Raw genomic sequence first — 71525 nt, forward strand, 5'->3', positions numbered from 1 at the left:
GCTGTGTTATGATATTAATAATAACAATAGACCCTCTGTGTCAGATGTCTGGTCAGAAAATACTGAACCTCAAATTCAAAAGATTTCTGTGACACATAAATGAATTTAATCACTGAATGTCATAGAAACTCTTTCCCTGAACTGGAGAATCAGTGTTTCTGCCAAAGTGCTTGACTTTGAACTTAAAATGGTTCTGACATGGATCTTTATCAACACTGGAATAACTGCATTCTAGATCATCACTGACAGTGTATCTGTGCCTCAGTGTGAGACATTTACAGACTGTAACAACTGTCTGTGGCGTCAGTTTAAAGTGAACAGAAGATGTAAAACAGTCCAATAACAACGTTAGATGACACAAGGTGGAACATTCCCGTCACATCACCATAACAGCAGCAGTGCATAGATTAATTTAAGATGGGTCAGTGGTGCCGTCTATGTGACCTGTGCAGAGCCGATGTAGGAGGGATGTTGGAGGGAGGCTGAGATCATCTGAGAGTGTTAAAAAAGAGAGTAGTTTTTTTAAACGGTCATCTCGGGACACATGTTGATTTATTATGTATAAATTGTATTTGTTTGTTTGCACAGTAAAACAAAGCAGCAGAAACACAGCGAGAACAAAAAGCAGACTGTGCAGGTGAGATTCAGAAAAGCCCTGGAAGCTTCAAACAGAAATCTGACCTCAAAAGTTCTGACATCCAAATCCAAAAGTCCTGTAATATACAAACATGAGCACAAGCTGACATTGGATCAGACAGCAAGCGTAAGGTCGCCCACAGGAAACAGCAGCAACATCCAATAACATAAAGATGAAGTCATGAATCCAAAAAGAGGTTTGTGTGTGTCCTCACATGTTGTCGTCCTCTTTCACACACACCAACATCCTGTGGCTCTCAGTGTGTGAGGAGAGTGGCAGAGGTGAAGAGGTTCAGGAGAACAGGGAGAAGCAGGCCTGATGGACATATTGTGTTTCTGTGTATGAGTCATGTCATGTCCATGTCTGCATGCTGAAAGAGGATGTGCTGCTCTGACCCCCCTCCTCCTTTCAGGGTGGAGCCTGCTGGAGTCCGATGGTTGACACCAGATCTGAGGAAGTGTGAGTGTGTTTTTACTTTGATTCAGCTTCACACTGTGACATCACTCAGTCACATCTGTGATGTCATCACCACACTGATGATACATTAATAACTGCAGCTGTGTTGTGTCTTTTTCTCTCCATCAGATTCCTGTGAGCTCACAGTCGACACAAACACAGTCAGCAGAAGGATCAAACTGTCTGACAACAACAGGAAGATGGGATATGTGATGGAGGATCAGTCATATCCTCGTCATCCAGAGAGGTTTGAGACCAGGTGGCGTCAGCTGCTGTGTAGAACTGGTCTGACTGGTCGCTGTTACTGGGAGGTCAAGTGGAGAGGAAGAGTTTATATATCAGTGAGTTACAGAAGAATCAGAAGGAGAGGACGCAAAAAAGACTGTGTGTTTGGACGGAATGATCAGTCCTGGAGTCTGTGTTGCTTTAATGATGGTCGTTACTCTGTCTGTCACAATAACAGACCAACACACATCTCCTCCTCCTCCTCCTCCTTCTTTTCCTCCTTCTTCTCCTCCTCCTCCTCTGGTAGAGTAGCAGTGTATGTGGACTGTCCTGCTGGCACTCTGTCCTTCTACAGAGTCTCCTCTGACTCACTGATCCACCTCCACACCTTCAGCACCACATTCACTGAACCTCTTTATCCTGGATTTGGGCTCTCCGGGCTCAGGTCTGGTTCCTCAGTGTGTCTGTGTGGTGTTTAGTCTGCAGAGTCTCCTCCTGTCACAGAAACATTGTCAGTGCTGAACAGTTGAGTCTGTACAGGATCACAGTCACATCAATCTTTCAGCTTCTTGTAATAAATTCATCAGTGAACTTTGTACAAAATGATTCAAACTGATTGTAAAGATTGATGGTTTCCTCGTCATCAATGATTCTGATCTGCACATTAAAACTGAGACATCGCTTCACTTTGTTCTGCACTTGTTGTATTTGACAGTCGTCAGCATGAAGCTGGTGACTCACAGAAGGACTTTAACAGGCAGCCGCTGTAAAGACTTTAAAACAGGCGTAACGTGCGTCTCCTTCTGGTCTGAGTCAGCAGTCGTGCAGCAGGATGTTGAATTAGCTGCTTTCATAATGTTTCTGTGTGAGTGTTACGGCCTCCGTTCATAAAAGTCAGAGCTGAGGCTCAGAAGGGGCTGGAGGATGCAACATGTGAAGGACACCAGACACAAGGTTCATAGTTAACTCACAGCTTTTATTACATCATTCAAATTATTCCCAAAAGAAACCCAGGAACAAACAAAAAGGGGCTGAAAGGAACAAAAGATGGGAAGACGCTGGACCAACCAGGCAGTAGGCCGTCGTTCCCCGCGTCTCCCCCTGAACCACCTCGATGAAGACTGATTCTAAAACAAAGAAAAGGAAGAACTGAACCAGCGGTAACCTCCGGCCCAAACTAACACGGTAAACTAAAATAACACAACCCCAGCACCTAAACTATGGAGGCTGACAAACCAACCTGTTGGAGGAGGGGAGGAAACTCTCCGACACGACGAGGACAAGATGACGGGAGAAAGTCACGACCACGTCCAAAATAAGAGCGAGAGCCAGATGGAATAATGACACAATTGGTTTCTTTGACCAACCAGAGGCCGGTAAAGTCAGCTGTGAGATGATGTCACAGAAGCTGTTGTGTGACTATTATTCCTGTAAGTGTGCAGATTCCAGATCCCAGTGTCAACCTGTGGACCAGAACCAGGTCACTGAATGCTTCCTACAGCACTAATGATGTGGACTCCCATCAGGACGTCTCAACACAGCAAAGGATGTGAAGAGAAAAGTGAAGAATCCACTTTGTTGTTCTGATCCCTGCAGCTCTACGTGCACCAATCAGCTGCAGCACATGCATCATGTTCTGGTGGCCATGAAAGCGTTGGTTCTGTCTGTCCTAAACTGAGCCTCAGACTCTCAAGTGTTGATGTCAGAGTTTCCCACGTCCACTCCAGAAATGATTAACCTGCGGCAAACACTGGTGTTGGATCGCAGTGTCGTAGTCCAGACCAGCTGAACCGAGACCGGGTCCGGACCGGGAGATGTTGAGATGAAAACAGCCACAGAAGACTCACGAAAGTTTCTCTTCATCCAGCTCTTTTATTGCCATATAAACATTATGTGTCCAACAAAAGTGCACCATGAGACATGTCTTCACCCATCAAACATCAGAGTCCAGCTCAACATTCACTGTGTTGATGTCGTTTGGTTAAATACAAACATGAACCATCTTCATCCATCACTCCTTTTCCACGTTTCATCAGGTTTTGTGTCGGCGGCTCTCGTCCTCACATTCCCACCATGGTGCCGTACAGAAGGTCTGGATTCTTCACTGCAGTTGTTTCCCTGTGGTCCTGCTCTCCACCGGTCTCCGGATCAAACCCGAGTCCTCTTTGTCCCAGACCGAGACCAGACTGGGAGACGTGTGGTGGGTTTGGAGACGAGACCTTCAGAAAGTGGACTTGAGACCGAGAAAGAAGTCAGCAGTATGAACTTGAAAGATGTGTGAGCCTCCTTTCATATTGAACAGAGGGGGAACAGTGTCTGACAGTAACAGTCCAAGGTGTCAGGATGTGCTTTACCTGCTATAATGGAGCTGGATTCAAGACAAATATGATAAAATAGCGATTGATATTCAGCCTATAAATGAATGAGCACACTTTCTTCCAAAAGTCCATAATATTCAAAATGAAAAGTCTCTCACAAATATAATATTTTTCATTGATAGAAATAACAGTAGCTGGTCGTTAATAAAGACATAAAAACACAAACGTGTGCTCCTACAAAACAACATCTGCAGATAAAAACAGTCAGTGTTGAACCTCAGCTCTCTCCACAGTGCCTCTGTGAGATTCGGCCATTTGTCACGGGAAGTCAGACCATCTCCATCCATGATCGGGGCAACTAAAACAGGTAAGTAGAAGAAGGAGAAGAAGAAGAAGGACCATCTCCACCTGTGATTGTGTGACCAAAACATATATTAAGTCCAACCACAATGTTTTCTAAACCTAACCAGGATACAAACAGAGTTGTGATGAGAAACAAATAGAAAATCGACTCTGCAATAAAAATGTTTTAAATGGTAAGTAAAATGAGACATAAAGAAAACAGCGCTGTAACTACACTGGCTGCATGAGATACACCTCGTTTTCACATTTTACATCTCTAAATATTTTTTATTAATTTTTACATGTAAATATTAGCATTTTAGCTCAATAGCTTCCAGGTCATGTGATCAATTGACTCAAAATCAGTGTGGGATCATGTAACTACACTGGCTGCATGAGATACGCCTCTTGTTTTTACATTTTACATCTCTAAATATTTTTTATTGATTTTTAGGCTACATGTAAATATTAGCATTTTAGCTCAATAGCTTCTCAATAGCTTTAAACACAGTATCTCTGCTTTAAATAGCCCACATTTTTATTTTGAAAACAGGAAGTCGGTACACGCTGTAGCCGTCTTCTCCTTCGCCATTGAGGGAAACCGGAAGGGGCGTGGCTTCTGCACACGCTAACGGGATCGGTAAGCTAATGGCGGAGCACACGGCGTTCGTGTCAAGTTCAGGTAAACGAGGTCTTCCGTCGAAGACAAAGCAGTGCGTGTTCAAATAACTCGTATATTAGTGAGTGTTCAAGGTTTGTTTAATGTGATAAGTGAGCTAACTTTGTGTTGCTGTTAGCAAAGTAACGTTCTCTGTCACTTCACCACTCGTTAGCGCCAAAACTAAACGCGCTGTTCAGTTGACTTACGTTTTTCTTCATTGTATTTAAAAGTAACTCCTTTCGTTACAAGATTACTGCCATTAAAGTAACGCTTTACATTACTGCTTTATTCCTGAGAAAAGTAACGTGTTGGAGTACTTTAGAGTTCCCAAACATTACAGTAAAACCCTTTACCGACTTGTTGGGCATGTAGCTTATATTGTCCAGACGGCGCGTAGCCAACAGTTCACGTACCTTTGAATGTTTTAACTCTACCGCCATTTTGTAGCCTTCTTTACGGCCCACAGTCGTTAACTCTGCAGCCTAACAATAGGAATGACAGACACATCCTAACATTTACATCTTTATCGTGCTAACAATGTGACAGTGAACTGTGCAGAGGCCTACAGCATTAGGCACAATACAACACGGCTCTTAGAGCCATTATATAACTAATGAAGCCGTAAACTATGAGTGCTAACACAGAAGCTGTGAAAGCACAAATGCGATCAAAGTGCATGTTTGTTTTTTTCTAAAAACACAATCCTGCATAAGAATGATTAAAGTGCACATAGGCCTTTTTAAACAACAGCATAGTTTTAGGGCCATATTAAAGGGACAAAAACATCTGGGATTTCAAGAATGAAGGAGTTATGTTGCCAAAACTAAATTACGTTACTCGCTACAACAACAAAGTGATCAGAGTACTCTTACAGATTACTTTGTAACAAGTTACCTCCAACACTGGTAACGTGCACATTCTTGCATCTCATTATAAATGAAAGACCGACGGACATTGGCGATACTTTTTTGTTTTAAACAGCCTTTATTCTTTGAAAACACAGATTTTGACATTCATTTATAGATGTTTTGTTTTTCTTTACATGAATATGACAACCACTAGAGCTGTGCGATAGTACGATATATATCGTAGTGCGATATAAAAATGTCTACCGTAGGATATAACCCTCTGTCGTTTAAACGCGTAGGCTACTTGTTTAGCATTGTTGCTACACTAACGTTAACGTACACTACGGTTGTGAGTTAATACGCTGCGTAAAGCACAACTCAACGTCGGAATGACCGTTGGATATCCAAATTTTGAGTTCAAAACAAGTTCATTGTATGAATGCGATGTAACTGCAGCAACGCTACTGCTTTGTAAAATAATAAAAGGAGAAAGTGCCATTCATTTGCCTTTCATTCACATGGTTATCAAAAATAGTGCTGATATGTGATTGATTTAATTCTAAGAAAAAATACTATATCAGGATATATATCGTTATCGGGATGTAAAATTAGCTATATCAAGATATAAAATTTTGTCCATATCGCACAGCACTAACAAACACCATGAAAATATGTGTTTTCATTTATATATAACTGTTTGTGTGTATTTTCTTCAACCTGGTATTTGTTCTCTAGATCACTAAAGAAGTCTGCCTTGGATTACGTCCAGAAAGCCGGAGTCCATCTTGTGAGAGAATTAAAGAGTATCTCAGTGATTGTGGAGAACTTGTATCAATCAGCAACGACTCACAAATGACGAGGAGTTGAGTGGAGTTCAGGCAGAGAGGGATGGCTACGAGGAAACCAGTAAAACACTGGACTCAATTACAACAAAGGGGAAGCAGCCTACTACGAATTTCTCAGGATTATTAACAAACAACGCAGAGGACTTTAGGGAGACCATCGCTTCTCTGATGAAAATAGTGCAGCTTCTTCTGAGACCAAGAAGTTTGACCTGCTCCTCTGTATCAGCTGCTATTCTTTCAAGGAAGACGCAGAAATGGATTCAAACTACCAACAAGGTATTAAGAAGCAGAATTCTGATTAAAACATCACATTTTCATTGTTTTTCCTTGATGTACTAAATTGATAACAGCATGCCATATTTTCTGACACATTTTCTCCTTGTTTTTATTTTAGGCTCAAGGCCGTGCCACCAATATCAGGCAAAGTTGAAGTCAAAAGCACGTAACATATCAAACGAGTTTTGGCTGGCAAACAAAAATCTGTTTGGAGAAAACAAACCTGATCTGTCGTACACTTCAATTGTTTTAGACACCCAAGAAAGTGTTTCTCCGTCTAAAGTAAAGAAATTCAAGAGCAAGAAAAACAAGACGAGTCGCCCTAAAAAACTGAGGACATACATCCCAGAGGACAGATCAGAAACTTCCCCCAGTGACCTGCTGAAAACGGAGAAAAACATACTCCTGGTCGGTAAACCTGGAATTGGAAAGACAGCGCTCAGTCATGAACTGTTGAAACTCTGGGCAGAAAGAGACTCCAAGGAGCTGGATTACATGTTTTACTTTGACATGAGGGAAACATCACACATCAAGAAGGACATGAGCTTGGAGGATCTTCTTTTCAATGTGTTCAGTGAACCAGATGAAGGCAAAGAAGAGGTCTTAGAGGATATAAAGGAGAACTCTGACAGAGTTACAATCATTTTTGATGGAGTCACAGACCTCTCTTCTTCAGTGGTGCGGAGAATTGTAGAGAAGGACCTACTACCTGATGCCAAGGTCATCGTCACCTGCAGACCAGATGATGAGGACCTTTTTTCCGAGGACTTCCTCAGAGTGGAAGTGAAAGGCTTTAGTGAGCAGAGCGTCAACACATACATAGCTAAGATGCTTGGTGAAGAACAGGAAAAGGTGTTCAGAAACGTGGAGTTGTTAACTCTCTGCCATGTCCCAATGTATGCACTGATGGTGGCTGCCTGCTTTTCGTCTCAGACACCAGAAGACTCTCCACAGCCAAACAGTATAACTGAAATCTACATCAATATCGTTCGTTTCTGTCTTCAGATGAACAGCAACAAAACAACAAACGATCCAGCCTTCTCTATCAAGAGCAAGAGTGAGGAAATACTGTCTTTGGCTGAAGTTGCTTTTCATGCCACTGAAGGAAAAACTGTGAACTTGACAGAACTTCACTGTGAAGACAGCTGTGTCCTTTCCTTCCTGAAACCACTTGTTAACAAAGTCGCTCTCACTGAGACAAAGACCACATATGCATTTCTTCACTACACAATGCAGGAGTTTTTTGCAGCACTGTGGCTCCTGAAGAATCCAGATAAGATCAAGGATGTTTTTCAGCAGTGCCTCACTGAGGAGAAGAAACACATGAAACATCTGATCCCTTTCATGTGTCGGTTGTTGACTGAGAAGAGCACCAGTTTGATGAAGTGTCTGATTCCAGCTGAGCAGCTCAAGAAAACATCTAAGTGGTTCTTTGAGGAAATGATAAATGCATTTCTCTCTTGTCTGTGCAAGAAAGATGAGGCTGATACTGAGGACAGTGGGCTTGATGTGGACATGCTGTTCTTATGCCAGTGCTTGTATGAGTCCCAGAGTCCTGATGCATGCGATTACTTTTTGGACAAACTGGACTTCCATCTTGATTTGAGTGGAGAGCATCTCGATCTTTACTCCTGCTCTGCTGTAGCCTACGTGGTCTCTCAGTCAGAGGAGAGGAAAATATGGCTGAACCTTGAGGACGTCCTGGTGCCAGAGCAAGGAATGAGACGACTGTTTGGATGCCTTCAAAATGTCCAAAGGTACGTGTGAACATGTGTAGAATAACAATATCACTGTTTTATTTACCAAGAGGTAATAAGGCGATCAAATAGATTTAACCCCATGACAATCTATAATATCCCTGATAAAGGCCAATTTAAAATAACAGTTTGACTTTATACTGGTAGTTTCGTGACGTCCCTAGTATGCTCTTAGATTTTAATTTGATATAGTTTTAGTTTGATACAGCGCATGCATTGATTGAATCTGTTTGTTGGTTATCATGCAGCTCCAAGATGAACTACAGATGTCCACAGTTACGTTACCAAAACCCAGGAGGTGTGACCTTGGAAAAAAGAGAAAAGCAGCTGTTCCTGGATTTATGCCTGAGAGCATCACTTCTTGAAGAAGAGAGTTGTCACGGTGTTGTGAATACTCTCTTCTCGTTGTTTTCTGCTAACAGCGACTTCGATGACGTCCTTCTTGATTTTTACCAACATGTCAAGAGTGAAGGGCGTTTGAGTGCCATTCCAAAACTGAGGCCACTTTTCCAGATATATTCTTCCGTCTGTAAACCATGGTCCATAAACCTCTCGGAGAGAAAGAGCTCCGTCCTCCTGGAAGTGCTGAAACTCCAATCATTGAAGAAACAAGTGGAGCTGACAGGCTGGTCAGATGAATACAGTGAAGTTGGGAGTTTGCTACAGTGTCTGCCTTATATTTTTAGACTGCGGTAAGTCAAAATGATTTATACAAATCAAAATAAACAAAGATTATATCCTGACATCATATCCTAAAAAAAAGATGTTCAATTCTCGTTCTAGTGTCTCTGAGACGTTCGAAGGTCAAGCGAAGTTCTTCGGTGATCTGCTCCTTGCCGCGGCAGAGAGAGAACGGCAGACAGGAGAGAAGATTCTGGACCAGCTACGAAATGTGTGCAATTATCCGCCATGTGTGGGAGAGGAATGGTGTGATTTCGTACTGGACCTGTACTCTTGTGATCCTGAAAAGGGCTTGGCTGTCTTTTCACTATTAAAGACAGTTTTGAATTCAACTTGGACGTCCTGGTCAGTAGACCTCTCGAGGAGAAGAACCTCTGTCCTCCTGGAAGTGCTGAAACTCCAATCAGAGAAGAGAAAAGTGAAGCTGACAGGCTGCTCAGACGACGAGGGTGAAGTGAGGAGTTTCCTACAGTGTCTGCCTTATATCTCAAAGCTCAGGTAAATTAATTGCATGAACACTGGATTATTCCTAATTATATGTCTAACTCTCTGACTGTGTTCACTGGGAGGCTGCTGTTGAGCCCAGTTCTGTTGCGCTCACCTGGCCTCAGTTCTGGTGATCATTGCTCTGTACCCCCTTCTCAGGGTGGTCAAAACCTCTTGTACTAGTTTTTACGAATCAATGACTACACAATACTTCACTTTGGTAAAAGTTTCTTATCATCTTAGCAGCCCTTCATTTTGCAGGTATTTGTTGGCTTTTAACAGATAAACATATCAGTAATGCATTGCTCTGTTTCTGCAGTCTGCATCATATTATAACAAAATGTTCAATTTTCATTACAGTTTCTCTTCCAAATTTGAAGGTCAAGTCCAGTTCTTTGGGACTCTGTTCTGTGCAGCAGCAGAGAGAAAACAACAGACAGGAGAGAAGATAGTGGAGCTGTTATCATCAGTGTGCAGATATGAAACATTCCCTTTTGGAAACACATACATGTGCGTTTCTGAGGAAGATCAGTGTGGTTTCCTGCTGGATCTGTGCTCCCACCTGAAGGACTATGAGACTAAAACAGGCCTGAGTGTCCTTCCATCATTACAGTCAGTTTTCCAGTCAGCTCCTTTAGTCTGGTTCATAAACCTCTCAGAGAGAAAGAGCTCCATCCTCCTGGAAGTGCTGAAACTCACATCAGAGAAGAAACACATGGTGCTGACAGGCTGCTCACATGAAGAGAGTGAAGTGAGGAGTTTCCTGAAGTTTCTGCCTCATATCTCACAGCTCAGGTAAATGAATTGTACTGGAGTCGTGTTCCTATATCTACAGCAACCCACTGTTAGTTTTCGAGTTGACGCTGATAAAGTTTCCCCAATTCTCGTTTCAGTTTCGGTCGCCGTTGTAAAGGTTGGGACGATTTCTTAAAGAATCTGTTCTGTGCAGCAGCAGAGAGAGAACAGCAGACAAGAGCGAAGATACTGAAGCTGTTATCATCAGTGTGCACATATGAAACATTCCCTTTTGATTACATATATGAGCTTACTGTATTTGAGCAGGAGGTGGAGGAAGTGGAGGAGGAGCAGGTGGAAATGATTCGGTGTGAGTTCCTGCTGGATCTGTGCTCCCACCTGAAGGACTATGATACTAAAACAGGCCTGAGTGTCCTTCCATCATTACAGTCAGTTTTCCAGTCAGCTCCTGCAGTCTGGTCCATAAACCTCTCAGAGAGAAAGAGCTCCATCCTCCTGGAAGTGCTGAAAGTCCAACCAGAGAAGACACAAGTGGTGCTGACAGGCTGCTCACATGAAGAGAGTGAAGTGAGGAGTTTCCTACAGTGTCTGCCTCATATCTCACAGCTCAGGTAAGTCAAACTATGTTATAAATGTTTGAGTCATTCCATGCTAATTCACCCAGAACCTTTACTAGTTCAATGACACCAAGTCTGGTCCCATTGCTGTGCTCCAAATGATTTTAAAGATGTGCAACTAACCAGGCTGTAACTTGCACATTTCCAGAACCCAATGAAAAACAGGCTAAATGGGTATCGGGCTTCATCTTTTCCCCTCTCTCTTTAATGTCTCCACAAAGTAAAGTCCATTTCCCCTCCAGCTCCAGTCAGCTGTCAACATTACAGAACATGAACACCCGACGATGGAGGTCACCTCCGAATCACTGCTGCAGTCAGGTTGATAAACAGGAGTGAAGATAAATCAACCTTTTAATACCAAAGGTTAAAAATAATCTCTGAGCTCTCCTCCCGTCGGTTAACGGCTCCGGATCAGAGCAGAATCTGATGTTTCGGTTTATTCCTCAGGTGGGGCGAAGTCTCCGACACTCTAGCCGGCTCCTTATTCAACACTTGGCAGATGTTCTGTGTTTTGTGTTGATGGGGAGCCAGTTCTGGAAATGACATATTGTACGTTTAAATGAAACATGTTGCCAAGTATTCTTGAGGTCTCTTGGATGTTCAGGACAAATTTCATCCCAATCCAGTGAGAGATAAGAGATCGATGAGACTTACAATACAAAGAACCACAAAAATACTGAAATGTAGCTCCCAGGGGGCAAACTTTGAAAATCACAACTTAAAAGGCATTTGGAGCACAACTATAGGATTTTGCAGTGTCTCACACACACAGTTTTTACATGATATTTATTATTTATTTATTTAAAGAAAAAAGTAGATTGTCTAATATTCTGCATTTTTTCCAAATGTTTCACGTTTCAGTTGCTCTGCCATGCATCGAGACGTATTTGAGTTCTTTGGGAATCTGTTCTGTGCAGCAGCAGAGAGAGAACAGCAGACAGGAGAGAAGATACTGGAGCTGTTATCATCAGTGTGCACATATGAAACATTCCCTTTAACGGACAGACACATTCATGATGCATATCAGTGTGGTTTCCTGCTGGATCTGTACTCCCACCTGAAGGACTTTGAGACTGAAACAGGCCTGAGTGTCCTTCCATCATTACAGCCAGTTTTCCAGTCAGCTCCTGCAGTCTGGTCCATACACCTCTCAAGGAACCAGAGCTCCATCCTCCTGGAAGTGCTGAAGCTCCAGTCGGAGAAGAAACAAGTGAAGCTGGTAGCCCACTCAACTGAAAAGGGTGTCGAGGGGAGTTTCCTGCAGTGTCTGCCTCATATCTCACAGCTCAGGTAAATGAATTGTACTCTACATGATGTGCATTTGTGGGGTTGTGTTCCTACATCTACAGCAACCTACTGTGAGTTTTCTGGTTGAGGCTGATAAAGTTTCCCCTTCAGCCAGTAAATGAGCTGAGCATGGTGCATGGACACTGGATGATTAAGATGAGATTTGTGGTCCAGTATCTCAGGTTTGGAGTAAAGTCTTCCTTTCAGCCGTCCTGTTGGTTACAGGAAAACAGTATTTTAATACAGAAGTGATGATGCTCCTGGTTTCTCTCATATGTAAAAATGTAATTTAAGTTAAAGTCACTGAAATCTACAGAAGCGGATTAGGACCACTGTTTTTTTTTACAATTCAGACTTTAAACTGAAATTCAGAAGTTTTTCTGTTTGTCAGAACTCTGAGAAAAAAGTAAAAACTACTATTTTTTATAGTGGCACTAATCCTCTTCCATAGTATCCACATGTAACCTTGTTAAAATTGTAACTTCAATCAGCAGTAACTAAACACGACTTCTGAACCAGCTGCGAGTGAACATGAGTCGCCAGGCTGAGGCGGTAGCTGGTTTCGAACAGGCGCTGCACCGGTCATGACAAAATGTTGTATTTTCATTCCAGTGCCTGTAAGTGGTTTAAAGATCCACCTCAGTTCTTTGGGGAAATGTTCTGCGCGGCAGCCGAGAAACAACAGCGGACCGGAGAGAAGATACTGGAGCTGTCATCATCAGCGTGCGCCTACACAGGATTCCCCTTTGTTGACGAATATGATGACAGAGCTCAGTCTAACTTCCTGCTGGATCTGTGCTCCCACCTGAAGGACTATGAGACTGAAACAGGCCTGAGTGTCCTTCCATCATTACAGTCAGTTTTCCAGTCAGCTCCTGCAGTCTGGTCCATAAACCTCTCAGAGAGAAAGAGCTCCATCCTCCTGGAAGTGCTGAAACTCACATCAGAGAAGAAACAAGTGAAGCTGACAGGCTGCTCACATGAAGAGAGTGAAGTGAGGAGTTTCCTCCAGTGTCTGCCTCATATCTCAAAGCTCCGGTAAGACTAATAATATGTATTTAAAAATATGATGTAACTTACTTCAGATGAGGGGGGAAAAATCTGGCCTATACCCACCTGTGTTTTATAAACGTTAATTAATTGTCATTTACAGAAAAACATCAGACATAGAGATGCAATCTTTAGTTACCAGCTAGTAATGTCTGTATTCAAAGTATTGTATACAATTGATCAGTCCACATAAACTGTGTGTCAGTGTGTTTTATAGATGACATGCTGTTTTATTCCAAGCACCCAAATGTATTTATTCCTTAATTACCCAGAGTTGATCTACTTGACACTATTCTGCTGTTGACATCACGCCATAACAAAATGTTCGATTCTTGTTCCAGTTTCTCTGACTGTTTAGTATATAGAGGTGAAGTCCAGTTCTTTGGGAACCTGTTGTGTGCAGCAGCAGAGGGAGATCAGCAGACAGGAGAGCAGATACTGGAGCTGTTATCATCAGTGTGCACAACGTTCCTTTCAAATGTCATGGATGATGAATCTCAGTGTGGTTTCCTGCTGGATCTGTACTCCCACCTGAAGGACTATGAGACTGAAACAGGCCTGAGTGTCCTTCCATCATTACAGTCAGTTTTCCAGTCAGCTCCTGCAGTCTGGTCCATAAACCTCTCAGAGAGAAAGAGCTCCATCCTCCTGGAAGTGCTGAAACTCACATCAGAGAAGAAACAAGTGGAGCTGACAGGCTGCTCACATGAAGTGAGGAGTTTCCTACAGTGTCTGCCTCATATCTCACAGCTCAGGTAAATAAACTGCACTCCACGTTTGTCTAGTTTTCCTGTTGCGACTACAGCAATTCCCTGTTAGTTTACGCTCGAGGTAATCTGTTCAATTGATTCATCCACATAAACGTTATCACTGTGTTTAGCTTTAAAGATGGCTTTCTGTTTTATTCCACACATGATTTTAATTTAATTATTTAAACGAAACAAGCCGCCTGGTTTCAGATTCGTTGTTAAACTTTTGAAAACTCTGCGTTCAGTGTGGATTGTGAAGTAGTTTGAACGAGCAGTTGTTGAGAAAGTTGTGGCACATTTTGAACAGGCACTGCACCGGTCATGACAACATGTTGTGTTTTCATTGCAGTGCCTGTAAGTGGTTTGCAGATCCACACAAGTTCTTTGGGAAACTGTTCTGTGCGGCAGCAGAGAGAGAACAGCAGACCGGAGAGAAGATACTGGAGCTGTTATCATCAGCGTGCAGCTACAAAACATTCCCTTTTGTTGACGAGTATGATGACGGAGCTCAGTCCAACTTCCTGCTCGATATGTGCTGCCACATGAAGGACTTCGAGACTAGAACCGGCCTGAGCGTCCTCCCGTCTTTACGGCCAGTTTTCTCCTTAGCTCCTGAAATGTGGTCCGTAGACCTGACAGAGAAACGGTCCTCCGTCCTCCCAGATGCACTGAAACTCCACTCAGAAAAGAAGCCAGTGAGGCTCACAGTCGGCTCAGATGATGCGAGTGAAGTGAGGAGTTTCCTCCAGTGTCTGCCGTACATCTCACAGCTCAGGTGAGTCAATTGCAGATTCAGAGTCGGAAGAGTTTTTCAGAATGGCGGATGTTAAAACGTGGTCTAGTATCTCAGGTTGAGGAACACATTTTGGGGGAGGGGGAGTCTTCCCTTCAGCCACCCTGTTGGCTCCAGTTAAACATTTAACCTTTTAATACAGAAGTGAGGACACACCTTTGTCTCTTGAACTGGTAATGTTGTGAGGAATTTTGTGAAGTAAAGGTCTGAAAGCCATGTGTAGCCCTGTTAAAAGGATTTTTACTTGAATTACATATTGATCCATTTTACCGTCTTCTGATCTATAGCAAGTATTTGTAGAACTTTAGCAGATAAAGTTCACATCAGTAATGTATGACCCTGTTTCTGCTGTTGACGTCATATCGTGACAAAATGTTAAATTCTCGTTTCAGTTTCTGTCCCAGTTTCGAAGGTTTGGCAGATTTCTTAAGGGATCTGTTCTGTGCAGCAGCAGCAGAGAGGGAACAGCAGACAGGAGAGAAGATACTGGAGCTGTTATCATCGGTGTGCAGACATCGACGTTTCCCTTTTCATGTAAAGGGGCAGCAGGAGGTGGATAAGGAGGAAAATCAAACTGATCAACTGCTGGATCTGTACTCCCACCTGAAGGACTATAAGACTAAAACTGGCCTGAGTGTCCTTCCATCATTACAGTCAGTTTTCCAGTCAGCTCCTGCAGTCTGGTCCATAAACCTCTCAGAGAGAAAGAGCTCCATCCTCCTGGAAGTGCTGAAACTCCAACCAGAGAAGAAACAAGTGGAGCTGACCGGCTGGTCAGATGAAGAGCGAGTAGTGAGGAGATTCCTTCAGCATCTGCCTCATATCTCCCGGCTCAGGTAAGTCAAACAAATCATGAATTGGGTGTTTATTGGCTTTTAGCAGATAAACTCCCTGTCACTAATACATGGCTGTTTTCTTAAAATGTTCAATTGTCGTTACAGTTTCCCTGACTGGTTTGGACGTAAGGTCGAGGTCTTTGTGAATCTGTTCTGTGCAGCAGCAGAGAGAGAGCAGCAGACAGGAGAGAAGATACTGGAGCTGTTATCATCAGTGTGCACATATGAGACATTCCCTTCTCGTCACACGTTGGCACACAGTGAAGCTCGATGTGAATTCCTGCTGGATCTGTACACCTACATGAAGGAAACTAAAATGGACCCGAGACTCCTTCCATCAGTACAGTCAGTTTTCCAGTCAGCTCCTGCAGTCTGGTCCATAAACCTCTCAGAGAGAAAGAGCTCCATCCTCCTGGAAGTGCTGAAACTCACATCAGAGAAGAAACAAGTGGAGCTGACCGGCTGCTCACATGAAGTGAGGAGTTTCCTACAGTGTCTGCCTCATATCTCACAGCTCAGGTAAATAAACTGCACTCCACGTTTGTGGAGTTTTCCTGTTGCGACTACAGCAATTCCCTGTTAGTTTACGCTCGAGGTAATCTGTTCAATTGATTCATCCACATAAACGTTATCACCGTGTTTAGCTTCAAAGATGGCTTTCTGTTTTATTCCACACACATGATTTTAATTTAATTATTTAAACGAAACAAACCGCCTGGTTTCAGATTCGTTGTTAAAGCTATGGTCTACGATTTGAAAGATTTGTTATTATTATTAACATCATTTAGATGGTGGTTATGACCCAATAGTACCACCTACACAATGTGGAGAGTAAAAGGAACCAAAAAAATCCATTCTCTCTAGTGTCTGTAAAACTGAAAAGAAATTGACCAATAGGAGCCATCCGGCCCGGATGGCTCCTATTGGATCAATTTTCCGATCCAATCCTCGCTCACTCTCCTGCTCCTGCTCACGTCTGGTCCCGACCCACTTCCGCATTTGAAACTACAAGCGGACAAGAGGTTTGTTTTGCCCTGAGCAGTTCAGCTGCCTCTGCTCGCCCACCGACAAAGAGTCAAAGAAAGAAAGTGTCACTGTAAACACACAAACCGGAGATGTGAAACAAAGAGGGCTCAAACCGAGTAAACATCGGGTCATCGTTTGAACGGTGGCGAAAGGTCCGTGAAGAGATGGACCCGGTGCTGATACAGCGGCGTTTCTGTTGAGCAGGTAACCTTCGTCTTTATTGTGGATGTTGTGACACAGATAACTTTCATGCCGATGCTGCTTATGACTGTGAAAGCTGCCGTTAGTTTGTTTCTGTTATTAGACGGTGTCTGTCTCTGCAGTGTTGTCAACAATTGTTTACTTGTTCGACGGAGACGTTAGCCTCTATGCTAGCATTGTAAGCTAACAACAAGTCTGAGTAGCACCGAACAGCAGCTGGGACACACACAGGTTTGTTTTTCAGCCACAATGTGGAAGCGATCGTTGTGATGAAAGCTGGCGGCAGCATCTGTTAGTCTCTTGGCCCTCAGTAACTTTTAGAAGTGGCTAACTTAGCTGTTGTAGCTGATTACGTAGCTGTAAGGTAACGTAGCTGTAGCATGCTAATGACGTTACGCTAGCTTGGCTGTGGAGCTTAGCTGTGGACATTGTAATGACTTACAAGATTTACGTGAGTTTCAACGTGCATTGTAATAACTTTATCTGTGAATCCGACATCGTTACTCCACATTCAAAGCTGGGCTGTATTTGGTTTCTGCCGGTTTGTTGCTCTTGGTGCTTGTTGCGGGACGTATAAAGTTCGTTGATGAGAAAAAAAAAAAAAAAAGCTTGCAGCCGGAGGGGGTGTGTCGCGGGGCTCCGTGGGGAGAGCGATACAAGCTCGGAGGGGAGGGGTTAAGGAGCACAGAGGGGAGGGGGGTGTGTGTGTGGGGGGATGCTTTTTTCAAACCTTTCTCAGATCGTAGACCAGAGCTTTAAACTTTTGAAAACTCTGCGTTCAGTGTGGATTGTGAAGTAGTTTGAACGAGCAGTTGGTGAGAAAGTTGTGGCACATTTTGAACAGGCACTGCACCGGTCATGACAACATGTTGTATTCTCATTGCAGTGCCTGTAAGTGGTTTGCAGATCCACACAAGTTCTTTGGGAAACTGTTCTGTGCGGCAGCCGAGAGAGAACAGCAGACCGGAGAGAAGATACTGGAGCTGTTATCATCAGCGTGCAGCTACAAAACATTCCCTTTTGATGACGAGTATGATGACGGAGCTCAGTCCAACTTCCTGCTCGATATGTGCTGCTACATGAAGGACTACGAGACTAGAACCGGCCTGAGCATCCTCCCGTCTTTACGGCCAGTTTTCCGGCTAGCTCCTGAAATGTGGTCCGTAGACCTGACAGAGAAACGGTCCTCCGTCCTCCCAGATGCACTGAAACTCCAATCAGAAAAGAGGCCAGTGAGGCTCACAGTCGGCTCAGATGATGCGAGTGAAGTGAGGAGTTTCCTCCAGTGTCTGCCGTACATCTCACAGCTCAGGTGAGTCAGACTAATATTTAGAAGATGTTTGGTAGCAAATGCAGCTCATCACTGTTTAGACTCACTCAAGATAAAGATTTCTTAGTTTAGTAATTATCTGGCAGCTTTATTTTTGATATCATGTGATATTATCACAGCTGACTGTGTTTTCTAAATGTCACTCTCCATGAACAACATGGTCCATCAGGTGGTTTGTGATGCAGCATGTGTTTCTGTTTTCACTCCTCTTCCATGATGTTGTTTCAGTGGTGATCCAGAGTTCTTCCAGCGTGTGTGCACATTAATCTCTGTGAGATCCAGAGAGGAGGCCGAGCAGTTGGCCTCTCTGCTGCAGCTCCTGGGCTTCACCCTGCAGCTAACAGGAGAGTTGGGCTGGAAAACCTGCAGGTCTGTGGGAAGAGTTCTCAGACTCTGTGGTTCTGATGTGGATCTCGTCCTCACAGCCAGGAGGATGTCTGTCAGAGGAGCCTCCCTCCTCTTCAGACACACAACACAACTGCACAGTCTGAGGTTTGTGTTTCTATATTTAATGTTGTTCCTGTAACACCATCTGGTCCAGTTTGAATGTGCAGTTAGTGGTGGACGTCATGATGTCACAGCTGCTTCTTCTCTCCCTCTCTGACCTTCAGGCTCTCCAATGGTACGGCCTTGTTTCTGTCTCAGTGGGTGAGAAGAAAGAGAGTGGCCTGTCTGTTGGCTGTTGAGGAGCTTTCTCTCGCCCCTCAGACAGGCCGACCATCAGAGAGACTTCTGTTGAAGGTCGTCAGTAGTTTGGCGTCCCTGCTGAGATACTGGACAGTCAGCCGGTTGGACCTGACTGAGTTCTGTGTCCCTGCTCAGAGTCTCATTCCACTGCTGCTTCATGATGGTCCTCTAACAATCAAGTAAAAGTCTCTGCTGAGCTTCAGAAACACAATCTGATGAATGAAAATACAAAATGTATGAATCATTTACTTCTCTAAGATAAACTCATACATTTCTATCTGCAGACTGAGTGAGAAGATTTCCCAGGAGCTCCTCTTCCTCCTCCATGACATCCAGGACAAGGACTTGACCTGCTCCTTGTTGAGTAAGGTTGGTGGAGACCTGAGCTCGTTCTCTCTGAACTGGGAGGTTCTTCACTATCTGCTGCAGCAGCCGTCAGATCAGACCTTCACTGTGAACCTGAGGAAGAACCGCTTCTCACAGGAGAACATCCCACGTCTGCTTCCCTTTCTGGACAGGATTGTATTTGAAAGGTGATCAATTTGCTTTATACCTATTACCACATTAGTTTATCCTTTATTTTAGGTTTATGAATAGAAAATATTTTCAAGACATTAACAAGGTAAGGAATAAGGATTTTTTCCTGGTCCTTGGTCCTTTTTTTGCTTTTTATTGGACATTCTTGGATGTGGCTTTTTCTTTGCTATTCTGCCTAGAAGGCCTGCATCCTGGAGTTGCTTCTGCGTAGAAGGCCGGACTCGAGGACTTGCCCCTTCACTGACATTCAGACTGGGATTTTGTGGCTCCCATTTTTAATGAAGCTGCCTCTTGAGGACCTGTGAGGCATCGGTTTCTCAAACTAAAGCCTCTGATACAAATACAAATAAATTCAAATACATTTGAAGCATCCACACAATGCATTTGTGTGGATGCCACTTGACATGCACCACAAACCCAAATACTGTTGCAGACAAAGTACAATCCCCTCATGGCACCCCAACAAAACACAGCAGAGAACAAAAGATGATCTAAACCCACTTCATGTTTATGTACAGTACAAATCTTAAGCAGGAAACTATGGTGGAAGCTGATGTGTTTCACTTTTTTGTGTAATGTGTTATTTTTCTATCTATTTCCTCTCAGTGTTGACAGAAATCTGCTGCTGAAGTTCATCCACTGCTGTGCTGCCTCTGACGCCCAGCAGGGGGCAGCAGTCAGCCTGCTCAGGACTCTGCAGCACAGGCTGGATCTGTCCTGCTCCTCCTTTGTGGAGCTGCAGCAGGAGGCTCAGAGTGAGACTCTCTGTCTGACTGATGAGGACTGCAGGGCCGTCTCCACCATCCTGAGACACAGCAGCCAGGACACTCAGCTCAACCTGCAGGACTGTGAGGTGGAGGACAGCGGGCTGGACCTGCTGCTTCCTGTCCTGCACAGAGTCAATCTAAGGTGGGAAAGACAACAAAATTCATGTTTATGCATTTTAAAACTTGATTAATGCTTCTGCATTCAATCTTCGCGTACCTGTTACATAGGTAGATGCATGCAAGGTTCCCACTCGTCCTGGAAAATCTTTTGTTGTCCTGGAACATTATTTAAACTCCCCAAAACTACACAATACAATGGTATTAGTAGTTTACTGTATTTTATTATAAAAATGTGTTTTTGTTTTCTTACAAGAAACCAGTGAATTTTTCATTTGAAGGGACTTATTTCTTCTTTTGTATATTTACTATTGCTCTTGATGAAAGCAAAACTTCCAGCAACACTTGGTTATTGATGATCAGGCAGCCATCGATAACACACTGTTCACACGAGAAAAATGCATTAGGGTTATGAATTAATTAAGGAACATATTATTGTATGGGCGCGCTCCCTGTCTGTCGTGTCACTGAAAATGTCCTGGAAAATGATCTCTGGAAGAGAATGGGAACCCTGGCATGCCCTATGGTGAAGCCCACGTCGTACCCTGACTGTGATTTGTCCTCTTGGTAGCATCGCATTTTCTAGCTTCTCCTCCAGTGCTTAGTCGCGATGCCAATACAGGTGATTGTGACCGGTAATTTCCCCAGTAAACACACCGACCTCTTCAAGTGTTGCAGTCCTTCCTTACCGGCTGGCTGCTGCTTTTCTTGCTAGACCAGAGTCACAGCTGGGTTAGGCAGGGGTCGAATGGGTTGGTGTGTTTACTGGGGAAAGTACAGTCACATCAGCGAAGGCCACATGCGTAGGTTACACCGTAGGCTCTGCGTAGAATCTACATTCAACCATAAATCAGCCTTAACAATCAGCTCTTTGCTCTGACTCTCCTGTTCAGAGCCAGTAAGACGGTCGTCCTCCAGCTGCTGTCCCTGGTTCCTGTGAACAGTGACAGAGACACAGTGAGACGGGCAGTGTCCCTGTGTGGAGCCCTGGGTAGAGAGCTGGACCTCAGTCACACCACACTGGATCAGAGGGCCTGTGGAGCTTTGGCTCGGCTGCTGGACGTCTCTGAAGGGCTGACAGAACTGGACCTGAGTCACTGTGAGCTCACTGACCAGCTGCTGCTCACACTCCTCACACATCTGCACAAAGTACAAGTCCTGGAGTGAGTATCAGTCTGTCAACACACACGTGTTCATGTGACAACATGTATATAATTCTAGTTATGTCCTTGACCTGTGTCTGTCCCTGCTGCTGTGTGTTGGACAGTAGCTGTACTGTCTCCACCAGCAGCAGGCTGATATATTTCACCATCATAAATATCCTCTGTGTCACTTCCTGTGTTTGTGTTACAGTCTGAGTCACAATAAGATCACTGATGCTTCAACTGACATGTTACTGGAACTGGTCTCCATCAACCCCTCCATGGACACTGTGCGGTGAGCACACATTCATCACTGTACCGTTCATTTATTAAGACATCTGTACTTCATCATGTCAGATGAGTTAAGTTAATCCTGTCACATGTTATTGTGGCTGAGTGAGTGATGTTTCTCTCTGCTTTGGTCTTCTAGACTCTTCAGGAACAACATCGAGGACAGAGCTCCTTTTAAGAAAGACAAGCGGTTTGAAATCTGATGATTAATTGGACTCTAGCTGTTGTAAAACGTTTATCTGTCTTACAACCTGGAAACGCAGCAACACGACATTTACGACAAATGTTGATGTCGAAGGAAAACGGCTGCCTTGTTGATAATGTTCTAATAGTTCTAATACCGTGGTTGTGGTACCGTGGTCACATCGGGTTAGACGAGACGATTCTCAGATGAAGACCACTTTACAAGTTCTTTCTTTTTGATTTAATGATTGAGAAGACCGTTTGTACGGAGGCCAAGAGCCGACGGTAGTGTTGGATAATAAATTGCCAACCATAACCCTTTTTTTTTGTTCTTGAGATGCACTGTGTGTGTTTGTGTGTGTGTTCAAGGTGTTTTCATACACTGTACTGTATCAAAGTTAAACTGTTTTTGCTCGTTATCTTTTGTATTTTGTGATAACTGTCTGTTTGTATGCTGGGATGCATTAGTTGGAGTAATGATGCAATAAATTCATGAGAGAATGTTTGAAGCGTGATAAAAGCAAATTATTTCAAGAAAGTGTTTCTTAAAATGTAAACATAACTTTAATTTGTAGTTGAGTTGAATTTTCTGAGCTTTTAATAAGAAACGGCTCACTTCCTCTTACTACACATTTATATATTATTATTTATTTTACGATACATTTGTATGATTTACATTCATTACAATTATGTTTATAGTGTTGAAAAAATGCCAGCGCCTACTCTGGAGCCAGTTCTTGCCCAGGAAAACTGGTTTCACAGCAGCACCAGAACAAAGAGCCGCTGACATCAGGGGCTGGGGCGGAGTTATCGTGACCAAGGACCAACTAAAACCGCTTATGAGGTAGAAACAAATTTTTTGATGATGGCTCACATTTCACACATAAATCATCTCAATCTTTGAATTTCATCACAAATGAAATGCAGTTTGTGAATCCTCCATATGTAACACACATGTAAAATGTCTTTTGCATGTGATAAAGCAAGATTAACTCATTATTTCCTTCCTTAGGAACAGATGGGTTTGATCCTGAGAGCTACAGGCAGGGTAGGGAACTTGTAATATCAACGACAGAAAACTAAAATGTCAAATATTCTTTTTCAAAATGATGATTAGTCACAAGTTTTTACTTTGTGATCGATGGTAAAACGTGTTCATCAAGTGCCAGTGAGCAGGTGATGCTGCAGGTGACAGGATGTGTTTGTTTGGCTGGCTTTACTTCCAACACTTGAAAACAGAGAGAGGTTTCCTTTCATATGACAACGCCCTTCGTTCCACCCGCCCCATTCCCTGATGTGACGGGACAAGAATACAAATAGATGTTATTAGTAATCATTCATCGTCGATCCACTCAGAAGCTGCTCGCGTCGACTGCTACCCGGCTCTTGGTAAGTACACAGTGTGTAAAGTATAAGTTTGAGATGTAGTTGAATTAGAAAAGGTAAATTAATTTGCATGAATCCTGGAGAGTGAGTGGCATCTTTTGTCTTTTTGTTGAGAAAACAGCTGCACAGATGTGATCAGCTCGACAACAGTAATCCAAATGTTGCTTTTTTGTCATTCAGCATCAGAATCCAGAAGAAAGTTTAGATTTTTCTGAGAAAAGCAACTCGACACTAAAACAAGCAGACTTATGAAAGATTGTGTATTATTGAAAACTTATAGGGTTGAACTAAAAATGTTTTTTTTTAATGTAGTGTCATCTGCCGTGCCTGCAAATTTCAAGTCAAACTGGTTTAACTGAAATGTTAACAGGCGGCTCTGCTTTCTTTTATTCAGAGCTGTCATTAAGGAGTCATCTGCCCTCGCGACACACGCCAACGCCAGAAAATGTTTGGCAGCGGTTCAGGTATGAAACTCTTCTCATGTTTATTCTCTGTTGTGTTAAAATGTATTGAACAAAATACCTTAACTCGGAGTATCGTCTTGATGAAACGGTCATTTTTCCAAGTTGTAGCTTTATTCTTGTAATAAATCTTTTTATGGTGCTCCAACAGGACAGCCTGCCCACGGCTACAACCTGGGCCCTGATCCCTGTGAAGACCCGAAATCTCAGGGAGGTCATGACGGGGGCCATGGGCCTGGAGATGAACACCATGGAGGAGACAGTCGCCATGGAGGAGACACCAGGGGACAAGATCACTATCAAGATGATCCCCAGAGGAGACATGGCGATGATGGTGCTGACGACCACTATAGTAGCCATAGCGATGAAAGTGCTGACAACCGCCATAGGAGACATGGCGATGACGGTGCTGACGACCGCCATAGGAGACATGGCGATGACGGTGCTGACGACCGCCATAGGAGACATGGCGATGACGATGCTAATGACCACCATAGGAGACGCAGAGATGACCGCGATGACGACCACCATAGGGACGGAGACAGCCCCAATCGCTGTGATGACCGTGAACAGAGACGTGACCACAGCCCTCGTCGTCGTCATGGCAGTGGCAGTGGGGGCGGTAGTGATAGCGGGAGCAGCGAAGATGACGGGCACGGTGGCCGACGCAAAAAGCACGGTCGCAAGCACAAGCATGGCCGTGGTCATGGGCGTGGTCACGGCCGTGGTCATGGGCGTGGTCACTGGTAGACAGGTAAATACAGGTGAGACACAAGGTTAATGAAAGGCCCTGAAAAGCTTTTGTCAGTCTTGCTCTGAGCAGTAATCACAGATCAGTCGTCTCTGCAGCCGTCAGGACTGAGCAACAGAATCTGAGGACAGTTGTTGTTTGTTGTTGTTGTTACCTGAACTTCCTGCCACAAATCAAACATGTAAACAAAGATGTCCAACACCTTTAATGAAGGGTCAGCTTCTTGTGTTTCTGATTGTGTTGTTAAAGCTCGTTCTCTCATCGACTCGCCTGTGTGACACTTTATTTACCTGATTTTCTTTGTTTTGTCTCATTGTGTCTTCCAGGCGGTCGTCCCACTGAGCACCGTACCTCCTCTGAAGCTCTACCTGCCACGTACTCTATGAAACCAGCTTTTAAAGAAATGCTCTTTGATTTGGCTTTGGTTGTTTTCTGTGCAGGGAGCTGGCATGTAAACCTGTCTGCAGCCACGCTGACTGACAAGATGGCTGCTAGGAAACTGCATAAACAAAATAGTTAACATGCTGTACTGCGTCAGCAGCAGTGGAGAGGAGTGAAAACGGTTAACACTGTATTCCTGCACTTCTAGTTAATAAAATATTTTGAAAACAAACTGAAAATTGTCTTTTTTTAATTTTTTTTTTCTTTTTCTTAACACTAAATCCAAATGTGTTTTTAATTACTTGACTTCAGGGATCCAATCACTGATGATGCATTGTTTAATGTAATGAGTATTTCATGTTAATGATACAAATAAACTGAAAGGAAGTCATAATTATGACTTTTTATCTCATTAAACTGACATTTAATACATTTTATAAAATGTATTTCTTAACCTTCCATAAATCAAACTTCCCTCGTCGTCCTCAGAAGTGTTATTTTCTCAGATTGGCCACGAGGTGTCACAAGACTGGAAACATGAGACTGTAACCCTGCAGAGTGGTGAAGTCGTTGAATCCTTGAACAGCGCTGCCAGTTTTCAGCCACATTTGATGGGCGGTGGGAGATAATTTCCCTCCATAAGTACAGCCTGCACGGGCCAAGTGATGAAACTACCACTTTCATTTTACTGTCTTTGCAATTAAAAGACTCAGAACAGGAAATGGAAAAAGTTTTGGATTTGACCCGAGGCAACACTGTTATAAATATTTAAACATGCTGCATTTAAATACTTTTTTATGTCTATGTAATGTTTAAAAGCTATCACGGCGCCTTGTTTATCAGTCCATTACAGTATTTTTCCTCATCCATTGGCGGATTCAGCGCCAATAGAGAGCCTGACGAATCAGAACCGAGTGGATTCGTCCTGTGTCACTTTATTTCTCCCCTAAAATGACGTCCATTTTGTTACCAACTCGCCTGAAGATAACCTGAGACAGCTGACAGACAGATGAGTTTCCCAGTTTGTTCCCGTCAACTCCCAGCATCCTTTGGGAGAGTCCCGCCCTCTGGATTACAGAGGTGAGCTTTGTAATTTAACATGTTAATGACACGCTCCAACAAACAGCCGTCATTAAAGCTGTAAACCTGACACGTCCAAGCTGTTTGAAAGAATCCCACCCATTCTCCTTTAAACATCTTCTCTCCTGCTTCTCTTTAGATCTCCTTTCTTTATTATTTTATTTATATTTAAACACTTTGTGTCTTTTTGTTGTCGCATTCTGGTTTGAAAAATGCCGTAAAATCGGATGAAGGCAGCGTGAAAACACTCTGCCAGTGTCTGCCGGCTGCTTTCACTGGTTTTACACTGACCTGCAAATTTCACTACAAAAAAAAAATTATAATTTTTCTGAAAATGTGATTCATCCCGTCTGTCACAATCCGATTCGTCTCAGCATCTGTGAAATCCCATCTGTGGCTCCCCGTGTGAGCCACAGATGAAATAATTGGCGTCGACAGTCGGAGCCTCGCTGCCACCTACACAGAAACAACACATCCGAGCAGATTCTGTCGTGTCAGAGGAGGTCGAGCTGCAGCAGCTGTTCGTCTCTGAAGGAGCGAATCACAGCAGAGTTCAGCTTTCATGACACAACATGTCCAGTTAGTTTCAAGTTGTTCAACATCTTTTACTTTCCTCCTCCTCTGTCTTCTTCCTGCACTATCGTGGTGCCAATTTCTCTGATGGTTCAGGGTTTTAGTTGAGGTTCTTACCGTTTTATTTTGTAGGTTTCATCCCCGTGTCTTTAAACTTCCTGTCTTTTTGTGTTTTTCCCGACTTCATCTGTGCATTCATGTGCTGAATTATCCGACTGTGAGAATTAACATGAATGCCCTCTGAAGTTTTGCTTTAAACGTCTCCTGAGAAATGAGAAAAAATCTAAAAATGTGTATTTCACAGAAATTGGCAAAATTTCAAAATATTGTAAAATTTTGTGGTTATCTATTTAGGGCTCCCATATATATTATATTTAGGCGATGTGAAACATTTCAGACAGTTTTGAAGTAAATATTAAACATTATGTCACGTTGGGACCCTCCTTAAAGGACTCAAGACTTGATTTTTGCATTAACACACTTAAAACAGCCTGAAAATAAGTGAATTATTTCAGCTCTGAGCCTCATTCGACTTGAAATGACTTGTTGACGGCTCTAGTTTCTCCCCTCCTCCCTGACTGACTCCTCCAGCCTGTAATTAAAATGATAATGAGCCACGTTTCAAAGCGAAGCCTCGACCGTGACGTCAGCAGTGACTCACCGATCACCCCGACACTCAGCGGGCAGGAAGAAACACAGCCGGATTAGCCTCCGACTGAACCGACTCGCAGCGCTGCAAACCCCCAACACACTCCACAGTGTGTGTGTGTGTGTGTGTGTGTGTGTGTGCAGCAGCACATATAGGTGAAATTTGCATTTTAATAAGAAGAGTTAATTTCCAAAGTGCTGTTGATCCATTCTGCACAGAAGAATAGACACAATGAAGTATTCAGAGCTGAATGAAAGATATTCTCTCAACATTCACACACAACATTTTGTATTTTAACAGAATCAAAGCAGAAACTAGATCTTATCAAGCCTAAGACATGATCTTAGTAAAACCAAGCCCAGATCTGACAGGGGGGTTTGGAAAATCTGAGACTAGAACTTGGATGAGGCGTCAAAACCACAGAGCAAGAGCGGAAAACAGCTGATGTAAGGGCAGCTTCACTGTCATCAGACTGATTTAAACCTTAAAGCCTCTGTTGACTCAACACAAGCTGCCTTTACCGACATTAAACAGCAAACTGAGGTTACGCAACAACAGATTCTGTCTGCAGGAGAAGGACCGAACACGACCTTCATCAAAACACTGGACCTTAAATCTCCAGCTGATTTACAGAAGAGAAAACTGAAAACTGTTTTGATGAGTCTTAAAAAATGGATCCCCAGAAAACACATTTTCTCCCCATCAGCCTGCTTTAAAGAAATAAAACTATCTCTCTCCTGCACCTTCACACAGACATGGATTTTAAAGCATGTTAACGTTCTTGTTCTCCGGCGCTCAAAGCTTCTGCGTGCTCAGCGGAAAACGCAACGGTCCTCCATTTTCAGATGGCGAGGGCGGAAGAGTGAGGGATTATCATCATCCAGGAGAAGACGCAGATAAAACAGAAAATCCTGTTCACGGCCTCCCACAGAAACACACAGCGAGGACGGTAAAGAATCAGAGATGTGGAGAACCGTCTTCCTCTGAGGATGGAGAAACTACCGCAGCTGTGAGATGAGCTCGCTTGGCAGCATTTTTATTTCGTTATGAGGGCCCGAGCACGAATCTCGTGCGAGGACCTATTGCATCTGTAAGGATTGTTTATTATTACTTTTTGTCCTTCCCCAAGATCGCATATTTGGCGGCCTGAACATGCCCCAAAACTCACCAAACTTGGAACAAACGTCACATGTGGTGAAAAATTTGATAGTTCAACATGACTGGCGGTGGGTGTGGCCAGGGGACTCCATAGCGCCACCTAACGTCGGGTCATGTGACCAAAAACTTTCTCGGATCGTCATGAAATTTACAGGACTTATGGGTCTCAAGGACTTAGCCCGGAATTACTTTTGTCGGAATTTTTGGTGCAACAGGAAGTCGGCCATCTTGAATGGCGTGCAGCGATTTTCATTTTTCCGACGCTGTTTTCGGGACTTTAGGATATTTGCAGCCTCACCAAATTGGGCATGTAGCTTCTTACCCATGAGTACGTTATTTCGATACCACAACTGCCCTCATGCGCAGCACGAAAGCTCAGTAGCGCTCCCTAACGGCGCCCTTATGGCTTTTCCCATTCTGTACGGACCCCATGTCTGTGCCTCGTACTTTAACTAACTCAGCCTACAGATTTAACGCCACAGACTTCACACTCACTAAATATCATCTTCAGAACTTGATGATGACACCTTGTGAAAAGCTTTCGCCTACGTTATACCTGGTGGGCGTGGCAGTGTGTTCAACTTTGCAACACCCCTTATGGCTTTTCCTATTCTGTAGGAACCCATTTCTAAGCCTTGTACATTGTTTAACATGGCCTACAGATTTAACACCACAGACCTCACCTCCACTCAGTAGCGTCCTCAGACCTTCAACAGCTTGTGTTGTGCTTGGTGGGCGTGGCGGTGCGGTCAATTGTGATCCTTTGCCATCGCGCAGGAAGTCCTTATAACTTCAACATACAATTTCCCATCTTCACCAAATTGGTCACAATTGTAGAGAGTTTGTCCCTGAATAGGTCTTTGCATTAATACTGTGATAAGTGAACAAATGGCTCAATAGCGCCCCGTGGAATATTTCAAACTTGAAGCCCCACCTCCTACATGCACACATATTAATGAAAGTCAGTACGCGTATGTATTATGACCAGATGCACAAAAAACCCTCTTGGACACATGCCCTCAGTCCAACAGGAAGTCCGCCATTTTCCTTCAAATTCAATCCTTTGCCATCAAGCAGGAAGTCCTGATAACTTCAACATACAATTTCCCATCTGCATCAAAATGCTCATACATGTAAAGGGGCTCACTCTGAATACGTCTCTGCATCAATACTGCGTCATATCTATAGCGCCACCCACTGGACACAGGAAGTCACTTAAGATGTCACTGTTGTGTTTTGTGTGACACAAATCCCATTGAGGTAGGACATTTCCACAGGCAACGGGCAAGCACACATCTGTGCGCACAGGCCTCCGACGGCGCCACAGCCCAACGTACGTGAGGGGACGAGGGCCCGTTCATCACTGCTTGCACTTTTACTTTTTATTAATTTTTATATGTAAATATTAGCATGTCAGCTCAATAGCTCCCAGGTCATGTGACCAATCGACTCAAATCATGTTAGGATCATGTAACTACACTGGCTGCATGAGATACGCCTCTTGTTTTTACATTTTACATCTCAAAATATTTTTTAGTAATTTTTATTATTTTTTAGTAATTTTTATATGTAAATATTAGCATGTTAGCTCAATAGCTTCCAGGTCATGTGATCAATCGACTCAAATCATGTTAGGATCATGTAACTACACTGGCTGCATGAGATACGCCTCTTGTTTTTACATTTAACATCTCTAAATATTTTTTAGTAATTTTCATTAATTTTTGTATGTAAATAGGCCTATTAGCATGTTAGCTTAATAGCTTCCAGGTCATGTGACCAATCTACTCAAAATCATGTTGGGATCATGTAACTACACTGGCTGCATGAGATACGCCTCTTGTTTTTACATTTAACATCTCTAAATATTTTTTAGTAATTTTCATTAATTTTTGTATGTAAATAGGCCTATTAGCATGTTAGCTTAATAGCTTCCAGGTCATGTGACCAATCTACTCAAAATCATGTTGGGATCATGTAACTACACTGGCTGCATGAGATACGCCTCTTGTTTTTACATTTAACATCTCTAAATATTTTTTAGTAATTTTCATTAATTTTTGTATGTAAATAGGCCTATTAGCATGTTAGCTTAATAGCTTCCAGGTCATGTGACCAATCTACTCAAAATCATGTTGGGATCATGTAACTACACTGGCTGCATGAGATACGCCTCTTGTTTTTACATTTAACATCTCTAAATATTTTTTAGTAATTTTCATTAATTTTTGTATGTAAATAGGCCTATTAGCATGTTAGCTTAATAGCTTCCAGGTCATGTGACCAATCTACTCAAAATCATGTTGGGATCATGTAACTACACTGGCTGCATGAGATACGCCTCTTGTTTTTACATTTAACATCTCTAAATATTTTTTATACATTTTTATTATTTTTTATTAATTTTTGTGTGTAAATATTAGCATGTTAGCTCAATAGCTTCAAGGTCATGTGACCAATCGACTCAAAATCAGTGTGGGATCATGTAACTACACTGACTGCATGAGTCATGGGTCACCAGATTTGGCCTGTAGCTCGTTACACATGAGTTCACTAATTCAATACCACAGCTGCCTTCATGCACAGCCCGACAGCTCAGTAGCACCCCCAACGCCCCCCTTATGGCTTTTCCCATTCATTTTTTGTCATGTTTTCGCCTCATACTTTATGTAACTTGTCCTACAGATTGAACGCCATAGACTTCACACATGTCATCTTCAGACCTTGATGATGACACCTTGTCAAAAGCTTTCGCTTTTGATATACTTGGTGGGCGTGGCAGTGCGATGACCCCTTACGGCTGTTCCCATTCTGTAGGAACCCATTTCTGAGCCTCGTACATTAACTAACTCCTCCTACAGATTTTACACCACAGACTTCACATTCCCTCAGTAGCATCCTCAAACCTTGATGATGAAAAGTTGTGCTAAGCTTTTGCCTACGTTATTCCTGGTGGGCGTGGTGATATGGTTTATTTCAATGACCCCCTTATGGCTTTTTACCATTCTGTGCGACCCCAATTTCTAAGTCTCATACTTTCACTAACTCGTCCTACAGATTTAACACCACAGACTTCACATTCACTCAGTAGCGTCCTCATACCTTCAACAGCCTGTGTTACACCTGATGGGCGTGGCCGTGCGGTCAATTGTGATCCTACGCCATCACGCAGGAAGTCCTTATAACTTCAACATACACTTGCCCATTTGCATCAAACTGCTCACACATGTAGAGGAGCTCACACTGAATATGTCTCTGCATCAATACTGTGTCATATCTATAGCGCCATCCACTGGACACAGGAAGTCACTGAAGATGTCACTGTTGTGTTTTGTGTGACACGTATCCCATTTAGGTAGGAAATTTCCAAAGGCAAAGGGTGAGTACACATCTGGGCGCGTGGCCTCCAACGGCGCCACAGCCCAACGTACATGGGGAGGCAAGGGCCCGTTCATCACTGCTTGCAGTTTTAATTATTATTTTCTTTTAGATGATTTCAGTCTTGCTTTGTCTTGTTTCATCTTCTTCAATCATCCAATCACTTTTATTGATTTTACTTTATTGAAATCAATGAATAATTTATTTCAGTGAGAGGAAACGATTGTTGGGGACTATTTTCAGCGGCGGATTAATCGACCTTTCGGGCTGTAGTGAAGGAACAGTGACTTGTTTTAAAAGGTTTTTGGAAAACAATGGAGATATGTCAGGCTTTAAATATTTCTTTGTTTACAGAGACTTGAACCAGCGACCTTTGCTCCTACAGATATGTTTGGTATTTAAATCCTTTAACTTCCAGACGGAGAAATAAAAAAAAACGTCTTCTTTCAGAACACAAAGTACACGATACAATTACACCAAACAAGTAAACAACATTTTCCTCCTCGGTGATTACACTTTGACATGAGAGCAGCTTTGAGGGACACAAACCATAATAATAAGATGCTGTGACTGCAGAAAGGTACATTTGGCACGAGACTGAGGAGGCCAGTAAACAACCAGGAGGAAAACATGTACTTTACATGTACTCTCTGTCCCTGGAGGATATTTTTAACCAGCTTTATTTACAGCACTCAGAACTGATGCTTTAGGGGGATATAAACAGAAAGTCTGCTGTTACCATGAAGTCAGTTGGTTAGCTTATATTTGATTACAGTTTGGCAAAGTGGCAACATTAAAACCTTGCTGAATTAACCGTTAGCACTTCCTGTTTGCAGTGTACTCATGAATGTACAGACAACTATCACTGGGTTACTGTGATACTGAAGAAAACTTAAAAACGTTAAACTTCTAAGGCAAGTTCTGCACATGGAGCATCTTTTTTCCCCCTATAATTTTTAAGTGGATTCTGGGAAGTTTTGTTATTTCTTCAATTTTCTTCAATTTTTTCATTTCTTAAACTGAATTTCTTACATGTCACACCTTTAATTAATTAAGCAATAAAAAAAAAGTTAATGAGTTAAAATGTCATTCAGATAACTGTTATAAAAAAAAAAACAATACAGAATATTGGCTGATTATTCAATGACAGGCAACAAACCAAAGTGCATTTGCATTAAGTTTCAGCAGGTAAATATGAAGAAGTTACTTAATATTGTGAGCGATGAAGTAAATCATTTTTAATAGTAACTCACACTGGAAGTTGCATTTATCTGAGAGCTGCTGCAAATCACCCCACCCTGATTAAAGCTTTAGAAACCAGACAACACACACGTTCAGTTACAAAGAATTTAATCCCAAAAATACTTCTTGTCTTTCTTTTTTTTCCATTTTGGCATGTAATACATTGTTTGGTCTTGCTGTATCTTGGCTGTAACACTACACTGTATAATTGTCTGAAGTCGTAGCTGTCATGCAACGTTGAACACAGCTCGACTGAATACTGCAGAGAGAGGATGCCACGTTCACGTCGGATTTATGTCGGAAATATTGTATTTAGATTGAAAACAAAAACAAACATTCGCGTCTGCCCCCTGGTGGTTATTACAAGTGTGATGTGGGGATTTTGTTGCATTCCAAGATATTAAAACACAATCAGCTCTACTTTAGGATGAGGAACATGCTGCAGTTTGATTTAAAGTCTTTAAAGTTTGATGCAGCAAACTAAGTTTAATCCCGTTTCTTCTTCTACTGTTTAGACGTGAACGCGGCATTACACAACAGTCCATGTGAGACATTCAACAGTCCTGTCATTAAGACAAAATGCTTATTTCAGTCATTTTTCTATTAACTATTCTGCAAGCTGTCAATCATGTGGGTGGCTCATTGTGTCGGGAACTGAATTGGTGCGTGGGAGTATTTCTAATTTGATTTAAAAACCTCCCCACGCAGCATGTTTTGGTTTGTCATTCATCAGGATTAAATATGCTTCAGTAAGAGGAAAACAGCTTAACAGGTTCCAGCCCGTCAGTTTGTTTCACAGGAAGACACTCGTAACACTTTCTAAACAACTCTGAGGAACAGCGGATACCAAAACTACTGCTTATTTTGGAGAAACCAAACCACCAAAATCACTCTATGTCGACGACTACGAAGTGTTTTGTTGTAAGTTGCCTAGAAAAACACTGCAAGTTCAGGGAATTAAGAGTCACGTGTAATGACGTTAACTTAATTAAATTATAGAATAAAAGTAACTGTTATCAGTTACTGAGAAAAAATATGCATTCAATTAGTTTAATATCCAGAAGTAGGAAGTAACATAGTACAAATACTTTGTTACTGTACTTAAACAGATTTTTTAGGTATCTGTACTTGAGTATTTATTTTTCTGACGGCTTTCAACTTTGCCTCCCTACATCTGAACACTAATATCTGAACTTTCTCCTCATTACATTTTCAAAACAGGCTTGTTACTTTAGTTTGATGCATTTGAGGGGAATTATGGATTATTTACGATGCTTTACCAACCAGAAATGTGGCTATTTGACGTCCTGGGAATGAGACTCAACAATCAACTATCTTTGTGGTGCGTTCAGGAACAGCTGGGACAAATCCTACTGACTCTACATTTAACTTTAATAGTTTTTGAATTATATTAATATGACGTGCGCTTCAGTTAGCTTTGCACAGAAATACCTTGAGTACATTTCAGAGTCTGTACTCTATTACTTTTACTGGAGTAAACAAGTTGAATCAGTACTCCTACTTTTACCAGAGTCTGTTTTTACACAAGTATCTGAACTTCTACTGGAGGAAACAATGGGTGGACTATTTCCACTCCTGCTTATTCAGCTTGTTACTTCTCTTAGAAGAAAGTTGTTAACGCTACACATGAAGTTGATGAAAGACAACTACTCAGGTCGAGACCTGCAGTATGGCTTCTGGGTAATCGAAGGTGGTTTCCTGGGTGACGATGGAAATATCTACTGCAATTTTGCAAATTACTTTCTAAAATCCTCGGTTTCGGAAAGACCTTATCGATGCCACACAATTACACTACTCAATATTAGTTAGGGATGATGGGATTTGGGTGCATCATTTGTGCCCAACAGTATATTTGTAAATGTATTTCTTTGCTATAAATAACTTACTGACATGGGTAACACTTTATAATAACCATCATTAATAAATGGTATAGTTCATTAGATGTCATTGATTAATTTCACTGTTAAGAAACAATGAAATGGTTAAAAAATATTGCTAATAAAGTTTATAAAGCATTTCATTGCTTGTTAACAGTGAAATAACTATTAACTAAACTTTTATTAATTATAAATTTGCATTTTTTATTATATATAATTGTTTATTTTAATGATATGACAGATATTATAGTGTTACCAAACACGTATATATAGAGGACATGACCTCAGTGTCCTCAGTGGTAGCTACAGCCCTGCTCATGTGTGATGAGTCATGAAAAAATGTTGTTTGTTTGTGGAGCCGCTTCAGCTCAGTTGTAGAGCTATAAAAACTAGAATACCTCTCACTAATTTTGAGTAGTGTAACAAATGCAGCAACATTTCGTTATTAACTTCTAACACTGAGACTTTTTTTTATCCCTCACCAGCTTTTATTTTAGCCACAGCGCTGCTACAACTGAAAAATGACCTTAACTGACCCTCCAGAACCAAAACTACTGGTTGTTTTGGCGACCTGTGAGGATGCAGATCCGATTTTTTTCCGAGGCTCGTGCCCAAAATCACTCTATGTCAACGACTACGTAGTGTTTTGTTGTAAGTTGTCTGGAAAAACCTCCCTGTTTTGTAGCATTGTGTGCAGTCTGGGGAGTGAAGAGTTACATGTAATGACGTTAACGTCGTTAAATTATAAAATGAATGTTGAAAAAATATGCAATTAAATTACAGTTTACAAGCTCTTCTTCTACATTCCAACTAAATTTAGCTCATTATCTTCTGACACCGAGACCTTTCTTGAGCCACAACGCTGCTACAACTGAAAAATGACCTTAACCGACCCTTCCAGAGCCAAAACTGAGGGTCATAAGGAACAAAACGACGAGAGGAAGGATGAGAGTTTTGTTTCTCGGGGGATCATCTTTGGTGTAACACCGTCTCACAGCTCTGAACAGCAGTGTGTGCGTCAGTAATCACATTTACAACAGTCTGTGCACAGCAGCAGCGACAGGGAGCTCTGCCAGGAGATCCACACTATAAGAAACAGTCCTGTTAACACTGCTGCGTCTGTCAGGAACACAATCTGCCACCAACAACATCATCATCCTGGAAATCACATCATTCTTATTCATATTATAGCTGTTTTCAAATAAACATGTTGTTAAATGGAGTTTCTGCAGCTTCACCTTCAGTTTTTAGCATCACTATGAATATAATCTGGTCGTATATGCAGACTTATGCTGTTTACTCCCTCCTCTTCTTCTTCTGCTTCAGTGACTTCCTCCTCTTCACTATCATCTCATACAGCTTGTCCATGCCCTCATCCAGCCCCTCTCCTATGATGGCGCAGGCCGGCTGGACGTGATACGGGGTGGAGGGGCTCAGCTCGGCCAGAGCCAGCTGCCTCTCGATCTCCCCGACATCCAGCGCCCGGGGCAGGTCCTGCTTGTTGGCGATGACCAGCAGCGGGGTCCCCTGGTTCTCGGAGAAGCGGGTGATCTTGTGCAGCTCGGTGCGGGCCTCCTCCAGCCGCTCCGCGTCCACCGAGTCCACCACGTACACGATGCCGTCCGTGCAGCGGCTGTAGGGCTTCCACAGCGGCCGCAGCTTCTCCTGGCCCCCGACGTCCCAGAAGTGGCAGCTGATGCCCCTGGAGGCCCCCGCGCCGCCCAGACGGATCCGCTCCGTGTTGAAGCCGATGGTGGGCACCGTGTTGACGAACTCGTTGAATTTCAGCCGGTACAGCACGGTGGTTTTCCCCGCAGAGTCCAAACCGAGCATGACGATGTGCAGGGACGTGAAGGCGGCCAGGTTGGAGAAGCTGTTCCCCATGATGCAGCGGGGAGGAGGGACAGTGCGCACCGCAGGAGACGCTCACACGTCCCGGGAGTGATCCATACAGTCAAATCAAACGTCTGGTCCGCTCAGCAGATGTGCAGGGCGCAGCCCCTCGTTGCGCGGAGGCACTCCGGCAGCATCCCTGGACTCACTCCAACAGCAGCAGCCGAACCAGCGCGCACACAGCGGAACATCTCCAAATGCGCAAATTACGCGCGGCCGAGTGTCACATCATGTCTCCATGTAGCAACACGCACACAAAGTGGTGGTGTGTGACGCGTGGATCAGCCTCATGAGAAGATGCGTAAAGCTCAGGCAGAGGACTACAAAATAAGACTTCCGGTGAAGCCAAAATAAAAGTCTCTTCTATGCGGGGAATGCCGGAGAGGATCTTATTTTGAAAGCTGTGTGCTGTAGTGTTTCCTCTGCGCACTGAGCTGCTCAAACTCTGACACCTAGTGGACAAATATGACAACTGCACTGCCTTCTAACTTAATGTATTTTATTATGTATCTGTTTTTATCACAGCACTTTATTCTTTTTATTTATGTTTTACTGTTATTATCTTCTATTTTATTTCATTAACATTCTTTAAATGCAATATTTTATTTCATTTAATCCTTCTTCTTATTTTGATTGCCTGTTTTTATTGTTTATTATTCAAACTTTTCATTTTATTGCTGTTGGTGTGCATTAAAGACCATTAGAGACCAACTGTAGGCTGCTTGGTAACCTTTATTTTCCTCATTGTTTTGTCTTTGTATCATTGTGTGTCCCATAAACTAGTGTTTAATAAAAAGGCTTTGAGGTTAGAAACATTAAAAATGTCTGGTACTGTGTGCTGATGAGCCCTCAGAGACATCTGGACCACCTGCAGGCTCTGTAGAGTTTTATAATGTAAAACAGTCAATATTATATCCTTTATTTAAGCAGGTAAAAGCTTAATTTTATTAATCATGACACGAGATGCAACACAAGAATCAAGGACAAGAAAAAACACACTGAATGATCCACAAACTGACACAGTACTGTTATAACAAGTTGATATTCCAGGAATTAAAGGCAGCATCTGTAGATTATTGTGATTTTTACATGTATGAACACAGAAGAGAAGAACCTACAAGGTGAGCGCCACTAGATGGCAGCAGAAGATTTCACAACAGTAAGAGACTCTGCAGACAGAAAACTGGACACTGAGCAGGAACCTCTGCTGCTGCATCTGTTCACACTGAGGACACTGAGTGAGTGTGACAGGAAAGCTCAGCAGCTGCAGTGAAGAGTTCAGTTTAAAAAGGTGTAAATGACGTCTTTTCAAATTAATTTGGGATCTCTGGGCTTCTGGAAACATTTTCCACAGTAATGCTGCATTCAGGTGCTCCTCGGATGATCCCACCTCTTGAGTTGGGAACTCGTTCTTCTGACTTCGACAGTAATGTCAGTGTCGTATGTCAGAAGTATGTGGAATATTCATTTTAATCAACTTTTCATGGCTTTATTGTGATAGGACAAGAAAAAACATGACAGGAAGTGGGGACGGAGACAGGCGGGATGACACTGGGTCGAACACGTCTTCTGCACGTGAGGCGTGTTCTTTACCAGGAGAGCTACTGGGACACAAAACTGAAATGTGTTGAATTTGTGTGTTTGTAGCGTCCTGTTGTTCCCACGTTTAAGTCTCGCTATCTTCTGTTTTGGGCTGATTTTCCAGAATCCCTCTGGACTGATTGCAGGGGATTCAGATCACCTGTGTGCAGGTGAGCAGACTGACTCCTGATTGAGGAGTGGAAGCAGCTTGGGTCATTTCCCTCTCAGCCAATCACGGTGTGACGACGCCCTCTTGTGAAGGCTTAAGAGAGGTGGGGGATGACACCCAGGAGGCTCCACACTCATTCTGAACCTCATCCCATTACACTGTCAGCCAGAAGCTCTGGTCTGTTGAGGCCCCGTCATGTTTTCTTGGCTTCCCCTTGAACCCCTGTAGCTCCTGTACACCTCCAGCTTTAACATTTTATTTCACTGGGGCCTGTAGGGGAACATTTCAGTTTGATTATCCCCTGAAGAGGCATTAGTTTATTGGTTTATTGTCCCTGTAGCTGACGTCGGGCACCCCCTCTAGATGTTTGTCTTTATGTAGGTTGGGCCGGCCTGTTAGCATTTTGCTGCCAGTGAACACCTCAGTTTGTTTCAGTCTGACACTAAAATGGCCGCAAATCACAAACTGTCAACACAGTTAAAAAAAACAAGTGAATTCAGGTTTGGCTGGCTGCAAACGGAAGCACGACGATTTTATAACTGAACCTTTTTAAATAATTTAGCTGTTTCAGTTCGGTGTGAGGCGGCAGCTCCTTCCACCGTCCTCACTGCTCCGTGTCTGCAGCTCCACACACATTAACGGCATCTAATTAACCAGAATGAGTGAAAACGGCTGCAAGCAATGAGCCTTTAAGAGGTTTTATCAGTAAAGAGACGAGGGAAGGCAACACCGGTCCCCAAACACACAACAACAACACAACAACACAACCTGAGTCATCAGGACTTCACTAATTGTTCTCTCTGACCTCCTCCTCCATCGATCTCCGACCTGATGAGTGTGTGTGTGATCAATAAAACAAATTAAAACCAGCACACACACACATACACACACACACACACACACACCTCTCTCTAACAAGGCTGAGTCACCTGAGTGTCTCTCGCCCCCACAGCTGCCTCTGATTCAGCTCTAATGTATTCATGGTCTCCTCTGCTGCTCAGGTAACAGGAGGACAGCTGAACCCAACGTGTTTCTGTAAAAACAGGCAGAAGTTTAATGAAGTTTGGTCTGTGAGAGCTGACGTCCACGTTCTGCAGTCCAAGTTAGCTTCAAATTAAGTTTCTAATGAAAAACTAAAGTTTTAGTTCGAGCTCTGAAGTGGGAATTAAAAGACTTTCTATTCTCTTCCTTTAATTAAATCTCTGTCCTTCATTACATTTTGGGGGAAATGTGTTTTAAATGTACTTTTTATAGTTAAAATGTTCCCATGATGCTTTGTTTGCTTTATGTGCAATAAAGGATTTCTGCCTCGCTTTGCTTTTGTTTAAACCTGATTGTTTTGGGCTGTTTCAACTTCAATATGTGATTTAAAGGAACAGTTCACAAAAAAATTCAGAACTTATTTCTGTCCGAAGATGTTTTTTTTTTTCTGCCTGGAATTTTTTGTTCTGTCAAAAAAAAAAAATATCCAGGATTTTTTTTTTTCATGTTTGAAACCAGGTAAAAAAAAATTGTCTCCTGGGGAAAAATAAAATAAAAAAATTCATAAATTTTTTTTTAATGCCCAAAGAAAGTTACCTCCTGATAGAAATTCTCCTACAAAAAATTTTTCCTGGAAAAAAAAAAAAAATTTATCCGGGAAAAAAATATTTTTTTCTCTGAAATTTTTTCTTTTAACTTGAAAATACTTTTTTCTTTCTCTGACAATTCTTTTTGTCCTGATTTTTTTTTTTCACTCAGTCACACATGGATCAAAAGGTCACGTGTGAAACCAGGTGACAAAAAATAGCGTGAAACTAAATTCAAATTAAAAATAATTTTGGAGAAAATTTTTTTAAGGGTTAAAAAAAACAAAACTTCAGAATTTATTTTTTTTCCCACTCGGTCTCACACATGAAAAAGAAAAAAAACAAACTCTACGTGGACGACGTCTCATCAGATGATGATGCAGAGGACAGTTAACATCTGGTGGAGGTTTCTCAGCTGTTCTCAGGCTCTGAGTGAAACAGTTAATCCTTCAGCTGGAGTCGTGATAACCACCATGACTGGAGGCTTCATGAGGCCTCCACATGACAACAGCCCAACTCCCCTGAGGCTCCACGACGACGAAGGCGCTGCTGGAGGAGCGAGGCGTGACAAGAAGCACATAAAGGAGTTTTATTTCCGTACGTCCTTTATCTCTCGAGGGCCCTTTACATCCTCCAGACCCCACGAGGTGAAGCCGGCCTGGCCCGTCTCCACACATCCACCAGGATCCACTCCAGCAGCAGATGAAACAGGCCGACGACTCGTCCCCGCAGCGTTTCATCTCACCACCTGCTTTGCATTTTCAAAAGCGTCTCGACGCTTGCCAATCTGTGTGAATGAGCGGTGTGGAAAATGAGTGTTTTGCTCATCACACATCACGTCTGTGATTCTCTGGTTTGATGGACAGAATGAAACCTGCAGTCGTCTGATGACACGATGGAAACACTTCACTGTAAAAGGAAATATACTGAGCCGCGACTCGTTTCCAGGAGACGAGCAGGAATGTTGAGGGTTAGTCATCGAGAGGCAAAGGACGACTGTCAAGGTGGCCTGTCCTCTGAGGGTGAATAATTATCTGCTTTAATTAAAGCACATTAAAGCCTGTGTGTGTGTGTGTGTGTGTGTGTGTGTTTGGCAGTGAAACAGTGCACACGACGAGGGATCTGTGTGCACTCATGTGGGCTGTTTGTGCAGCATTAGCACATGAGATCGTTTGTGCGTTCATGCGAGATATTTGGACGTGTTTACATGAAGGAATCTGCTTTACACACACACACACACACACACACACACACACACACACACACACACACACACACACACACACACACACACACACACACACTACGCAGTCGTTTTAATGAACGCTGCTGTGCAGGAGGATTCACAGTCGAGGCATGATTTGCAAAGTCATGGAGGTGGAAAGAGTTGATCAACCTTTTGTCTCTCAGGAATCCGTCCGGAGAGTCCAGAGCTGCTGATTCTCATCGTTCATCTCGTTTATCTTTAAAAAGTCAAAATGAATAAACTGTGGCTTCATGATTGATCACAAGGATCATTTTCACAACTTAATCGTATGAATGTGGATTTTTTTGTTGTTGTTTGTTTTATCAAAACTTCCTTAATTTTTCACCATCTAAGAAAACGTGTGAATCTTTTTTTTTTTCTTGTGCGAAACCGGAAGGAAAAAAATGAGATTTTTTTTCCCCAGTGGAACAAATTTGTTTTTTTCTGCGTGTGCAAAACATTTCCTTCAGAAAAAACAAATAAATGTCCCCAGAAACACATGAACCAACAAAGTTATTCGCTTGATCGCACATGAAACCAGGTGTCGGCTGTGATCCAAGTCTCCAGCAGCCTGAGATCCAACATGAAGCAGTAACATCACTTCAGGCTGTTTTCAATGTTCAGTTTTATTGAAACCTTCTGAACACAAACACTGAGCAGACTTCAGATCTGCGACCTGTCACAGGCGATCACATAAGAAAGCGTCAATACTCGATCGGCGTTCGGTACAAATATATAAACTCCTCGCACGTTTTCTGTTCATACTCCGAACAGACACGGGAACACTGCAGCTGTCACTAAACATCCGGAAGAAAAACTGAATCAGAGACTGAAATGTAGAAATGAACGATACAAAGCTGATTGATTACATCTGCTGAGATCCCAGAATCAGAGACGAAGGCTTCTTTAAATACAAATTTAACAGAAACTGGATATTTTCTGATACTTTTCACAGTATTTAATGTATTCAAGCAGTAAACTGGTGAACTGGAGCTCAAAGTACCGCAAGAAAACAATCATAATTATTCTGCATGTTGTCAGGAAAATTCTGAACTTTGATGGGAAATGAAATGAAACCGAACCTGAACGTGAAATATTGAAGTAAATATTAAGTTTACTGATCTATAAATCTGGAAACGTTGGATTAAAAGGTTTAATAAGTGATAAGAAGTAATAAAATCATTCATGTTAGCTCGCTAAATAGCTTGCTAACAAGCTTGCTAATGTTATCAATTGAAATATAGCATTACATTTTGACAGCTCGTTATCTCTTTAACTAGCGAGCTAATATCTGTTGAAATATAGCATTAGCTTTCGATAGCTAGTAATCTCACTAGCTAGCTCACAAACTAGCGAGCTACTGCTGTCGACTGAAGTGCGCAGCATTAGCTTTTCCTCGCTAGTTATCTCTCTGACTAGCCACATTGTAATTTGATCTTAAAGCAGGAGATGTCTTTAACTGACTGACGGCAGCGTCGATACACCAGCTGAAATGTGAGGAAATGAACTTGAACGGGGGGAAATCTGAACACTGTCAATAATAAATCATCTGTGTTGTTCTGCAAGTATAAAAAATAGAAGTACAGACTCAGTTTATACAGTTTGATCTGTACTGCATGGACTACATTTAGTCACATGTACAGTTAGCGTTCGGCTAACTGTGTTTGGCAAGCTAATTACTGATAAATGATGTTAATGTTTCAACAAATGAAACTTGAATTTTTTCAAAGAAACACCAGCGAGAGGCAGGTAAAGAATAAAGTTCACAGTCACGTGTGGTTCTGAACTGCAGTGGTCGAGGTCTCTCATGTTGTCCTGAGGGTGACGGAGAAGAATCGGACACAGAGTTTAGTAACAGAAAGACTAAATCATACAAAGTGTAACAACACGGAGCGAAGACAGAAGGAAACATGAGAAACACAAAGATATAAAGACGTGATAGCGACAGAGGGTGAGGTAGAAAAGAGTGAGAGGAAAAAGAAAGCAGGACAAACGTAACAGGAGGCGTAAAAACAGTCAGATCATCCAGTTTTATAGATCCAACGCTAGAAGTCGTCCATGTGGCGTTTAACCAGAACCGACTGATCGTGCGACAGTATCGATCCAAGACTCCTGAAGATCGAAGGCTGAAGAAAACCTCAAGAGTCAGATCCATCCCGAACTGTTTGTCCCGTCCTGGTCAACAATGGACCAAAACAAAATCTTCTCCGCGTGGATGAAGAAGGTCACACAGCGAAGTCTCCGTACCCCGTGGGACAGAAGGCGGCACTGCGGAGGGTATCGAGGCAGTTGACGAGGATGAGCGTGCCGGTCAGGTGCTTCCACCTCTTGGTGATGGGGTTCCTCATCTTGTCCAGGCCGAGGTGGAGCTCCTGGATCACGTCTCGGTAGCTGTCCCCCACGTGGGCGGCCCAGGTCAGGAGGAAGTCGTAGGCCGGCTTCCACATGCACTGAAGGGTTGGGACAGAAACGACAGGGCTCAAGCTAACAGCTAACAGCTAACAGCTAACTCACAGTGTGACAGTAGGTGCAGGTGTTTCTCTCACCTCGTTGTCCAACAGGCCGTTCTTGTCGCGGTGCGGCGCCTCGTAAGCCTCCATCTGCTGCCTGGACACTCGAGCGAGTTTGTCGGCCAGCTCCCTCCACCGCGACGCCACCTCCACCGCCGTGGTCAACAAGACGAAGTCCAGCACCAGCCTGGCAACCAGACCCTGGCAGTCCATCTTCAACAGCGCCTGATGGGGACAAGAGAGATTTTACCGTCATACAATCAGGCCAGTGGAGAGACTGTAGGTTTAAAGCACTTTGTAGTCATATTAGGAGTTTAGTATCCACGAAACAATGTCGAACATTAAAAACACAGCGTCTCTGATCTTTAACCCTCCAGTAAGCCGTCACGGGCCTCAGGCTGCAGCTGTAAATACGTTCTGACTCAGCTAACCCGGTTAAATGAGGGTTGGAAAATACTGAGCATTAACAAAAGCAGCTGACTGGAAACAAACTGCAGGCGAGATTTCCTTGTTTTTCTTCTTGAAAAGACACTCATATGTGTGTGTGTGTGTGTGTGTGTGTGTGTGTGTGTGTGTGTGTGTGTGTGTGTGTGTGTGTGTGTGTGTGTGTGTGTGTGTGTGTGTGTGTGTGTGTGTCCATCCACAGATGAGATCTGGGTTCGGTTCTGTACCGCAGCGTCTGAACACACACTTCAAAGCGCTGCAGCGTCCTGTGGTGAAACCTCTCCGGCTGTTTGCAGCGGAGGTTTCTCCTTCACCCCAGCAGGCCGTGACACCAGTTTACACAAGATATCTGAGCCTGAAAACTTACTAACTCGGCCTGTAACTACGATTTCACTGCTGATTAATCTGTTGATTCTGTATTCCTGACCAATCGATTAGTTGTTTGGTTTATAAAATGTTAGAAAATGTCCCAACATGACGTCCTCAAACACAAAGATCTTCAGTTTACTGTCGCAGAGGAACAAAACCAGAAAATATTCACATGTCAGAAGCTGGAACCAGATCATTTAGACTTTGTTTTTCTTATAGCGACACGTGAAGAGATTAATTAAAAACAGAAATAGTCGGCAATGAATTTAAAAGTTGACACCTAATCAATTAATGTCTGCAGCTCTGAATCGATTCGTTGTTTGGTTTATAAAATGTCAGAAAATGGGAGAAAAGGTCGATCAGAGGCTCAAAAATCAACATTTTAGAAGCTATTTTCTCAGAAAATTACTGAAAATGATCAATCAGATATTTAAATCGATTAATTGTCCTGTTTTTCATTAAATGTAAAAAAAAATGAGAGAAATTGTTTCCTAAAGCTGAAGATTTTGTCCTCAAATGTCTCGTTTTGTCCACAAAACAAGCTGGAATCAGAGAATTTGGACTTTTTTCCTTTAAAAACAAACAACTGATTATTAAAATAATAACAACTAATGGATTCATCAATCAATCCAATAGAATCAAGTCATTAAAGTGATAAACGGTCTGTTTTACACGAGGGCTGACACTCACGATTGTCAGTATTTTCTCTGAATTTCTCTTAAATCGGCAAAACTCACAGTTGTTGACCCGACTGTGTGAGTTCACACACATTTTTGTTATGATTAATTCATTTGTGTTGTCTGTTCTGGATTTAGATCGTCGTCAAACGCACAAAGTGTAATCCAGTGATCTGATGAAGCAACATGCAAAACTACGATCTAATGTCGATACCTGAATTTGGATATCCGTCGATGTGGAGCGCTGATATAATATAAACTGTTGTTTCCCTGTGAGAGAATCAAGAGTACATGTAGCTCAAACTTGTACTCGAGTAAAAGTACTTTCTACCACTGACTGTTCTTCCACACTGAATAGTCTCTGAGATCGGACCAGAGGTCGGCGTTGTGTTCAGTGTCGCGTGAAACTCGAGACAGATTCTCTTAATGGCCGTCAGCCCGACGAGGCAGCGGCGTCCCGAACGCAACACGACCTGATTCATCTCGTCCGACTGTCGATGACTCACGTCCACGACAACACCGAGAAGAACCGAGATGTGTTTCTGGTTCTCTGCTTTTATGCAAACCACGTGCAAGATTTCCCTCAAACGCTCTCTGAGAAAATAAATAAATAAAATGTTAAAAAAAAATAAATTAAAGACGTTTTCAAAACCTTCGACTGCAGAGCCTCGACTTAATTTAATGGAGCTCGAGTGATTTACAGTGAATCAGCCTCCCTGTCAGTCAGCGGCAGCTTCAAAGCAACACACACACACACACACACACACACACACACACACACACACACACACACAAACAAAGACAGAATAAAATCCTCTTCTTCTTCTGTCGGTTAATCTCATTTATTATTGGCCGTGTTAACCAACAAGTCGACATCTGTTTCAACAGATGACACTCAGTCACTTGCAATAAATTAAGTATTTAGATCACAAGTTAAACACATTAGAGTAAGTCAACTCTCTGAATTATGAATTAAATGCAATCGAATTATAATTAGCAGTAAAAAATGTATGACTTCCTGCGTCGTCCTTCAACAAATGGCCATAAATTGAAATATTAAACATAGTTATTGGACTGCACATGTAAAAGACTCGGACACTTGTCTCCTCGAGGGCTACAAACATTACATTTGCTGTCAGTTAATCTGCAGATTGTTTTCGTGAATGAATGAAACCTGTTACGATCGGCTCTGCTGCGAAGTGTCTCCATTCAATCTGATCCAAACACCTGCACTAATGGAGTCAACTCAACTAAGTGCTGATGTTTTATTCATCCGTTTTATACCCGTAATGATCAATTATTAACATCGCTGTGCACCAGACCGCAGATCAACTTCAACTTTCTGTTTAATGTGGTGATTTGGAAAATAGACAGTGATGGAAAGTGACTGAGTTTCCTCAAGTACAATTTAAAGGTACTTTAGATCAGATTTAGATTAAACAGTCACACAGTCTGCTCATATGTTAATGCATCAGGAAGTATCATTTATTTTCAATACATTTGGTTTAAAAAAATACTTGTTTTCCAAGTTTGAGTATTTCTACCGCGTGCCTTTGTTACTTTTTCTCAATGAGATCTCAATTCTGTCTATTTTTAAGTTGTTTTGTGTCTCTCTGTAGTTGTCTTGTGTCTCTCTGTAGTGGCTTTGTGTCCCTTTCTAAATTTTTAAGTATCTCTGTGGTTGTTATGTGCCTCTTTGAAGTTGCTTTGTGTCTCTTTGTAGTTATTTTGTCTCTTTGTAGTTGTTATGCACCCCTTTGAAGTTGCTCTGTGTCTCTTTGTAGTTGCTGTGTGTCTCTTTCTAATTTTTCAGTCTCTCTGTAGTTGTTTAGTGTCTCTCTGAGGTAGTTTAAAGCCTCTCTGTCACACTTGTGGGTCTCTGTTGTCTCTTTGTAGTCGTGTAATAAACAGATACATTGTTAACAATCACTTCAGTGGGCCGGTGCCTACTACACCTGTTCAGTAATCCACTCACTGCCGCAGTGTGTATATGTATGAATGCCGTTCATCAGTGTGTCTGCTGGCGTTTAAGACCGGAGGAACCTTTTAATCTGAAGGTCACGTCATTTTCATTTATGAGAATGATCTATTTTTAACAGGCTATTCCACTTCCTTTATCTTTTATCTCTTTTATCTGCAGCTCTGTTATGACGTTAATTAACCTGAATGACCTACAAACGAAGTTAAGAGACAGACATGATGAATTATTTGGTTTTGAAACGGGCACCACACAACAGCCCAGTGTATCTGTATTCAGCCCCTCTCTCTCCCAGTCGGCCTCTATGTCTCTCCACCACCTGGCCGACGAGCACTCTGGCCTCCTCCTGTGATGTCGTCCGTCTGCTGATTCAGGCTTCACACAGGTTCGGCTCTAAATATAGACAACACACTTGAGCCTGCTGTCTGGAAATGAGCATGATGTGTTCAAATGCAAATCAGGAGCTCCTAAAGCCGGAAAGGATTAAAGCAGAGGGGCACGACAGGAAGGAGCTTCAAAATAAAGGTCAGGAGGTCGGAGGGGAGGAGTCTTTTACCTTCAACGCTCAAGTTTTAATCTGATTTTGGTGGAAAAACTTCTTCACATCAGACTTTTGTTGAAGTCATCTCGCTGTGAGACACACATCGTGAGCTCAAAGTGAAACAGACTGAGGTCAAAGGTCGGCGTCTTGCTCAGAGACACTTTGTCAGCTGTTGTTTCAGATCCAGCTGGAGTCTTCGACACGCACAGTTCAGTCGACTTCTTCATTTTGACTTCATTCGTGACAGTTTTATTTAATCCTGCTCTTACAACTGGTGAAATAACAATGTTCTCCCTCTACAGCTGCACAACGTTTTCTTCATCGATTTCTCTGTTTTTACTCTCCGCTTCCTCATTATTAAATAACAAGATGCTCCTGGTCTAAATATAGAAAACAGTCGGCCTAAAATGTCGGAAAAATTTGAGTTAGCGTCGACCTGCAGGAAGCCCCGGAGCAGCCGGACAGACGGAGCTGACAGCTGACCAGGCGGCTGTCAACTAAATGAGCTTCACTTACAAAAGCTTCGACAGGACGAGGAGGAGGAAGAGATGATAGAGCCGACAGGTAGAGAAGAGAAATGTCAAACGGGACGAATAAAGGACAAAGAAGAAAGAGAGAAAGAATAAAAGGGTTTTTATATTTTAAACTGTGTTGTAATTTGTTTGAAAAGGTAACTGAAACCACAAACTTTCAGCCTTTAGACTGGATTCAAACGCATCTTTTTCCCCAACGAATAGTCTTTAAATATGATTGCAGGTGCTCGACTCTTCAGAATCAGAAGATTCAGAATCAGAATCAGAAAGGACTTTATTGCCAGGTACGATTTCACACATACGAGGAATTTGTTGTGGTGATGCTGGTGCATGCAGTCAAATGACTGTTAAACATTAAAATATGACAATATAAACTATTAAAAAGTAGAAAATATAACAATATAAATTATTACGAAGTAGAAAATATAACAATATAGTATATACACAGACGGGTGACAAGAGCAGTCCAGCTGACAGTCAGCTCTCTTGTAGAGAGCTGAGATATTATATTTAAAACAGATGCACTGGAATCAGAAAACACAACATCTGTCTAAACCGAACCACAAAAATATGACACACGTTCTGCAGCATCAGCAGGAGGCTGTGAACTCCACGACAAGTTCATCCTCACAGCTGTTAGCGGGTGATTGATTCTGAGATGGGCACGTAGATTTGAAGTATTATCATCTCTGCCTGTCACCTTCTTCATGCTTATCTTGTTCAGATTTGAAAAACAGCAGCCGGCCAATCAGGAGGCACTGCAACCGCCGAAGAGGGCGGTGTGTTTACTGGGGAAACTACAGGTCAGAGTGACCGAACACTGGAGGAGAAGCTGGAAAACTCTCTCTTCTGAGGAGAGGCTGTCGAAATAGTATTTTACTTTAATGTATTATAAAGCCACATGCTACAACTTCCAGCCCTTCTCCCTCATCGCAAGAATATTTCTTAGCTTGAACTGTACTTCAACCCTCAAAACTACAAAAGGTTTGTTTCCAAAATCTACAAAGGATGAACTCTCTGCAGCAAAGAACGTCAGTGACGCCACCAGGAGAAACAGTAGACTTCAGGCTGGGATTTTCATTTCATGTTCCTGATGTTTAAACAACAATGACTAGTCCAAAAAATGAGTTGGACAAAGAGAAAACAGGCACAAGACAAATAAGAGCAGAACTCAGAGGCATAAAGCTTAAATTGCACATTTTTTCAGTGAAGTTTGGTAAAAACGACTCCACCAGATAAGATTCTTGTCCTTAAACACTTGTCTCGTCCTTTTAACAGGTTGTTTTCTGGCTTTCTGCTCAGTTTAATTCTTCAAATCCTCAAGGTCCATCAAAAGTGGCAGAAACACAAACACGAAACTTCTACAGAAACATTCGGCCTCTAATTGGTTGCGTTTGGTTGAGATGTCCCGTTAGATGAAGTCTGGCAGTGATTCACGCGTCCTCGCCTGCTGCTCTCCAGTAAACACTTTTGCTTTTGACTCTGCAGTTTAGATCAATGGTTTCCTCTGTGGAGAGGGTTACTCAGCAGGAACTGACAGGAGGATTTAATTTGAAAACCCCTCAGAGTCTCTGTGCAGTTCGGTCTGACTGCTGTGTTGATTTCACCTGACAAAAAGACGTTATTCTGCAACTCTTTCAGCCGCAGAGGAGCTCGTGTTTCTCTGATTCGTCTCTAGTTTGTGGTATTGTTGCAGCGTCCACAGAGGCGTGCCGCCACTCACTCTCTGACCAGGTCATTTCGACTTTATATTGCATAATTTAGATTTCTTAGCTCACAATTATGACTTACCATATCATCAATTTTCTTTTTTCATTAACTGGCAGAGATTGACTTCTATAGATTACGATTACACAAGCACTGTTACGTTTATCTTTAAGTAAAATTCCCTCAGTGTTGTGTCAGTTCTTGTGTCGTGGTATTGAACATTAATAATCTTCAGGATATTGTACTGAAGTTAGAAATACTATAATAATAATGGCAACTCTAGTTTCTGGTCCAATAAATCTGCAGCAGTCAGTTCCTGATGAAGGTTTGATGTTCAAAATGAATCGTTTAATTACCATTTTTATCGGCACAGTGGATTGAGGCGTCTGTTCATTTATTAAAATGTCTCATTTTCTGAGCCACTTTATGACTTTTAGATGGGACTCTACGAGCCGGGGATTGATTACGTCCCCTGCAGGATTGATTGGCCCCGCCTCTCTGCATGGATCTATTATTAAACGACACTCTGCTCCACTGAAGGGACTCTCTCATTTGTCCTCTGCCGTCGTAACTCGAGCCGCGGCGTTAAAAGATCTGCCGGGCGGTGTCGGATGCCCCCAGGGCCTCCAGATCCGTCCTCATCAATGCCTGCTCACATTTCACATGAGAACACCTGTCGGCTGGTGTGGAAACGAGAAGAGGCGAGCTGAACCCTGAGGAGAAACCATGAGAGCTTCTTCTGCTGCAGCACTTTCATTTTTTATGTTTCAGACACTCCAGAGCAGCAATTAAAGCCAGTGGGGTTACAGCTGAAATATCTCTCTGCTTTGAAAAATCCCCACAACTTCTCTTTGCTTTGCACTTTTGCAGAAGTTTAGATTCAGATACATTCTCGAAACTACACCAGAAAACACGTCATATTTATGTCTTAGTTTGCCTTAGAAATCAACAGGAAGTCCTACACATTTTCACACAGCCTCGTTATGAGGGGATGTTTTAGGGTTAACAGTGCTGACCAGAGTTACTGTGGTCCAGCTGCTAAACTGATTAGCTCAACACGTGAGACTCTAAGATCAGCAGACATTGTTTGTGGTGCTACTGTTCAATAACAACTGGTTTACACACAAACAGATGGATATATTGGGCGCTGTTATGTAAGCAGCTTCAGATATAACAAAGAAAAAGACACAGCGAGCGGCACACAACCACAATAAAATATTAAATGGGAATACCAAATCCCACAAGTACAAAAACACAAATATATAACTTAATTCCCTCTAATGTCCTCCGGAGTTTCCTGATGAAGGGACAAAGCTGTTGTTGCTAAAGTAAACGCTAACAGAAGCTAACTGTACCGGGCTCAACAAACTCAAAGATCAACTGCAGCCAGTCTGACGACATGGAATCCAGTACAGAGGCGATTTACAGAGTGGCAGCGGATGGCTGCGATTTTGTTTAAACTGTTAAGTTTTTATTTTTGTTTATATACACAGTCGTTACATTCTTGTTTTGTTCTTCTCTGATCATTTTCAAGTTGTTTAATTAATTATTAAAGATGTGAGATGTGTGAGACCTGACTGTAAATACAGATCAGACGTGGACCTTTGAGCAATAACTCTGAAAACCTGCTGGGACGAAGTGAAAATCGTTGCATCTACAAGCATCAGAGGTTTACACCACCCGAGTCTCAACCTTTTCCTCTTCTGACCTACAGAACACGATGATCTAAACTCCTTCTTTTCCACTTCACGCATCCCCTCAACCAAACCCATATTTTCTGCTTCGTTGCCTCCTCTCTCATTACAGAAACCTCAGGGGGGACAATGAAGCAAAAGAGTCTCCACTTTTTGCTTATCATTGACTCCCATTCGACCCTCAGTTCGTCCCCTTGGGATCAGATAACTCCGTCCCATCCTCTCCTGGCACATCTGCCCAATTAGCTCATCTGCATACGCAAGGGCTGCTGAAAAACATGCACCTTATATTGCATCTTGGACACACTGGGGTTGAATTAGACACTTTTATCCAGAACATTTCACAGATTAGCATAGATTTGGGTATCTCTTCCAGAAAAAGAGCCGCTCTCGACTGGATAAAAGCCTCATTGTTGAGGAAAAGCACCGAGCTCCTTGTTTCCTAATCAAGGATTTTGAAGCCAGAGGTTCTCTGCATGTTTTATTGAGCAACAATTGTATAAGACGAGCTATTTTCTTCCTTGGGGAGAGGGTTTAGTAATTCAAGCCTGTGTGACTCACTGGACCTTGTTCCTTCAGCCTGATGACAATTTACTGCTCTCCGGGGAAAATGTCGCAGGGAACACACACACAATCACACACACAGTGGACTGTTTACAGCAGAAAACTGAGCTGTGACTTTCTGCAGCAGGAACAACGAGTTTTAGATAAAATACAGGAGAAATTCAGCCCCAAGACAACCTGTTCTTTAGAGGAAAATACATCTACTGTCAGTGGAAACTGATAGGGAAGCAAAAACACCAGACTGAGTAAGAGAGAAACTGCAGATTCTGCAGGTTCCAGCTTCTTCAACGTGATGATTTTCAGCTTTTCTTTGTCATTTATGACAATAAGTGACGAGTCTTTGTGTTTTGGACTCTTGGTCGGATAAAAGAAGCAATCTGAAGACGTCATTTTGAGCTCTGGGAAACTGAGATGAGCTTTTTCCATGTTATGTTGTTTTAAAACTAAGATAGGTTAATTGATGGATTCATCTTCAGTGAAAATAATCATTAGCGGCAGCTGGAGAACAATACAAACATCCACAGAAGACACTTCTAAACCCATAAATCTTCTTCAGATACAAATAAATGTTTGGTAACACCTTACAGGTCCATTAATGTGATAGTGAGCAGGTGGTAATTACAAAGCAACATACTGAAATTACCCCAACATGATTTAATAACAATATTCTGTTATATTCCAGCAGTTAATAATCAGCTGATAATTTGTTTAATACCTTTCCAGGAAACTTGTTTCTGCTTAACTTCTGCCGATAACTCCACTTTAATTTCCGACTAGTTTCTGTCTAGCTTCCCCTCAGCAGGCAGCTGAACTGAAGTGGGTTGTTGGCAGTTTAATTTCCAGCTGGTTTCTGTTTTACTTCCCTTTACCTCACTTTATCGTGTCGGGGTATTTCCAGTAAGTTTTGAGGTTATTACCACCTACTTCCCATAAAATTTACAGACCTGTAAAATGAAGTGTTACCAAATGTTTCTGTCATCGTCAGACGCGGCCACGAAGGCTGTGAAAGAAAATGTTCTGTCCTAAAAAGGAAAAACAAAGTGAAAACTGGAGCGCAACGCAAACAGCTACGTAAAAAAAAGTCAGTTAACCTCCTTAAATATTCAATAAACTGGACGATCAACAGTCTGAATCCAACAAATATTCAGTTCAAGATCACATTAAACAAAAATAAATCGCCGATCATCAAGACAAGCTGAAACCAGAGTGTTTCAGTATAAGTGCCAACAAATCTTTCAGCTCTTTAAGTTTCTAAAAACACCGAATATGTTGAGTGAGTTTTGGGAGGATGTGCATCTCAAACATTTCTTCTTGATGTGGTGCTGCAGCCAAAAACAAACTGGCGTCCTGATTTTGACGGATTTCACTGGAAGTAAACACCAAGGAAGCAGATAAACATGAAGATGTTGCAGACTGTGTTGAAGTTTAAGAGGTTAGTGGGCTTTAACTGATCTCCTCTGCAGTCTCATGTGTGTTTGGGCTATGAATAATTCGTAATTTGTTTTAATAATAGATCAGTCGTTCAGAGAAAATGCTTGTTTTTTCTGTCCAACAGTCCAAAGTTGTTAATTTAGCAAAAAAAAGTAGAGAGTTTAATTTTCTGATAATCAACATTTAATTGAATTGACTAATTATTTCAGCTTTAATGTGCTTTTCATCTTCATTATGAGCATTTTAACCTCAAATAATTGTTGCAGAAACACAGAGAGTCACCGTCACCTGCTGGTTTGGTCAATAAACACTAACTTTAAATTTAATTCGGTGTGAACAGCTGGCAGAGCATCATGACACACCGAACGTCTGGCTGAGACACACACAGGTATGAAATCATGTTTTGGCAATTGTCCCTCTAACTCGGAGTGAAACATACGTCCGGGTTTAAAACCTGACGGACGACGATACAGCGCTCTAACACTCTTTCCATCAAATCAAACTTCTGTGTCGTCCTTGGTGATGAAAGCTTTTCTGACTTCAGAAGAAAATTGCTGGACTCCTTTCATAAAAAAATAAAAAAAGGAGCTCAGTGGAGTCAAGGATGGAGCCCGGTTCAAAGATAAGAAAACCAAGGTGCTCTTTGTGCACACACAAAGTTTAAAGCCTTAGCAGGAGCTGAAGGTAGCCGCCAGAATGAAATCCTTTCATAAAACATAAAAGCATGCCTCCTTCGCTTTAGACTCAGCGAGATTATGTGGAGGTCGCTCGACTCGCAGCCAAACAGGGCGAGGTGACCCCAGGTGAGGAGGCAGGATCAGGAAGCGAGTAACACTCTTCTTCACCTCAACAGTTGCTGTCAGACGAACATTTAGCGAGGCTCTTTACCTCCAGCTGCTCTGGTGGCCGCCATGCGAGCACGTTTCATCAACTCTGCCCGGATAAACAGCAGTTGGAAAATGTACTTTGCTAAAGTACTTCCTGAATAATGGCGTCTGGCGCTGGAAATATCTCGGGCCAATTTTTTGCTTCCCCGCAGGGCGCCGGCGCTGTCGGAGAGGAAAAACACATCTAAGCCTTGCGTGCGTTTGCTTGACAGAGTTGTTTTTCGCTCAAACTGCAGATGTTAACTTTTATTTCTGTGCCTCCCTTTGGAGGATTTTCTCCTCCAACACACCCCCACTCCTTTCATTTTTCATGTGATGGCTGCTCCCGCTGTGAGCCACCTCAGGCTGCAAGACACGTTGTTTACCATTCATGTGACTGAGCGTGAGGACTCAGAGCCGGCGCTCACTCTGATTGTGTCACATCGTCCAGGCGGAGGTGTGAAGAAATCACGTCGAGGGCCGACGCAGCAGAGACGCGTTAATCAATCAGACGGCGGGTGACTGACTGTTTAGGAAATTAGATTTTTGTTCTTTTCAGCTTCAACAAAGCTGAACTAATGATGCAGCAACCATCTGAGGGACACTGATAAAAGTGCCCAGTTTGTAAATAAAATCTGCTGCAGTGTTATGGTAATTTTCTTTTACACTTATCTGTGCAGTAAATGCTTTTGCTGAGCATGAATGTTTCCTGAATAATGTAACATTTGGAGGATACAGAGGCAGCCGCTCCAACCGCAGGACTTTATGTACCTTATTCTTCTGTTCAAGGACAACTAAGCGATTGTGAACTCGCTCTATTCTCTCCTAGAAAAGGACGAGAAGATACTTTCAGCAGCACTGACTGTGACTTTGTGAAAGACTAAGAGGAAGCAAAATGAAGTCATTTATCAAATTTAAAAGAAATATGTCAGTTTTTCAAGCTGAAGATTATTTTCTTGATTAAACTGATTAGTCTTTAAAATGTTTGAAAATTGTCAACAAGCGTTTCCTAAAGCCCAAGATGATGTCCTCAAATGTCTTTTGTTCACAACCCAAATATATTCAGTTTACTGTCATAGGGGAGAAAGGAAACCAGAAAATATTCATATTTAACAAGTTGGAATCTATCAAATAAAATTATGCCATCTATCAAACATAAATCTAATAAATTGTCAGTTTCCAGCTTCTCAAATGTGATAATTTACATCATTAAACTTTTATATCATTAAACTGACGATGTTTCGTATTGGACACGATACAAGACATTTTCATGCGTCTGATAACGACTTTAAAGCTCAGTTTTGTAGTTTCTCCCTTTAGGAAAAAGAGTTGCAGCTTCACAGTTACTGACTGACCGAGGCCAAGGCTTAATACCATATGAGCCTTTCCAAGCCAAAAGACAGAGCTTAGATCCGACAGGACTGGCTTGTTTGTCAAGAAAACACAACAATGGACTACAAAGAGAAAGTCAGCCTCATGTCACACAAGCGCCTTTTCCTAACTTTAAGGCTTCTGCCAGGACGGTCTGACCTGTTTAAGGCTTCCTACTTTTGCGAAAACAGACCATAAAAACAAAATGAACACGTCTTCAATGTCTTACCATCATGAGTTCCCTCTGGAAGGACTTCCTCTCCTTGCTCTCCATGTTCGTAGACTCCTCTTTGAGTTTCTCCAGAACCGACGCCACCTTCTCGGGCTCATTGTCCAGTTCGGTCCGGCAAAAATAATTCAGAGGCAAATTCCCGTACCCGAGGGCATCAGCAAACGCCCTCCAGTTGCCCACATTTTCCATTAAAACCGTCCGCACGGTTGCGTAAATGTATGTAAGAAATTTGCAAGGCTTCAGGATCTGCTCCAGCAGCATTGTGGTCGTTAGGTCCGGCCCACACCAATAAATGGGCTTGACCTTACCCAGAACTAAAACGTTCTTGGCGTGGACGAGGCCGACCTTTCCCTGATAGTATCCAATGTACCACTCTTTGGTCCGCAGTTGCCCCCGAAGTTTGATTTTCTCCTCGCTCAGCAGAGCAATTACATCCCCCTTTTTGTACTCCAAAAGATAAGTGCTCTTGTGCTGCCTAATCACCGTTTTGATCAACTTGCCAAATTTAAGATTGGTAATGCACCGGTCCTGAAACTTTGGGTATTTGGAGGTGACAGCAAGCGGCGAGAGGACAATCTTATCCACCTCTTTCTTTTTCAGAAACCTCCTCTGACCAGTTATCCTCGCTCCACTTTTCGGCGGCGGTGGCGGAGTTTGGACGCAGAACTGTGTGAGGATACAGTCCAGAGCATCCTTGACTTGAACCCTGAGAGTGAAGTCTGAGATGTTGTTGGGGTTGTGTGATGAGATCATGTACAGCAGCCTGCTGACTTTACCCAGTTTCACCTGAAATCCCCGAATCATCCCAGCACCCTCGTTTGCCTTCACCTGGTAGTTGGACATGTTTGAGTATAATCCCACCTGGAGGTCCTGAGGGAATCCCAGCATGAACTGGTGCTTCCCCCACAGCTGGAGGGCCACTGGCGGGGTGGAGCTCGCCTGCCGGCCCACCTCGCTTACCAACAAGGTCTTGGGTGCACAATCATGCCCAAACATGGCCACGACTGTCTTGAAGGAAGGGTGGATGTGCTTGGGTCCATAGACTCCTAGAGTAACTTTCCTCTGCACGTGATCCCAAACTGTTGTATTGTGGGTGATGTACTGTGACTGAACCACCACAGCCACATACATACAAGGCTCCAGACTGTCCAACTGCACCTGGACTGTATCCTTGTAAATGTAAGCATTTGGGATTGGCGTGTAAGGTCCGTCTTTGCAGTCGCTTCGAACGCAAAGCACCTCCGCAGTCTGACAACTCTCCTTCTTCACGGTTACCAACACCTTCATCTCCAATGTGATGAAAGACTTGGTCTCCATGTTGCTGAGCTTGATCTCCACCACAGGGCTGACAGTGGAGCAGTGGTCACTGTTGAGCTCCAGAGGAGGGTCTAGTAAGGCTTTCATGGAGATCTGCTGGTGGTCTCCATGGCTGACGTGGCCTTCAGGGATGTGAGCGCTGATGTGGGTTTCCGGGAGCTGAACAACTCCTCCGTTACTGTCCAACCTGCACACGATGTTGGTCTCCACTGGCTGCGTCTGACCCCATCCAGGACTCTGGCCAAGGGAGTCAAGGTCATGGCAAGACCTGGCTAGCTTTCTGTGGTTTAACCAAGCAGTCCTGAAGTCCTCCCTGCTCTGAAACTGCTCCGGTGCAGGAGCCTTAAGGCCTGTGAAGAATCCCGAAGAGGGTAAGGTTGGGTTCGACTGCGCCTGCAGGACTGAGAGTTCTGAGAGACTGTGGGAACGTTTACTCCTGAAAAACGGGTTATCCCTGTGGAGGTTTGGTACAACCTCTTGGTTTGGGCTGGTGGGGGTGGTACTGTTAATGTGGCAGGTGCTGAACCCATTGCTCATGATTGCACCGGTGTTAAAGTTGGAGCAAGACGATGGAGATGCCAACGCATCAAACATGATAAGATCTGCTGAGTTCCTCCCACCTATATCTTTGCAGTTTTGATCTAACGGACAGATGAAGGGGTTCACAGAAAAAGGACTGTTGTTGTAAAGTGTGGAGGGCCTGAGGCTCATCCCCGTCCACTCCCCCAAACCTCCAAACTCCTTCGACCCATCCTCGTACCCTTCCCCAAGACTGTCAATCATCCCACTGTCGCTAAGCGAGGAGTTCCTGAAGTTGACCGGCTGGACGTAAGCGGCCGGGATGTAGCCCATCTCCGTGTTGTTGTGGGCGTACCACCACTCCCCACCTGATGTGTCCAGCACGTAGAGGTGATCACCTTTGGAGAACTTCAGCGTGGTGAAGCTGCTCGGGCAATAATCCTTTATGGCGACCACTTCCTGTGCAGCTTCATAGGAGGCTGAAGTGTCCAACCTTAAGGCACTGGGAGAAGGCACTGGAAAGGAAAAAGATAAATCAAAACTTTAAACAATTAATGATGCTGAAGTAGAAGTACAGATACTTTAGTAAAAAAAACTGTTAAAGGCAGAAGAACCGATTTTATACCCTTATTCAAGTAAAAGTAATAAAGTACAGGCTCTGAAATGTATAAAAGTATAAAAGTAAAAAGTATCTCTCTGAGGGACATCTCTACCAGCCATTTCTGTGCAAAGATAAGTCATAATATGTCTAAGTATAAGACAAAACTAAGCTTGATGATGTCGTAATTGTATAATAAAAAGTCGAAATTGAAATTATGGGATAAGAAGTTAAAATTTCTCCTCATTCCAGTCTCCCTCTCGCTTGTTTCCGTTTTGTGCGTGATGTGCACTGATAGGATATATAAAATAATCCTGAAATCGTAAAATTGTGTTCAGTTGTAGGGAGGAAACAAAGTATTTGTACCACCTCTGGTCTTTTGTTTGTCTTGACTGCAGAGAGTGATTGTAAAGCTTAGTACTCAAATCACATTTCGGCTGATTACACAAAACACTGCAGTTAAACGGTACTTATCTGCTGATACAACACCAACATAATGGACCAGTTGCACTAATGAGGTGAGGGTAGGTCATACAGACATACAGGTTTAAAGCCATCCAAAATACCCCCAAAATAACATGAAACTTTTATTTTTAATCAGTCTGACTACAACTACAAAATTCTCATTTCACTAGGTAAGTGTACGAGCACATGAGCTGCATAATTTACTGGATAATCTACTATTTTTAGTCCTGCTCATTAGCGTATATGGAGCATGTAAGCAAAGCTGTAATGAAGTGCAACCAGTGAGGCGAAAGAGCCGGAGAATTAATAAAAGCACTTTCAACAACACGACTGATGATTGTGAGAGATGAAAAGATGAAAATGACAAAATATTGAACGTCTAAGAATTGAGGGTGATCTGACCTTTGACATCGTTGAGACTGGCTCCTGTGACGCCTTCGCTGAGGTCGATGAGCGTCCCCTCAGACTTACAGCGAGGGAGGATGTGGTTGTTGTTGGTCACTCTGATGATTCGATGGGCAGCCATGGCCGGTACTTATCGTAGCATTCGCTCATTGGCAGCTCTTCATCTGGAGAGGAAACAAACAAAGGATTTGAGGGCGGGAGAGAGCCAGTTATAAACACATCTACATTCAGTCACATCCAGAGAGACTTCCCAAGGCAGCACTGGAAGAGGAAGATTAATTTTCTAGATCGCGAACACAGTAAGAGCCTGCAAAGGTCAACGCAGCTGCAGCAGAAAATCAGGCAGAGAAATATCACTGCATTTTTGAAGGAGTGAAGGATGTGTTGGAGGAATAATGACTGCCTGCCGAACAGTGAGAGCTTTTTTCTAAATCAATACAAAGTCCATGAGCGTTGAACTGCAGGAGAAAGAGAGAGATGTGATTTAGAGGGAGAACAATCGAAAAGCAATAAATGAATGAAACCAGAGGAGATTTAAGTTCTGAGTGAAAGTGAGGAAGGTCAGAAACATAACGTCAAGCGTGAGGTGGACGCGGAGCAAGGACGCCTCGCAAAACACAGCAATATGTGGACAAAACCTTTGGGATCAGTCTGAAGCTTTAACAGCCAACACTCCTCTGGTTTCAGCCTTTCCACCAGAATGTATAAGCCTGTCTGAGAAGATTTGCTTAGTGAGGTTGAACATTCGCAGTTGGTATTAATGTTCAGTCTCAAAATAAAGTCTCTAAAAAATTTGCATCAAATCAATTAATTTAAATGGAATTTCCAATGATCTGCTCTAATTTTTCCAAAGACTGAAAAGGCAAAAAGCAAAAGCAACAGTAAACTATCTTGACAGTGTTGCCCTTTGAGGGAGCATTTAGCTGGAGAGACCAAAATGGAGGACGCTATCACAGCTAATTAGCTGCTTTGCACCATAAACTTCTATTTAACCTCTTCTGTTGGAGTAAAAACCTTTTCTATAAGAGAGAAATGGTTTGCAAACAGCTGTGAGACAAAAGTATGCAGTCAAATTTTGAAAAACTATGAGGGCCACCTCTCTGTCGACACATGCTAACCAAAAAACTGCTGCTACGATTAGGCTACAGGAAGTTTAAGAAAATTAGTTTCACTATGTCAAACATACATTTTGTTAGTTGTACTGTTTGTTGTGCCATTTCTGTACCACTTACAAAAATCAATAATCAATAATCAAGATGTTAAAAAGGAAACTGTGTGAAGTAATCGTTACATTAGCAACCAAGCTAACAAGCTTGCTAGCCAGCTTTTTTAGCATCATGATGTACAATCTTGAGCAAAAAATGCCGTGAGCACGTAAAAAGCTACTGTGACCGACTAGCATGTTCCCAAATGTCTAGCATGTTAGTGGTTAGCTCACTAGCTACAATAGTTCACAAATTAGCCATAAGATGGTGAAAAAAATCACATTAGGTCTATTTTGACAGATATTACGATTGAAATATGATTTACAATAAGTTAGAATTGACATTTTTGCACCACAATTTTCATTTTCACTGAAAAAGTATTAAAATCAGAAAAGTTTTGAGGATCTGTAATAAACAATCTGAAGCTTTGTCAGTTAGGACATCTCTGCAGCACTACAGCACTTCATTAATGCTGCTGGATATAATATAAAAATATATAAAAAGTTAAGACACCCAACATTAGAAGCTAGTCTGTCTGCTGTCATACTAGTAGGAATCTTTTCCTACAGGGAATTCAAACCATCTCTTCCTCCTCTGGGTTTATTAGCTCCACTGCTCAGTCTGTTATGAGTATTTACATCTGTGATCGTATCAACCAAGTTACCAATTTCCTTGTCGAAATTGAGCTGTGATTCAATTTGTGTATGAAAACACACAGTCAGCAGAGGACTGTAATCTGATTAGAGCGGCAGCGAGAAATAGTTTTGCTGCAAAACGTTGTTCCCTTCAGTCACGAGGGACCTGATTATTCCTGCAGGATGAGGCGAGCGGCGGCGGCAGCGGGAACATTTGCATTTGCACACTAATGATGCCATTTTAATCTGATTAAAGCAACACAGGCTGCAGAGGCTGCCATGTAAATGCCTTTCACTGATTATCTTCATTAGAGCTTTAATGTTTGGGCTGAATGCTCACATTTGGATTCAGATGCAGGTGTTCATTTTCATAAAATACAACACTGCAACATCACCAAAAACACAGAAAATAAGCTTTTATTAGCAAGATCTGATGTCTAAAGCATTGATTTAACTCTCTCTACACACATCAGAGCAGAAGATCCAAAAAATAGCAGAAAAATTAAATATTTGTGACGGTTTCTGTGAGATATTACTGTATTTCTTCCCTCTAATTAAAAAACATTAGTGTACTACTGTGGTTTTTTACACATAGTAACAAGGCTGTTATGTGCGAACTTGTGCCAACACATGACTAAAACCACAACCCAAGTGAAAGAAAACTACTGTTGTGATAAGGCAAATAATTGTAGGTTAAGGGTCTATTTTCAACATCATTTTTTAAACTGTGATATGCAGAGTTTTACCATTTATCATCGTCCTGACAGCAGGCTAGTGTTTGTCCCCGAGGACAACTTTTATCTGATGAGATTAAACTTTCACTCTTTCACTTCCTCATTTTTACAGCAGCAACCATAAATATGGACTACATTCAGTTTCAAGGGAACAGGAAACACAAAGATACAGTATCAGTGTTATAGAAACCACCTGGCTATTTACTTAAAGCAAGTTCTCCACTACCACCAAATTATATACCCACTCACTTTTTAATGTTTCCTGCTTTTTGTTGGTCGATTTTTCTTTTTATTCATCCTAGATGAGAAATCCTAGAGGGGCTCATGATCATAATTAAACTTTGAACACTCTCAGTTCTTTTGTTTTATTCAGATGTAAATTTAAAAATAAAAACTCCAGAGGGAGGAAACAGAAAAGACAAACTGTGGCATGGTGTTTGCTTGCCGGTGTGAGGTGGGCAGCGTACGACAGCGACATTATTATGTAACTAAATAAGAAAGAAAAAATGAAGCAGTTACAGAACAATTAACAATTCATCTCCAGTATCTTTACTACCATCATCACCTTACTACCATCTCTTGAACCACTCTGAAGCCACTCAGGGAATACAGTAACAAGGTGGTTTTCTTGCCAGGTTTGGCTCTTGGCAAGCTGGGGTCTCACGTTAGTCAGCTAACATTAGCGGTGCTGTTAGCTGCATGGCTAAACAGGCAAGTGGTAACTGCTCAACCACCATGATACTGAAGTCCCTCTCACCAAACAGTTGGTTTCAGCGGCTGTTAGCGGTTAGCAACAAGCAAACCATCTGTTCATCCGCTGTTCAACTTCAACATGACTTCAGTCAAAGCAGCCGGAGGACATCAGAGAGAAAACCAGAAAACATATCGTCTCCATAAAGTACGGTCCAGTTGAATAAAGGTATAAATGTGTATTTTTCAGTAAAATTATTATAGCTGCATGTTTCTTGTATCTAAATGATCTTTCCTTTATCATAACTGATACAAAGGCAACACATGTCCCGTAAACTGCCAAGAAATCAGCTTTCTCCAGGAGAAATAAGGTTTTTTACATCCCGGATTCTGTTTTGCGTTTAGATTATTTCTGAGATTTAGAAATCAGATGACTGTAGAAAGCCAAATATCACTAAACAGCATGTTCCTACACTGTCACAAAACATTTTAAAACAGTGAAAACTTCCCTCTTCTCTGACTTTCCATCTCATTCCTGGTTCAAAACATTGCTCCCCTGTGAACATGCACAACAGAAGTTTAGTCTTTCTTCAAACCTCTGCAGCTTTAATCTGCTCTTTTTTAAATGAAGTCTGGCAGAACTGAGCAGATGTATGAATCCTTGTGTCTCGAAATGATGAAAACAAAGTGAGAAAGTGGGATTGCTTCAGAGCACTTCCTCTCTGGAGGTTGAGTGAAGCTGTAGCAGAGGTGCACTCTGGGATGCAGAGCATGCAGCGAGGAGAAAGTGGGGCTTGTTTAATGGCTGCATCTGTTCACCTGGGAGCCCGAGCTGAAAGCCCGTCAAACTCCTCCGAGGTGACATTTCATTTTCCTGCACCCTCGCTGCTCGTCGGGGATCGTGTCGCCCCATCGATAAAACCCCTCCTCCCGCTCGAAAATGAGCACTCAGCGGGCAGCGGGAGCGAGGCTGCGATCAATAACAAGCTGCCAGACAAAAGACACTGTCACAGGCTTTGATATAAGACTGAGGCGAACCACGCTGAATGCAGCAGGAGGTGATGGCGGCCCTGACAGGTACACAGGAGAAAAAAAATCCAGCAATTGGAAGATGGCAAACGCAGCAGGAGCTTCAGTTCAGAATCCACACTGAACCTCCTGGAAGCTGATGGAAAACTGACACAGGCAATTATAGAGACAGTTCAACCAGACTGTGATGCCCCTCATGCAGCCTTCACAAGCAGGACTATTTACATTTTACATAAGAACACAAAGCATGTGCAGCATCAGGGGAAATGAACTCCATTTTACTTTTGTTTCACTGCACGTTAGCAGAGAAATTTCAACTACAGAGAAAGAGGAAACGCTTAAAAGGAAACTTTCAGGGGATCCTGGCAAACTGCTGGAGGGTTTGTGGGTTAGCCTTCCTCAAAACTGGAACATCTTTTCCCCCCACTGGTGCATTAATATCCGAGTCGGTGAAATACTCTGCGTTATTAACTCATTTGAGTCGGGCTGACAGAGCGGAGGAGCGGCGAGGACGCCGGGGAGTCGAAAGTTTAATTAGCCGAGAGTCGGCTGGGCCTAATCCCTGGATGAATGTTGTTATAATAACCGTTTCCAGAAGCCATATGCTCACAGAGAGTTTATCGTTTTTCCATCACAGCTGTTTAAAATGAGACAGAGAATGAGACACAGCAGCAGAGGCCTGCAAACAAAACATATCCTATCAGAAGCATGTAATATTTAAGTTTAATCTACTGCTGAATTTCCTGTGTTAGTATGCAAACAGGCTGTAATCCGCAGATCAAAGACAGAGGCTGAAGGGCTAAAAGTCTTTTAAATCCAGATCAAACGAACCAAAGACTCGACTGAGTCACGATTCTTCACCATCAATTTAACAAAATGAAATGAAAACAACTTTAAAGGCTCGTTAGCTGCTTCCCCAAAATCCTTACATGAAATCTAACATGTTTCTTCTCGCGAATATCGATAACGTGGGCTCTTTCTCTTTCTTGGTAAAATCCGTTAAGACAAAATAAGCTACAGCTTTTCTGAGTCACTCTTTCAGCCATAAAGAGTAAAAAAAACATCCAAACTCAGCTTCCTTTGACTTTAAACTCCATTAAAGGTCAGCTCTTTCATCTATTTTTCAGGAAACTGAGTGCAGGCTTAATTCAGTCCTGACCTCAGGGACAGAAACACATTAGGTCTACTTGAATCAGGTATAGGACTGGCCGTCCTGTCGTGGCCCGAGGCGACGCAGCTCTGCTCCCAGCATGCATTTGGACGTTTGTTTACACCTGCGATCAGCCAGCAGGAGAAACAGGCAGGAGCTCAAGGAAAGAACGTCCTTGGACGAAATAAAACTGATGGTTGGAGACCTATAATGATCATGCATGAGTTTATTATTATTGTGATTAAACTGCTGCCATAGTCATTATTTGACCCTTTCAAGTAATTAAAAAGCTTTTAGATTTTGTGTTGCCATTTATTCTGTTTTCAGTGAATCCCAAAATCATTAAAAAATCGATGAGAGTGGTCATACGTCACTTTTCTGTCGGCAAAACAGCCACGCCCACTTTTGGGGAAAACCAAAAGGGGGAGTGGTCAAGAAGCACGAAGGTGGGCTTTTGCTGTGTTTCTATGGTCACGAGTTCTGTGTGCAAACATTAAATCTGGTGAAAACTGATTTTAGATTATATTAAACACACATATTCAGTCAGAGTAACTAATTTCAACTGGCATAAATTTCTCATTTATCAAAGTTGAAGCTGTTACTAATTTATGATGAGTCATGAAAAATAAATGGTGTATTTTTTTATGATGTCGGAAGATTGCACTTACAGAGGCTTGAAGTGGTGTTTGGTTTCGTGTTTTAAAGTCCAATTTCAGTCAGTGGCGTAAGGGAATTGAGGCGATGAGAAGATAACTGATAAACAGATAAACATCCCATTCCTGCAGGCTGAGCGGGTAATTCCTCTCTTAGTAACTGTCCTGCTGCAGCTTTGTTTCATGTTTGGGGTTTAATGTTTTACTTGCAGAAATAAAGAAATTAATAAATAAAAAGCCACAACCTGGCACTTGGTCAACTACATGAGTCTGCAGCGACGCTCTTCTCCCGACCTGCGCCGTTCATCAGTGGAGATATTCATCCGTAAAATATTACAATTGCTCCTGACTCGCTTCGGGAAGGTCTTCCAGGTAAATGAGTGCGCTAAGTGCCGAGTTTTAGTGCCGCTGGAGGAGATTCTTCAAAACCGGCTGCGGTTTAAGAAGAGAGGTTCACACTCAGGAAGAGGAAGTGGTGTTTTTCACATGTCAGCAGTTCAACTTCAGGGCAGGAGATAGTTTAATTTTTAACATTAAGTGTGTTGAATGCAATAACTTTCCTAAAATGTCTCCTTTTATAGCAGCCAAGTAACAATGCATAAATCAGCAGATGGATGATGTAATAAAACGCTGTAATGGTCTGAAAATGTGTTCATGTAATAAATTCAGGGGAGAAGCAAAAGCAGCTAATTGCCAAATTATCCAGCATTTATAATTCCATGAAAAGGGTTTAGCATATTTCTAACGGAATAAGTCATAATGTTGATGAACAAAGCCTTGTGTTGCTAAATAATAATTATAGAGTTATGCGATAATAAGAATATATTAGTACATCATCAGGTGGCGTTTGTGGCAACAAAAAAATTGTATTTTTGACGGGAACGTTACATGTTTAATACCTGACCTTCATAACAGGAGGTGTAGGGAAGGGTTGAGTTGGCTGGCCTTCTGCCAGTTACCACAGTTACAGTCTGTGTTTCAGACACCTCTGTATACTTTAAAGACAGCCTCAGGACTATTTCCAGTGTTTATGGTGACAAAAAAGAAATATCTTTGTCAGACAAGCTGCAGCCATGTTTGTGAAGACAAAACTGGGTATTTTGAACAAGATCACAATTGCATGGATGGTACTAGCATGGACAGCAATAACCTGGATGATGCTAGCATGGACAGCAATCGCATGGATCATGATAGCATGGATATTAGCTACGATATTAGCATAGAGAGCAATAGCATAGGTATTTGCAAGAACAGCAATAGCTTAGGATGACATGTGACTGACATGTCTTTTTGTCACATAGCAACCGCTTTTATTTTTAAGTTCGAGCACAAAATGATTTGATAAAAGATATTTGCCAGTGTAGCTCATCAACATTGTCAGTTAATGACTCAAAAATATATAAAATATCCCGACAAAACGCCAAAATACACTTGAGTGGGGCTTTAATGAGCTTTTGAGGATTTGCATGACAGTCTAGATGTCAGAAAAATAAAGTGTAATAACTCATCAGCAGAAATCACAGTGGGAGCTCGGGATAATAACTGTAATCAGGATGTTCTATTTGTTAAGTCGGAATAATTACTGTACATCAACACAGCCAGCACAAAGTAAAAGCCAAACACTGCATGAGAACATTTGATAAGTTATTTTGCAGATTAAGGTTTATAATACAAGACTGCAAGATGACTAGTCCTTCAGTTCAGTCTGATGCTCTTATTTTCATACTTTTACTTCAGGAAAACTTCTTGCATGCAAGACTTATTCTTAAAACAGTATTTCAAGACTGCGGTGGACCACTGTGTGTGTGTGTGTGTGTGTGTTGTGCCGAGTGGCCACTAATTACAAAATGGAGTGGCCTTCACACGAAGCTGGAAAACGATGACATGAGAGTTTTAAGGCTTAGCCTCAGGGGAGGGGGATGGGCAGGTGTAGTAAGTGTGTGTGTGTGTGTGTGTGTGTGTGTGTGTGTGTGTGTGTGTGTGTGTGTGTGTGTGTGTGTGTGTGTGTGTGTGTGTGTGTGTGTGTGTGTGTGTGTGTGTGTGTGTGTGTGTGTGTGTGAGTGAGTGAGTGAGTGAGTGAGTGAGTGAGTGAGTGTGTGTGTGTTCAGTATAACTTTCAAATCAGTTTGTGTGTTTGTATGTTTTTGCTAACAGAGGAAGATGTGATGAAGAGAAAGTGGAAGAAGATGACAAAAAGGGGGAAGGAGGGAGGGAGGTGAGGAAGATGTGATGAAGAGGAGACGAGTGGGAGAAGAAGAGGAGGAGAGGGAGAGTGAAGAGTCAAATGGAGGAGGATTAAAAAAGCTGAGTAAAGAAAAATATTAGTTAAGTAAAGAAGAGAAGGAGGAGGCAGGGAAGAAAACGAGTGGCGGTGACGACAACAAGGAGGCAGCAGGGTGGGTGATGATATTAGCATGGACAGCAATAGTATGGATATTGACATGAATAGCAATAGCATTGATATGAATGTGGACAGCAACTCCATGGATATTAGCATGGATCGCAATAGCATGGAAATTAGCATGGACAGCGACAGCATGGAGATTAACATAGACAGCCCAACCATGGATATTAGCATAGATCGCAAAGGCATGGATGATATTAGCATGGACAGCGAGAGCATGGGTATTAGCATGGACAGCAATAGCATGGATATTAACATAGATAGCCCAACCATAATGATATTAGCATATATTGCAGTAGCATGGGTGGTATTAGCATGGACAGCAAGAACACGGATATTAGCATGGGCAACAGAGTGGATATTAACATGAATAGCAATAGCATGGATATTAGCATGGATCTCAGTAGCATGAATGGTATTAGCATGGACAGCGGCAACACGGACATTAGCATGGACAGCGATAGAATAGATAATAACATGGATAGTGATAGCATGGATATGACAATAAGAGTGAAAAATCAGAGTAGAAGGAGGAAGAGGAACAAGATGATGAAGACACAAAGAAGACATGAAGGCAGCAGAAAGGGGAGAGGAAGAAGAGGAGGAGGAGGAGGAAATAGGAGAAACCAGAGGAGGGAGGACTGTGTTATAAATATTTTGCCAAAGCATTTAGGACACACACACACACACACACTCTCACACACACACACACACACACACACACACACACACACAGAAGCATAAAATCAGCCTCCATCTAATCAAATAGAGTCGTGGATGACTGCGGGCTATAAGACAATCTGTGTGTGTCTTTGTGTGTGTGTGTGTGTGTGTGTGTGTGTGTGTGTGTGTGTGTGTGGATGTGTGTTTCAGACCTTGAGGCTGCCTGATAGAGGGACACTGGGAGGATTTTCAGCTTATCAGATGACCTTATTGGCCGGCTGAGGAGGTGCTGGAGACGTGGGAACACTCGACAGCACACACTCTAATTGTCAACTTGTCATTTCCAGTCATTTATCCTCCATATGCTGCTGAAATTTCCCCTGAAACTGCATGTTTTAATGCCGAATTATGAATATTTATGGGTATCATCAGCAATATATCAACAATATCACGGAAATAAAGCACCATAAAATGCTAAAAATAACAAAGAGGTTCAATAATAGGCAACAAAACTCATAAAAAGCCATTTGACAACTATATAAAACCATTAAATATCAAAAAACACAACAGAAAAGCCTTAATGCACAATAAATGTGACTATAAACTCACTGTAAAGCACCAATAACACCATGAAGTATCATTACAGAGCACCACAGACAGGTAAATACAGGAATATCATAGGAATAGTAAAATACATTTTTAATTGAAGTGAAGCTGAATTCATCTCCGGACGTTGGTTTGCCAAAATTAGGGGAAATATTTGGAGAATGATTGGTTTAAAAGCTAATTAGAAGTACTTGAAAGTAAATTTGATTGTATTATTCACTGACATCCTGTTGGCTGACGAATCATTAAGCTATGGAGCACCAGAGAGAGATAACTATAGAAATATCCTCAGTATAATACATACATGTTTATTGGATTAAAGCCGAATTCCTCTGCGGACAGTGTTCTGCAAAAGTCTGCAAACAAAATTAGCTAATTATTGTTTTAAAAAATAGTTAGAAGTACTTGAATGTAAATTTGAATGTAAGATGAATGGACCCCCTGCTGGCTGACAGATAACTATAGCATTATCATGGGAATAGTATAAAGATTTTTTATTTGACTGAAGCCGAATTCGTCTCTGTACATTTCTCTGCTAAAATCAGCACAAACAGTAGCAAATTATTGGTTTAAAATGTCATTTAAATGTACATTTTATTATCTTTTGCTAGCTAAAGAATCATTAACGAGCACCAAACACAGTTCATTGAAGTGAAGCCGAATTACTCTCCGTATATTGTTTTGCTAAAATTAGCGACCAAAATGAGAAACTGACTGTGTTAAAAGCTAATAAGAAGTACTTGAATGTAAATTTGATTGTATTGTGAACTGACCTCTTACTGGCTGAAGAATCATTTGGCTATAGAGCACCAGAGAGAGACATCTACAGGCTCATCATTAAAATACTTGAGAGATTTTTCATTAGAGTGAAGCCGAATTCCTCTCTGAACATGTCAATGCTTAAATGAGTAAACAAAATAAACAAATGGTGGGTTTAATATATAGTTAGAAGTACTTGAATGTAAATTTGAATGAATTCTGAACCGACCTCCTGCTGGCTGAAGACTCGGAGCACCAGTTAACGGTAACTACAGGAATATCACAGGAATGCAATCGAGATTTTTCATGAGAGTGAAGCCGAATTCCTCTCCGCACATTTCATGCTGACATTAGCTAACAAAGATAGCAAACGATGGGTTTAAAATATATTTAGAAGAACTTGAATGTAAATTTGATTGTAAGATGATCTGAGCTCATGAAGAAGAATCAATAGATCATCAGATACAGGAACATCATAAGAACATTAAAGAGATTTTTCATCGGAGTGAAGCCGAATTCCTCTCCGCACATTTTTAAGATGAGATTGGTGAACAAAGTCAACAAATGATCGGTTAGAAATGTAGTTAGAAGTACTTTAATGTAAATTTGATTGAATTCTGAACTGACCTCCTGCTAGTGGTACAAGTAGCCGAAAAAGACAACGACAGGAATATCACAGGAATTCAATCTAGATTTCTCATGAGAGTGAAGCCGAATTCCTCTCCGCACACAGCTATGCTAAAAAACGCGAGCAAAAAAAGGAAACTAATCGTGTAAAAGATAATTAGACGTAATTACGTGTAAATTATACTGTAATGTGAACTGACCTCTTGCTGGCTGGAAGCCCGAACGCTCAGAGTAGGTGCGAAGAGAGCAGAAAGGTGAAGAATGAGAGCTGACGGTCACTTCTTCTTCCTTTTCCTCGTTGTTTCTCGCGTCATTTGTGTTGAAGATGAAGAACTAAACGGTGAAAAGTGTTAAAAGGTTCAGATGAGAGCTCGTCCCAGGTCCAACAAGTGTTTAACGGTAAATCACACGGTGTCAGTCCGCTCTCCGTGCGTCCCTGCTCCGGTCTGAGGAGGAGGAGGAGGAGCTGCTGTGGTGGAGGAGAGTGGGTGACGTCAGGAAGAGGGGGCGGGGCCACATACTGTATGTTTACTGTACCGTCTCTAACTGCAGCATCAATATGATTATTTATCACTTATTAACTATATACATATACATATGTGGTGCGTTTACTTCATTCTATTGAGCAAAAGTATCTGAATACCTCCTGAATGACCAGAAAAATACACACTCAACAATCAAGTAATCCATTAGTCATTACTCTCTTGTGTTCTCTGGTTTGTTGTTGTTTTGTTTTGATCATATTCCCCCCAGAACAAGGCAGGGGGAGGAGAGAAGTGGCACACACTGGATAGACAGATGGATGAAAACAGATGGATGTCAGCTCATTACTTC

General features: G+C 42.3%; 5 protein-coding genes across 8 annotated transcripts in view; 3 read left to right on the top strand and 2 right to left on the bottom strand.

Moving 5' to 3' along the window:
• The window catches only part of LOC311252956 (protein NLRC3-like), a gene marked incomplete at its 5' end in the record, with an annotated part of 16375 nt that extends 14041 nt beyond the window's left edge, over positions 1-2334 (top strand). Inside the window, 2 exons of the mRNA XM_084346620.1 lie at positions 1050-1096; positions 1223-2334. Of these exons, the coding sequence (XP_084202746.1) occupies positions 1050-1096; positions 1223-1797 (622 nt within the window). The 3' untranslated portion in view covers positions 1798-2334. The remainder of the gene's footprint in view (positions 1-1049; positions 1097-1222) is intronic.
• Positions 2335-4626: 2292 nt separating this feature from the next.
• On the top strand, positions 4627-22406 carry LOC311252957 (uncharacterized protein; the record flags this gene model as incomplete). Its single annotated transcript, XM_084346621.1, is given in 25 exon segments — positions 4627-4691; positions 6223-6322; positions 6324-6414; positions 6417-6458; positions 6461-6497; positions 6499-6608; positions 6727-8365; positions 8614-9057; positions 9149-9544; positions 9893-10327; positions 10426-10899; positions 11767-12195; positions 12805-13230; positions 13584-13997; positions 14341-14766; positions 15177-15620; positions 15726-16139; positions 17734-18159; positions 18406-18669; positions 18789-19043; positions 19149-19397; positions 20008-20310; positions 21179-21448; positions 21639-21722; positions 21858-22406. Coding segments are annotated over 25 exon segments (8301 nt in total). The 3' UTR covers positions 21922-22406.
• A 75-nt stretch (positions 22407-22481) lies between these two features.
• On the top strand, positions 22482-25073 carry LOC311253510 (uncharacterized protein). Of its 2 annotated transcripts, none has more exons than XM_084347530.1 (4): positions 22482-23290; positions 23682-23751; positions 23900-24512; positions 24826-25073. In XM_084347530.1, exons 3-4 carry the CDS (start codon positions 23966-23968, stop codon positions 25017-25019), a joined length of 741 nt encoding a protein of 246 aa, XP_084203656.1. In that variant the 5' UTR covers positions 22482-23290; positions 23682-23751; positions 23900-23965; the 3' UTR covers positions 25020-25073. The 2 variants fall into 2 exon arrangements, with proteins under 2 accessions (XP_084203656.1, XP_084203657.1); XM_084347531.1 differs by having other exon boundaries at positions 23900-24502; positions 24826-24996.
• Positions 25074-33051: 7978 nt separating this feature from the next.
• LOC311253325 (ADP-ribosylation factor-like protein 4C) lies at positions 33052-37494 on the bottom strand. Its single transcript, XM_084347211.1, has one exon. It carries the CDS (start codon positions 36740-36742, stop codon positions 36155-36157), a length of 588 nt encoding a protein of 195 aa, XP_084203337.1. The 5' UTR covers positions 36743-37494; the 3' UTR covers positions 33052-36154.
• Positions 37495-41923: 4429 nt separating this feature from the next.
• Positions 41924-71124, bottom strand: LOC311253434 (SH3 domain-binding protein 4-A-like). Of its 3 annotated transcripts, none has more exons than XM_084347403.1 (6): positions 70892-71124; positions 68912-69085; positions 59534-59700; positions 56230-58583; positions 43862-44050; positions 41924-43765 (listed from the first exon to the last, which is right to left on the bottom strand). In XM_084347403.1, the coding sequence occupies exons 3-6, from the start codon at positions 59655-59657 to the stop codon at positions 43541-43543; spliced, it is 2892 nt and encodes a 963-aa protein (XP_084203529.1). In that variant the 5' UTR covers positions 59658-59700; positions 68912-69085; positions 70892-71124; the 3' UTR covers positions 41924-43540. The 3 variants fall into 3 exon arrangements, with proteins under 3 accessions (XP_084203529.1, XP_084203530.1, XP_084203528.1); XM_084347404.1 differs by lacking the exon at positions 70892-71124 and adding an exon at positions 70294-70384; XM_084347402.1 differs by lacking the exon at positions 68912-69085.
• Positions 71125-71525: the final 401 nt, after the last annotated feature.

This window comes from Pagrus pagrus, assembly GCF_965226575.1.
Source record: "Pagrus pagrus genome assembly, chromosome: 24".
Classification (NCBI taxonomy): Eukaryota; Metazoa; Chordata; class Actinopteri; order Spariformes; family Sparidae; genus Pagrus; species Pagrus pagrus.

Coding starts and splice junctions, on each gene's coding strand:
- LOC311253434 (XM_084347402.1), bottom strand. CDS start 59,657: ATGGCTGCCCATCGAATCATCAGAGTGACCAACAACAACCACATCCTC. Junction 58,584..59,533: donor CAGTCTCAACGATGTCAAAG/GTCAGATCACCC, acceptor TTTCCTTTCCAG/TGCCTTCTCCCAGTGCCTTA. Junction 43,766..43,861: donor ACGGCCTGTTGGACAACGAG/GTGAGAGAAACA, acceptor CCAACCCTTCAG/TGCATGTGGAAGCCGGCCTA.
- LOC311253510 (XM_084347530.1), top strand. CDS start 23,966: ATGACGGGGGCCATGGGCCTGGAGATGAACACCATGGAGGAGACAGTC. Junction 24,513..24,825: donor TGGTAGACAGGTAAATACAG/GTGAGACACAAG, acceptor TGTGTCTTCCAG/GCGGTCGTCCCACTGAGCAC.
- LOC311253325 (XM_084347211.1), bottom strand. CDS start 36,742: ATGGGGAACAGCTTCTCCAACCTGGCCGCCTTCACGTCCCTGCACATC.